At 39.1% G+C, this 56,505-nt stretch overlaps 3 protein-coding genes across 4 annotated transcripts; 2 read left to right on the top strand and 1 right to left on the bottom strand.

Moving 5' to 3' along the window:
* Positions 1-5,291: 5,291 nt before the first annotated feature.
* s100a10a (S100 calcium binding protein A10a) lies at positions 5,292-7,442 on the bottom strand. Its single transcript, XM_033974975.2, has 3 exons — positions 7,347-7,442; positions 5,954-6,095; positions 5,292-5,470 (listed from the first exon to the last, which is right to left on the bottom strand). The coding sequence occupies exons 2-3, from the start codon at positions 6,080-6,082 to the stop codon at positions 5,312-5,314; spliced, it is 288 nt and encodes a 95-aa protein (XP_033830866.1). The 5' UTR covers positions 6,083-6,095; positions 7,347-7,442; the 3' UTR covers positions 5,292-5,311.
* A 967-nt stretch (positions 7,443-8,409) lies between these two features.
* On the top strand, positions 8,410-29,493 carry trim46b (tripartite motif containing 46b). 2 transcript variants are annotated; one of them, XM_033975159.2, is made up of 12 exons: positions 8,410-8,594; positions 13,713-13,974; positions 14,665-14,842; positions 16,743-16,941; positions 17,353-17,499; positions 17,762-17,857; positions 18,652-18,905; positions 19,569-19,690; positions 20,891-21,229; positions 25,063-25,292; positions 26,563-26,630; positions 27,588-29,493. In XM_033975159.2, exons 1-12 carry the CDS (start codon positions 8,502-8,504, stop codon positions 28,048-28,050), a joined length of 2,451 nt encoding a protein of 816 aa, XP_033831050.1. In that variant the 5' UTR covers positions 8,410-8,501; the 3' UTR covers positions 28,051-29,493. The 2 variants fall into 2 exon arrangements, with proteins under 2 accessions (XP_033831050.1, XP_055081399.1); XM_055225424.1 differs by lacking the exons at positions 26,563-26,630; positions 27,588-29,493 and adding an exon at positions 23,616-23,664 and having other exon boundaries at positions 25,063-25,183.
* Positions 29,494-52,331: 22,838 nt separating this feature from the next.
* Positions 52,332-53,809, top strand: dpm3 (dolichyl-phosphate mannosyltransferase subunit 3, regulatory). The gene is made up of 2 exons (XM_033975173.2): positions 52,332-52,390; positions 52,628-53,809. The coding sequence occupies exon 2, from the start codon at positions 52,672-52,674 to the stop codon at positions 52,948-52,950; it is 279 nt and encodes a 92-aa protein (XP_033831064.1). The 5' UTR covers positions 52,332-52,390; positions 52,628-52,671; the 3' UTR covers positions 52,951-53,809.
* The last annotated feature ends 2,696 nt before the right edge of the window (positions 53,810-56,505 follow it).

Here is a 56,505-nt window from a genome sequence, read left to right as displayed (position 1 = left end):
TCCACAAAAGAAAATCTAACTTAAAATACCAACGTTTTTCTACTAAAATAGTGCATGATTTTTACACAAGTTTGAGACAAGCTGTATACCTTTTCACTATGCACACCCCTGTATGCACATATATATCACCCAGGTAACCACAACGGTCATTACATTGTTCTTATTGTTGAACATGTGTTGCCTAAAGCCATACTGGTTTAGGTGACCCTCCTAATGTTGTGAAAGTGTGTTGTTTTTGCTTTGCCAGGTATGTTTTGCAGAAGGTTCAGCTGAAGCCGTCCACACCACACATGATGAGTTTGCCAAGTGGCCTAAAGGAAATTAAAGTATTTTTGATATGTCACTGAATAGAGAGGAAAATAAGAAGAAGACCACCGATGTAATTAGTGCAGCGTTTCCTCCATGTACTTGATTTGATGTTTGACATGTCACTAAACATACAGCAGCACACCAACATCTGTTTTTATTTGTGAATTGGTTTATCTTCAAATATCTCATTAAATAACATTTGGCAAGTTGTTTTATTACATTACCAGAACAGTTTTGAAATGCAACAATCCAGGACGGTCCTCTGATGAGTGCACCAGTGTTCCTGTTGATTGCATGTTTTTATACGACTGACGCCTTCAGAAAGTACACAGACTCGTCTTCTGTTAAATTACACTATATTTTATCCACATTTTATTCCTCCTTTAGGAAAGTTTCAACTGTGGCAATGATCCAGTTCTATCTTAGACCTAGATTTAGACCTAGAATAGTTCTGTTAAAGACCTGGTTTAGTTCTGGTAGTACTCAGAAAGCCAAATCTTTACTTTACTGCTGATGGGTTATACACCAACATGCATTTAACTCACTCATTCAGTAGGTTTCAATGTATTAGATAGTTGTATAATATTGTAGGGATAAAACAAGTTGCATATCCCGATGAGGACTTTTTAATTCTGTATTTTTGTTAGAGATCTGATCATTTCTCTCCAATACTTCATCTGTGACTCACTCTCAGCTCCCTGAACACATGAGTCACCGCACACAGCCACACGGGACAAAACTTCAACTGCAACTCTCTTTGTTTGCTTGCCTCTGTGTGGCCCCAAACCTCGAAAATGTCTCCCCTGCGTTTAAGAGCAAGTTACCGTGGCTTTGAATTCACAAACACTGCAGAAAGAGATAAAATTCAAACTCATCATCAACACTTTTTATAAATTGTTTTGTAGCTGTGAGTTGCTTAATCCAACCAAAATAGAACATGTACTTAAACTGTTATTGTATTTTGGTGGTAGAAAACATCTGGTACAACAACTGCAGACTGTTAAAATGACTTACCAACTCTCCATAGCCAGGGGGAGAGAGAGAGAGAGGTTTAACTCGTGTGCCCTCTTGTGGACAGATACAGTAGTGCAATTTCCTTAAGCAGTGGGTCTTGTGATTTCCTCATAAAACAATACAGAATGCAATCTTAATATCTTCGAGGCACCCAGTTTTAATTCAAACAGGTGCAAGTTGGTGCTAAAGCAGAAATTACGCAGGTTATTTGTAACACTGTTATAAGAGATAGAGGGCATTTTCATTTTAATATTTAAATGTAATTGCCCAGTTGCTCTTGTGCTAACGGGCTTACTTGTTACAATTGTTCTAGAGTGCTGTGAAGATAATGACTTTGCTCAGCAGTTGTATTGATCCCTTTAACTGGGTAATACATATCTTCAACAGTGTGTATTTAGTAAAATTTAACACCTAATTTTGTGAAAGGGTTACGTTAGAGAGATAGCTAGAGTTGTTAATACATATAGCTGGAGGGACAGTTGGAAAAGCAATTTGTTGAAGGTGTGTAGGCTCTTGTTTGTTCAGATTAATCCATGCATTTATACTTAAGACCTGTGACTTAATAAAATCATCACCAGAAGTAGTCTAATAAGAAAAGTCCCATATATACACCACATATATACAAACATGATCTAACAGCTATTTATCTTATTTATTTAATCTAATAATGCATCTATTGTTGAAATGTGCCTCATGACATACCTCAAGTACAGTGACGTAAACCATAATACTAAGATAAAGTACTTATGCTAATGTTGTATCTCTATTTCTTGCATATATCGGCAGTTCTCTTTCATCCAGTGGCCTTCAGATGTATTTTTTAAAGGTGCACATATACATACTTTGCCTGGCATGTTCCATAGTGTGGCATTAAACGTATCTGCCTGCCTGAGGACAATAGGTGACACAGCAGTCAATGTTCCAGGTGTGGAGACATGACCCCACTCATACCAAGAATTGTTTTTGAAGTTATTTTGTTGTGTTTATTTTTTAAAACATCCAGTTAATAAGTTGCCAAATTGTGGAACATTCAAGGCAAACAGACCCCCCACCATGAAAGTTACATATTGCACCTTTAAGTGGCTATGTTGTTAACCTCAATAATCACACATGTTATATTAACCTAGTTGGAGACCCAGATTTTATGAAGTGCTTTTCTTTTGTTCTTGCCAATAACTAATTAGTCTCAGCTCTTCATTATAGTCTTTTAAAACCGGTCAGATGTGTTTGTTAACTTAACAATGCCCAAATGCTCTGGCAACAATGAAATCACATTAATCAGATCTAAACTCCTCACATGAGTATTAAAACGACACAAAGTTGCTCAAAGTTTTGGTTAGCAACACACTGTTTTGATGTTGTTAGGCACAGCCGTTGCCCTTAGAAACAGGCCCAGCCCAGTGGATTTTCTCTCAGTTTGAACTCACAGGCAGCAGTTCCTCCGGCTATGACTTGATGTTTATTTACATTACATGCAGAATAACAGATTCACTTTAAGTCAAGAACAACTGTAAGGAATTTCAGATTTGGCCAAGAATGTTTAAATGAAAATGGCAAAGTTAGGTCGTAAATGTCTCAGTCTGGAGCTGGAACCATCCCCTTCCTCTTTGCTATTTTCCAGCTTTCACCACACTATGACACATCCAAGGGAGTTCATGGAAAAACTGCACAGAGCTGCTGATATGGTGTGGTCTGTGAGTCAGACAGGCCTTAGTGATTTTGTTACTTTAACCAACCAAGCTAGGAAGAAGCAGTACTCAGGGTATTGCCATTGCAGTAGAAGCAGTAGGCTAACAGCAGTATAGCAATATTATGGGGGGTAGTAGTAGTAGCTGTTATAGTACTCATTATAGTAACAGTTGTAGTAGACATTATTGTTCTTTATTCATACATATTTTAAAATTATTATTCACTACGTGCACGAAGCAGTAGGACTATTTGTAATAATAGTGCATTTGTCTTGGTCTAGTGGTAAGCTGCTATTGTAGCCACATCTGCCCTGAGGTGGACTGATGGAAGAGCAGCTGCCAATCTGCACCCTCTGACCACCACCACCAACATTCACACACCTCATTCATACTAGGCACTGTGAGTGAAGTGTCTTCTGACCCACTGTGGCACTTGGTATTCCCAGCGGTCTCCATTCAAGTATTATTCAGGCCTATTCATGTAACAGTAGCGTTAGTATTACAGCATTGATAAAAGAGGCATTTGTTTATCTTGTCCACACACAGTTGTAGGAAGTAGTAATAGTAGCAGCAGCAGTGTAATCACTGAGAGTAGCTGTTGTATAGTAGCTAATAATTGCAGTAGTAGACTTCATTGCTTATTTTTATTATTAGCTGTAAGAAGAAATACTAATAGCAGAGGTAACATATATATATATATATATATATATATATATATATATATATATATATATATATATATATATATATATATATATATATATATATATATATATATATATATATATATATATATATATATATATATATATATGTGACTCTGAAGTAACAGTAGTAGCAGGAGTAATAATGGTAGTATTCATAGTAGACTTGATCGCTTCTCCCCATAGACTATATAAAGAACTAGTTATACCCATGACAATGTGATGGCTAAAAGTTCCATTTTATCTTCGCTAACTAATCACAGAGTCCACAGTTTCAACACTGGCTTTACAAAGGGCGTGTTTATGGTCGGGCATTCTGCAGATTCCTCTTGACAGTGATAACGAGGAATTATCAAACACAGAAAGAGGATTGTCTCTCCCTGTGCGCTCATAGGAAAACATGAGATTGCTTCAGGTGTGGGTTAGGCATAAGCACAACTTGAATCATGCTGGAATACAGGAAATAAGGAGACAGGAAGGAGCAGAGACTTAAACACGCATCACTAAATAAGGCTAATGAAAAGAATTATTACTTAAAATATGGAAAAACTGATCCAATGTAGTGGTATTGAAATATGCAGGTTGGGAGTACAAGTGCTAAGTTCAGGGGTTGTAAATTTGAATTTAAGTTTGATTTAAGTGTATTTAAAGGTTTGCCAATTGAACAGATATTATTGTATGAACAAAAGGCAAATGACCTGGTTGCTGGCACTGCACATAAGAAAAAGTACCTATTCTAGAGACAAAACTCAAGTCTTTCTACTCAAATCACATTTTTTACTTATTTAATCTTATTTAATACATGACAATTTATTTGCCAGTTTTAGTGATTATATTATGCAATTTCAGTTTAAAGTTTGTTCAAATTGTTCTTATCCTTCTAAACAAATGTGTTATGAAAACAGCCAGCCTTTAGTCTGCACTGCCATTAAACCAAAAGAATAAACAGTATTTTCCTAAACATGACACATTTAGAAGCCACAATACTGTTTACTCAAAACACTTTTCTACTCCTCCAAATTGTGTGTGAACAATGACTGTAGCCCATTAAAGGCCACACCAGCTTGTCGAAGCCTGATCTTGTCAAATCTCAGAAGCTAAGCAAGATTGGGCCTGGTTAGTACTTGGGAGACCGCTGGGAACACCAGGTGCCACAGTGGGTTGCTAGTGGCAAAACCTTGTTGTTGTTGTGTCCTTAGGCAAGACACTTGACCCGCATTGCCAAGTATGAAAGTGATGTGTGTGTGAATGTGTTGGTGGAGGGGCTGTTGGCACAGACTGGCAGCCTCACTTCAGTCAGTCTGCCCCAGGGCAGTGCCTGAATAATGCACTGTTAAGTGCTTTGGATGTCATGAAAGGCTCTTTACAAATCCAATGATTAATTAATAAAAAGGCTTTCACAAACTAGAGGTACCAAAGCTATTGTCTCTTGTGACACATAAGATAATACTGTCTGTTACTATTACCATGCAAGGTCATTGAATTTGTTGAATGATGTAAATTATGACACAACACTTTGAAACAGTCAGCATATTTAATAATCAAAAATACAAAAAAAACTTGAAATGTGTTGTTCTCTTCTATCGTTTGGTTCCTTTACTTCATTCCTTTCTTCATGTGCATCTGATAGCACTGCTCACACGCGATAGAAAGTCCAACAACCAGAGACACAAACTCCTCAAAGTTCACCTGCCCATCTCCATTAGCATCCAAATCCTTCATGATTTTGTCCACGGCGCCAGGGTCCTTCTGAGACTGCAATCAAGACAAATGCACAATCAGTAAATATACGCAAAACTTCTGAGATGCTTAAAGTTGTGGTTTTAAATTATCTGGTGGTACTCAAGGAGGATCTAGCTCAGTTTAGTCCCAGTTCATATTTGGTTCAGAGCTAGAGTAAGATACAGTATGCTTTATAGATCCTCCTAAGGAAATTGGGAAACCTGACCCACACCCAGACATTTTCTAACCCTACATGTATGACACAGAGGGTAGTGGATAGGAAGTATAGGTGAAAACTGCATTTTTCTGAGCACTCAAGCCTCAAATGGAGGACAAAACAATCTCACTCAAACATGCATAAATCAATCTAAATACAACTGTGAGTAAGTTAATGATGATGGGACACTGTTTTATAGATAAAAGCTCATAAAAATTGATTTTACATAATATGCCCCCTTTAAGGATCTGAAACAGACTCAAGGGTCACTCCTATTTGAGTAATAGAGTTTTTTTTACCCTGAGGAAGTTGGCGAGCTCACACTCCATCAGCTCTCGTAGGTCTTTGCGGCTGAGGTTCCCGTTCTTGGCGTAGCGGTGGAAGACCTTGATCAGGCCCTCCATACAGTTCTCGAGTTCTGAAGGCATGGCTGGTTCTTTACTGAAAAACATGAAGTAAAGTAGTAAGTAGTTGACTTACAGGGCTGAGCGATATAGTGTCTCATCCCTGTGACAAACTGCTATTTTGTTCATACAACATATCGCAATACAAATTCACTATTTCTCTGTTTAATGCAGTTGTCTCTTAAAACAGTGACACTTTCCTCCCCATTACATTTCTTCAATTATCTAGCTTTTCTAAAACTTCGAGTGAGTGACAGCTGGCTTTAACCAATCACAGTAAAGTGTATAAATAGATTAAACTGTTTTCTCCTTGATGTATGATTGGACTATGCTAGTGCCCATTTAATGCCCAAACCTGAATTGTGAGAAGCATATTCGTAATGGGTTAGTTATTATCTACAGATGATGATGAGAGCACATTTAAAAAGCAAAAGTATAGAGCAACAGTTTGTCCTCCTTTAGTTGAATTAGTTATTGAAGTATCTGAGTGTATAAGGGAGAAGTGCTCTTTGCTCTGAGTGCCCTACCCACCCACTGCATAAGCAACACTCCCAAGAAGCAGCCTGTTATTAAGTTGTTAGAGAATTACACTCCACGTAGCCTATCCAATCCACTTTTTTAAAATTTCAACCACTTATTTCCGATGACCTAAATGACTATTGTATGAGGGGTAAGAGGTTATATGATGAACAAAGCAGAGTGACCCTGACATGTTGGAATTTGGAAAAAACAACACTGAGGTAACTAAGATTTACTTAGATTTGTCTGAGCATGCCCAGTCTACAACCGCACCCAACAGACTCTATATCTGTACATACGTTTATTAACTTAAATGAACTATGGTGAAGTAGCACTAGCACTATATGACAATTTTAATTTGTATAGTAGGACAATTTTTAGTATAGTATAGTATATAAACTATATAACTATGTATAACTATATATATAAACTATATAAATATAAACTATATCATTATTAATACATTATTATTTGAGCCTCCTCCATTGGTCTATATTCACTGGCAATGTTTGAACCACAAAATATTCCCAAATCAAATCTTAAGTAATTTACACAGACATACGCAGGCGCAGGCAAATAAGTAAACTGAGCTGAGACAGCAGAAGTTTGAAGACGAAGAAACGTCATTGTTTCCCAATAAACTTGTGACTGATATATTTAAGCACATAATCTTATACATTCATCACATGCCCATGGAGGTAGGGATTGAATGCGAAATAATAACCAATACCAAACAACAGATAAAAAGTAGACTAGTGTTAGTTCTTACCAGAGCAGGACAGGAGAGGGCACGAAGAGTGTTCGGGAGTTGGAGTTTGGATTTGCTCAGGTTTTATACAGTGGCACCGCCCCGAGCTCTGTGCGCTCTGAGTCAGACACGGGCTGTGGACAGTGGACCCTTTTAAAAGAGAAACTACTAGAACCGTACAAGATATTCACAAAGAAGCTAAATGACAAGAGTAGTTATGAAATGAAAACTAAGCAGCCTACATCCAAATTGCGCAGCTATGGCCTTTACACACGTCATTACGCACGTCAATATTCAATAGTTTTGATTATATTCGGCATCAATCTGTAATCATTTTAGACATCAACAATAACAGATACCATAGAGTCAAGCATAATAAATAAAGTTGAAGAACATGTTATAATCAAGCAAAGAGAAAGGGTGTCATCTTGTGGGGACAATGGGACATTGCATCATCAAGTTCAATTGCGCATAAAACTAAACGCGTATTAACTGGATTGAATAGAAAATATTATGCCGAAATATATCTCAACTATTTCATACAACACATTTAAAATATGTAGGTACCCTAAAAATGTAATTATGAAATTGTATTTGCGCCACATGTGGTCTATTGGGCGAGCGTACTCTCTGTGCTGTGTATTTTGTGCTAAGTGCTCCATCTGTTGGACGTTATGTGCATGACTTACTAATGCCTGTAGACATTTAACCATCAAACACAAGGGTGTTTGCTTTCTCTTTGATCGTTGTTTTGTTTATGTTAGCAATTTAAAGAAAAAATAGCCTCACTGTGAGCATTGCTACACGTTCATAGATCTAAATGCTCTATCATAGCGCGCCATGTTGATTAGGCCTTTCTCATGAAGCTGCTGCGCACATTCATGACAGCAGCATGAGCGCGGCGGCTCGGGAGGGGGCGGGGTGTCTGCTACAGGCGTCTCTCCAGCCGTATTCACTCTGACGTGAGCCACACATCCACCCGCACAACGATTTTTTATTTACTTTTATTTTGGGAAAAGATGACTGTCAACCATCTGTTTGATACTTAATCTGGAATTAAGATACATTAAATAATTAGGATCGCGTATCCAACAAGCTAATAATCCAAACACGGAGAGCCGGACCGTTCGCAGTGGATGATATGGCCCATGGCCTGAATTCGTCGCTGATTCCCAGATGATGCCAACAGCAGGTGGCTTTTTCTTTCAAGTGACAGAGATGGACGTCAAAGCAGCTCCACCGACGACGGACGCTTTGGGCCGCATCAACGTGAGTAGTGCGCGCGTGTGCCGTGTTCTGTAAACCATGTACTGTGAATGAAGCCGAAACACCCAACTCAATCACCGTAAATGATATTTAATCTCAATGAGTTTGTGTCGCTTAAAATGACCCTTAAATACTCAGCCTACCACCACAAGGCCCGCTGGACCATAAATCAGAAACCACGCACGTTCACCACTGACCTGCGTCCTCGCGCAGACGAAATAGTAACCAAGATAAAAACAAAAAACATGAGACATATTTTGCCAGGTTCTTTTGGGCCTTTATGTTTGGGGAGATGAAGCCAGATAGGGGGAAATGACACGTCTCTCGGATGCTGGTTTCCATGGAGACGGGATGCGGGACACTGCTACTCCTGGACCAGAACAAAACCTGCTGAGTGTAGCATCATGCGCAAAGTGTGAACAATGGGCCGTAGTGCCGTGGACACACGCGCAAGTTCCTCAGCCCGGTACTTTTCGTGTCCTTATGTCTCGTGCATTTCTACGCTGGTTTCTTGCAGCTCTATGCCCCTGAGACCCCTCCCCTTTCACTGAGCTGCCGTGTGCTGTAGAGCTGATCCTGGATACTTTATTATACTGTCATGGCGCCTAGGTTCCAGGTGAAGGTAAGATGCGCTAACGCGACGCATGCAGCACCTCTGTCCTCGCGCAGCGCCACCACATCGGCTCTGCTTTGTCCTGCTGCTTTGCCCTCTGCGCACTGCTGCGTCCATGAACACTCTTTGAGCGTGTATGGACATGTGCAATTATCCCTGTTTGAGCAGGGAAATGGCGACAGGCTAAATGCTAAAGAAGCGGCAGACAGTCACAGGCCCGAGTTGACATTGGAGAATGACACACTGAGATTAAACAGAGAGAAAGTGGGTTCTTTAGATAAAGCCAATTACGCACTTTCTCATTATAGGTTTAATCATTCACAGTAACCCAATTCTGTCAAAAATGGGTGAATTGTCATACAAGCTATAGTCATATCCTCACCCTGGCTAAAATTACAAATGAATTCATGAGTAACTGGAGTCACTTTTTCTGCAGAATAGCAGGAGTCTTTTCTACAATGATGCTCTATATGCCACTTTGTGATGTGCTGTGGTAAGCTTATGCCACATCACATTATAAACACACTCAACCTCCCTTCCACACTCAGTGTCCTAGTTTTTACTTAGTACAAATGTCCTCCTAACCTACTTCTCTGGTCACAAAACATACACAATTATTAGAAAATAAAGTAAAAATATATCTAGATTTGCCAAATTCATTGAAAATAAAAATGATCAAGAAAATACAACTATATGTTATGTAATTTAGATGACCAAAAAGTGAATAAAAACAACAGCTTCAATTAGTCAAGGGGAAATTATAGTGGCCATACCATGTGGACAATGTGTGATCTCATCTAATCTCTGAAGTGTAACAGGACTGGGCCTGGTTTCTGGGATGGGAGACTGCTAATTGGAATAGGAATAGTGCCACTGTGGCGGCAGTGCCTCTAGTGCATACCCATTCACCCACATTACCTGTATGAATGTGGTGAGTGAATGGTTATATTCGGAGGGCCAAAATTACAGATTGGCAACCTCACTTCTGTCAGTATCCCCGGGTAGGTACAGAAGTAGCTTGTCACTACCAAGTATGGAGCTAATGAATAATGCAAGGTGAAGCACTTTGGGTTTCTTGAAAGGTGCATTATAAATCCATCCCTTTATATATTAAGATGTTATTCAACATTTACCCAGAGGTTTCTAATATTGCAAGGCATCTAAACCTCCTTATCTAAATGGTCAATGTTGTTATGACGTTTTACAGTTTCCTGACAAATCAATAGAGCCCTGAACCCCGATGGAGCACACTGCCACAATGCAGGAGTCTGATTACATCGTGTAACCGGTGTATTGTTCAAACAGAGGTATTCCCCGAAGAAGACCAACGTATCAATGAACTGAGTATTGACAAAGCATTTAAGACTGTTTTGTGTTGCAGTAACAAAATTTAAAAGTAACCAGCGCATTATTGTTTTATGGATTCTGAGGCATTTCCCTTTAGAGGTGATAATAGACAAGTAGCATTTTGTCCAAATACTGCACAGTGTATTCAGAAATCAAACTTATTTATCAATGTAAAGACTGACCGCCAAAGATGCACTGTTTATCTATGAAATCCTGATTTTATTGTGGACGTATGTTTTGTATATTAATTGTACAAAGGCATTAGGTTGCTCGTCTCCGTGGAAAGGCTATTGCTTTGGACTGGAATGTTTCACAATATAGCATTTAACCTATCTTACATTATTCCACTACAGGTGTTTTTCTTACCCAAAAAAATACTCTGACTCACCTCTCCACAGATCTAACCTGGCCTGGCACTGTCACCTATTTGCAGATGTTACATAGTGCATCTTTAATATCATTTGGCCAATATGAATTCTTATGGATTGAAAGTAATAGACTCTCCAGTGTATTTCTGTTGGTCCCAGCTGGTTTGTCCTTGTCCACGTCTCTCGTCCTTGAGCCTCACATACATTCTAACCTCTAATCCTCACAGACAGGAGGCTGCTTCAGCACTGACTCACTAAATGCACCAGATGAATAAAGCCAATAAGCAGCACGTTACCAGGACACTTAGAACAATAAGAAACTAAATTAGCCTGAGTGAAATCTCATGTGGCTGCTTTCACAACACGACATATGTTAAAGTGTGAGGCCCAAGAGGTGTGAAAATACTAAAAATGTTGCACCCGTAAACTGTGATTAGAAAAATTGGTGTCTAAAAAGTAAATAGTGTTCAGATCTGTTTATATTTACAATTTAGAATGATGTTTACAATTTATGGCCTTGTCTCATTTACAGACTTAACATACTTGTCCGGTCTCCATGGTAACAATGACACACATGCCCACTGAAATGATTGTAATAATTTTGTTGTAACGACCGATGGGGGGACCAAATACAGAACACGGGGAACAGTTTAACAATGTTTATTTACAGCTTGAAATATGCAAATGAAGGTAGATTGATCAGATAATTGAGAGCGGGGTTGTCCTTAAGTAGATCGTGGGCAGCGGGGTCAGAGACGAGGTGAGCTGGGTCAGAGGGTGTGAGATTCGTACCGGTCGTGGAGAGCTGGGTCGGAGACAGAGGAGCTGAGCAGGTCCAGGGAATGGGATCTGATGAAGAGCAAAAACATCCAACTTAGAAAAGAGTAGCAAATGCAAAAACATGAGACTGAGCCAAGCAGAGCTGTACCACTGTGGATATGCAGACGATCTGGCAGGTCCTGGCTTCCTTTGTCCTCCCCAGGTGCAGCTTGATTAGGAATTAGTTGCAGGTGTGTGTGGGAGGAGCCTGAAACTCTGCCCAGCTCCAGGCTCTGATATAGAAGGGAGGGGGAAAACAGCATAAAACACAAGGCAAACTGGGATCTTGACAAATTTATGTACTGGTTTAAGTATCTGACTTTAAATATGAACCCAGAATTGACTTGAGCTGATTGTATGGCACAGGTAACAAGTGTTATGTTTTGTAGCTTGTATTATTTTAATCCAAGGTTTGTGTATCTGTGACTATTGTATGTAACAGCTTTATGGGGTCTATGCACTAACTGTTTGTCTCCATGGTGATATTACTGCTTTTGATATTAAAATGATCTAAAAATTATCTATCATTATGGAGACAAGAAGATGAATCCACTAGATTAAGTTACAAGTCAGATCTGTGGAGAGGCAATCCCACGCACAGTAAGAATGCATGTTTTCCAAGGTATTTTTTCATACTACAGTGAAACATTCCAGGCAAAGAAGTAACTCCGTGAAGACAAGGCGTGACGAGCCTTTACCAAAAAAGTTACATCGTGCACCTTTAAAATTAAACAAAAATCATTAAAGAGTCCATATTACACTGTTTTCTGGTATGTTATAATGTTGTTTCCTCATCACAAACAGACCTGGAGTTGTGTTTTGTTTCATTCACACATGTTTAACACACAAACCCTGCATATTACACTACTGCTCCACCTTGTAATGGCATGTGGTAATACAGGAAGTGCTCCACTGTGTTTTTAAACTTTATACACTTTCACTAGAACTACCACTACGTGACATCACAAGGTGGGACAGAGCGTTTTGAGTTTTGGAGATGTAGACAGACTAATAATAAAGTGTTACTCAAAAATGTGTGAACAAAACACAACTCCAGGTATGTTTTTGAGGAGATAACAACATTATAACGTGGCGTAAAGCTCACAAGAGTCAATTTTGTGTAATATAGAACCTTTAAAAATACACTGCATGAAGTGCTAAGTGACTCTACTTTTCTGCCTGTTTATGAAGCTTGTGGCTGGACTTGCAGAGTTTCACTTTGACAGAGTTGGAGTCTGAAATATTGATGTCTTTATCCATTTTTGATGTGAATCTTGCTCTGTGTCCTGCTCATGACATCTTCTCATTCCTCTTCTCTGTCCTGCCCTCTCTGCTCAGTCTATTTATATCCCAGGCACAAGATGACTTTATAAAACCAAAAGTGAACCGTATTAGAAATATTAACATATTTTTTTTAATGAGTTTTCAGTTTAAATAAGTTTGCTCAAGTTAGTATCTTTTTAAACTGCAATGAAAAACTTGAATACTTGAAATACCTCAACAGTTTCTCTTTGTAAGGACAATTTGATTTATTTCAGAGACGAGTGGAACGAGAGGCCAGTAACAAATAGTAAAAGTAAAAAAACTTACAACCCCCTACTCTAGTTTTAAAAATATGTTGTTGTTCATGTTTGCTGTTTACCAGGTTAATACTGTGTTTTCAGAGTAAAACACAGTGAAATAGCAGTAGAATATAAAGCAAAACATGAAGCACATTTGAAAAGATATTCTCCTCTAAGGCTTGGTACTGGATGGCTGGCATGTGGGTTTTAGGCCTCGAGCCAGTGGTTTAGGACACGTGCTTTAAATATATAATTTAGGAACAGGTTTTTACAAAGTCCATTTAGAATTTAGAGTTACAAGCTCTAGTTATTACATTAGAAGAAATATTTTTTCCATGGAAATGTAAAAGTTTCATTAGGCCTAAGTTAAGCGTGTAATGTACAACCCTAACAGCATGTCTGCCCCTTACAGTCCAACATGAAGAGCCTGGAGCATGAGCTGCACTGTCCTGTGTGTAAGGACATAGTGAAGCAGCCTGTGGTCCTGCCCTGCCAGCACAGCGTCTGCCTCATGTGTGCCTCTGAGGTCCTGGTGGCCAACGGGTACCCCCCTCCGGACCTCCCCCCAGAGCCCAACTCACCAGCATCCACCCCCAACATGCGCTCTCCCAGGGGGGCACGCCGACCCACGCCCAAGGCCGATCAGAGACCCATCGATAGGGTGCTACGCTCAGGTAAAAAGTACATGAGTTATCCATGTGTTGTCATGGCTTAGTTAGTGCTGGTGACTAAAAAACCTCTACTTCAAATTGATTGCAAAGAGGATGGTCTGTCTGTTTATGTCTATCTGCACTGGACACTGACAGTTAGTATTTCGAATTTGGAAAAGCTAAAAGACATGAATTAAAAGGCCTATATTATGGTATTTTCTGATTTTTGTTATGATGTTATTTCCTCATGAATTCATACTTGCTGTTGTACGTTTCATTCACACAAATCCTGCATATTTAGGCTGTGTCCTTCTCTCAAACTGACTCCACTCCACTACCACCTTGTGATATTATGTGGTATTACAGGAAGTGCTCTGCTGGACTTTTAAACTCCATACACCTTCACTAGAGTCACTTTTTCAGTCCTGGAATTGCAATCTGAACTAAACGTAAAAGGTAGCTGTGAACTTGAAAACTAATGCTACATGACATCACAAGGTGGAACAGAGCATTTTGAGCTTTGGAGATGTAGACAGGTTAAAAATTCAGGATTACTCAAAACTGTAAATTTTATTTTGAAGACAAACATTGAGTTGAAATAGCATTAAAACCAGTAAAAAAAAATCAAATAACTTTATCGATCCAAATAAAAATAATCTCCACATTTTTGACAAACCTACTCATATTTATAATCCCTGCTGTCTTGCCCTTCAGGTCCGCACCCGCCCTCCCCCTCCCTACAGCGCTCTCCTTATGGTGGGAGGAGGCGTAAAGACGGCCCCCCTCTGATCATGATGTTCCCCTGTGGGACGTGTCGCAGGGACGTGGAGCTGGGGGAGCGGGGTCTGGCCGAGTGTCTCCGAAACCTCACCCTGGAGAGGATAGTTGAGAGGTGAGCTTAACATACACCAAAATATGTGCTGTTGTGAATAAGGACCGAATTTATTTTAAATAAATTTGTATCAAATTTTAGTGCTGCGATGATTGTAAAAAGAAACATAACGATTTAACAGTTCAATTACAATTATACAATTCACATTGTAATTGTTCTGCTCTATCCTTATGCTTAGGTTGACTTTTTTGGTGTATAGATCGAATTGAAACTTGATTGTGCTTTGAAAATTGCTTCCAAACTTTTTTGACTGTCACTGTGTTCACACAAGCCACATCAAAACAGAGACTAAATTTAGACTAAACTCAGAACTTAGACCAGGATCAGTGGTGGAAGTACTATTCAATTTAGTTACTTAAGTAAAAATACAGGTACAGAAGTAAAAACTACCTCAATTAAAAGTAAAAGTATCACATGGAAAAAATCTACTTAAGTAAAAGTATTTAAGTACCTGTTTAAAAATGTACTTTAAAAGTAAAAAGTAGAGTGTTGTTATTTGTTAAAGTGTTACATGTAGTAGTATTGATAAAAAAACTACACATATTTTGGTCAATAGTTGCAGTACAAATCACTTTCTTAATTTTTCTTATGAATTTTGTATATTTATTTTTGTTTGCTCAAAGCCGAAGCTTGAACTCGAAAACTTTAGTCAGGATATTACCATGAAAATTGTAAAATTAACCCCTCAAATAATATGAAAACTAGAACTTGAACTTTGTTCAATAATGTAGCAGAGTAGAACGTACAGATACCTGCTCTCAAATGTGAAGTAAAAGTAAAAAAAAAAAGTATTTACTGTAAAATGTACTTAAATAAAGTACAGATATCTAACACTTTTATTTACACCACTGACCAGGACTAAAGCAGGACTAGACCAAGACCAAACTAAGTCTACATCAGGACTAAACTGGAATTAGACCAGGACCAAAGGTGAACACAGTCTGAGTACCAGGAAAACTGCCATATTCATGTATTAAAATAAGTCTGAAATCAAATTGTGATGTCTACTCAAATGGACCACAGCAGCTTCAAAATCGCAGCTTTGCCAGTCAGTAGTAAAAGGAAGGAACAGTGATAAACCTGCCACTGGTAATACACACGGGGAGTGACAAACTACTATTACTAACTACTGTAGCTAACTGAATGCTCAATGGGAGTAAATGAGCATAATGTAATGCCTTATGTGAGTTCATTGAGTGTATGTAATGGCTCTAAAGCAGGGGTGTGATAGCAGTGGTTGTGATGAGTCAGGAGGAGTGGCTGAGCTGTGAAACACTGGAGCTCGCTACACTGAAGTGCTACTATGGCTGAATGTGTGTTTCACAGTCTAGTAATTAAGTGGAGTCATCATTCTGTTTAAATTGACTTTTTGGTGCTTACATTTTGAATCATTATACAACGTGAGAGTTTAAATTTTTTTTAGTCAATGGGCTATAGATAATTTCATCATTTTCTCAAAATATTTGAGTGTGTAATGTTTGTTTTTAGTATTTTACCAAACCTAGCGAATGTGCAAAGATGAATTATGGCTACCAGTCTATTTCTCTTCTTAACATACAATTTCGAGTCGATTTTCTACAGCAGTTTGATCCCTTGCACCCCATCTCCAATCCATGCAGATTTTCATGTCTCCTTACAATAAATGTTCCCTTGCATGCGGTCTAATATTATCCATCTCAAACAGGTATTATTTTCAAAAGACGATATGTTTACTAGCTGTTAATGGTAATATTTCTTGCTTTATTACTGTATTTCTTCAGAATTGACAAAAGCTCTAGGGTGAACTTAACATCTAGCTCATATAACTACATCTAAAGCCTTTGTTATTACTATGTATTTACCTATTCAATTTTCCTTCCATCTTCCTCTGTATTAATGGAAAGCTGTTTTCTCTCCTCAGATATCGTCACACTGTAAGCCTGGGCAGTGTGGCTGTCATGTGCCAGTTTTGTAAACCTCCTCACGCGCTGGAGGCCACAAAGGGCTGCGCCGACTGCAAAGCAAACTTCTGTAATGAGTGTTTTAAGCTGTACCACCCCTGGGGCACCCCCCGGGCCCAGCATGAGCACATCCTGCCCACACTCAACTTCAGACCAAAGGTTACGCTTAACTCCTGTTTAAATCTATGAATATCAAATTAGCACAAGTAATGCCAAGTGTGTTTGATTCAGCCCTCCATGGTTTTAACAAGGTTCTTGGCAGTAGAATAATCTCATATTTTATCCAGATATCAATATGAAAAAATATTATATAATAATATAATATCATCAATATAAAAAAATGTGTTTCTAATGGATTTCAAAAATGGGTTTTATCTAACCTATACTGATTTGTTCTCTCCCAAACACAAAATAATTTTGCTTAATAATATAAATTATGTTTCGCTAGAGCAAATTTTTTGAACTTCCAAACATCATGAGATTTGCAAAGAAGCACTGAATACAACACAAATGAGATGTCAAATCAAAAATATGTTTCTATTAATAAAATGTTATGGTATATTTGCTCAGGTTTTGACGTGTCCAGAGCACGATCAAGAGAAGCTGCAGTTTTACTGTCGGACATGTCAGCGCCTCCTGTGTCCTCTCTGTAAACTGCGTCGAGTTCATGGAGGACACAAAATACTCCCAGTGGCCCAGGCCTATCAGGCTCTCAAGGTACGACCAAGTCACATGTGTAAAATAGCAAATAATGCTTGCTTTTGTCATGCAACAAATAAACAGTCTCCTTCAACCCTTCGTCAAGAAAATGCATGAAACCAGTTGAGTTCTGCAAAAACTACAGTTCAGAAAGATTTCACCAGGTTTGCCTCTAGAGGGCAGCCAAGCAAGGCTTTCAGTTGCTTGTCTCTTAGGAAGTAATACATTTTTGGATCCAAAATGTCTTACTCTGTGAAATCTGTCTGTGTTAATTTAACAGGAGAAGATTACAAAGGAGATGAACTACATTTTGTCCAACCAGGACACCGTACTGTCTCAGATTACACAGCTGGAGAGCGCCATCACCCAGACGGAGGTTTGTAAAACCTTAAGAGAAAATACATGGGTTTAATGCAGTTATCTGCTTAACTCACATCAGGAGGTCTTTATCTGATTTATGTCAAATGTCTCCCGTTTTAAAAGGGATATTTTAACACCGGGAAAGTAAATTATCCTGATTACTGTTAAACTCTGATTTTCAGTCTATAACCAGCACTGTAGCATTACTGCTAATATTCATTAGCGATAAGGAATAAATACTGTACCTAATAATAATGAAACATTTCAGTTCACCTTATTTGCCATTTCCAATTTAAACCCACGTTTGAAAACATGTGCAAAAAGCAGAGTGCACAGTAAAACATAAAACAATCATAAATTACTAAACACTAAAAGGATCAAATGTTATTCAGATGCACACCAACATCTGATTATCTCGTTCATGGACATTTATTTAAATTGCCTGTAAAACACTGAGTGAGTGATCAGAGGGACCATGATCACAGAGAAATCACATGATTTTGCTGTTTTTATGTCATTTAATAATCTTATAACTCAAAAAATCTGACAATAATCAGATTCTGAGAGCACATGTAACCACATCCACTGTGAAACAAACAAGGTAAAAAGATTAACTTGTAAAGAATATAGTAAAGTGCTAGATCAAAGTTCAGATGCATTGTTCAAACAGCTTGAGGGAAGAAGACTTTTCTACTTGTCAGTTTGTACTATTCTCTATAACTAATGATCTTTCTAATGATGTCGTATTGCACACCCACACCCTCCACCCATTCCCCCTTCTCCCTCCCCCTCCCTTCTCCCTCTCTCTAGGTGAACAGTGTATCGGCCCGGGAGCAGTTGGCCCAGAGCATTCGGGACCTGACTGCTGCGCTGGCGGAGCGTCACTCGTCCCTGACCCAGGCGTTGGAGGGGGCGCGGCAGAGGCGAGGGGAGGCGTTGACGGGGCAGGTCTCGGAGAGGAGGAGTCTGATGGAGCATGCGGGACTCATGGCTTTCACCCAGGAGCTGCTAAAGGAGACAGATCAGCCCTGCTTTGTCCAGGCAGCACGCCAAACTCACAACAGGTCTGTGTCAGTCCAACAGATGTGTGGGCCTAAAGCAAGTGTTGGGAAATGCTGGAGGAGTGACAACATGCCATTTGATATAAGCTAATCACACTCTGCTGCATGCAAAGTAAAGTCTTATTTTGCCAAGAATACGCTAAAACAAGTTCTGTTTGTCATAGTCATACTCAAAAACTAAAAAGATAACGTCCATATACAGGTAATTTAAGGTGCATTATGTAACTTTTCCAGTAGGGGGTCCTCTACATGCTCGTCTCCACGGAGATGTTACTGTCTTGCTTGGGAGGTTCCACAGCATGGCGTTAAATGTATCTATCTTTAATTTATCCCATTACACTTGTTTCTGATGCCAATAAAATGCATTGAAAAACAAACATTCTTACTGTGGGCAGAGTTGCCTCTCTTTAATGCCATACTGTGGAACATAACCACCTTCAAATGTAAAATTAAAATAGATGTTGTAAGTTTACATCAGAAAGGCCATATACTCACATGCAACTCAAGGTAGACCGGAACTCAAAGCCGGATGGAAAAAAGCTAAAAATCTCTGTAAACATTAAGAAAAGTACATTTTGTAACTTTTCTTATCATCTTTATCTGACCAGCTCATATCTGGGATGCATTAGATAAACACTCCCTTTGCCTCCTCTGTCTTCGTCACAGGTTGAGTAAAGCTATTGAGAATCTGCAGCATTTCACGTTGGCGGCCGATCCTTCGTTCAGACACTTTCAGCTGGATGTTTCTAAAGAACTCAAACTACTCACAGACCTGAACTTCATCCAAGGTACCACTCATAACCACAGGACGAGACTACGGGGCGTGAGAGGAGCCAGATAAGGCAGACAGGGAGTGAATAGTTTGCACTGATTACATAGATTTGGTATGGAGGAAATCCAGAGTTATGTCTAAAATAGGATTAAGATGTGTAACATAAAACATAAGCCATAAGAGGTGAATGCTTTTCCAACAAGATCACAATCATTTTAACTAATCTTATCCAGTGAGGTATAACTTGAATTCAAATTAAATTAAAATTAAGTCGGTGTTAGTGAAACGTCCCCTTACTCTTTCTTCCATTTTGCGCTGTTTTAACTTAACAGAAGTACAAATATTTTCATTACATATTGAAAAGAGTGATCTGTAAGTTTACATTTACAAGAATCTCACACCACAGTAAACAAAAATGTTTACTGTGGTGTGAGATTCTTGTAAATGTAAACTGTGATAAATATTATATATAATTTTAACTTTATAATATTGACTCATTCATCATTAGTTGACATCAGTTTAGACTAAACTAGCAACACTTAAAAGGGGAAATGTCCTTAAAATTAATTTTAGCCTACAACTTTGGCAAATAATTGCAAGTTGTAGGTAAATGTTTTAGTGAAAAAGTAGCTGGCCAATAGACCGTATATATAAATAGACATAGCTAACCTGCTAGCTGCCGTGTTTCAAATAGGAAGTGAGGATGGGAATGCTTGCGGCTCCATCAGCTCTAATTCACTTTGTATTAAAGTCTGTAACTGCTGCTGTCAGGCTCATCATTTTGGTCTTAAAATGTTCATATTAACCCACACCACATGATCCTGGTATTTTTATTTCACTATTGTGTCCGTTAATCAACATATGAACATTAATAACAGACAAATCAAGCACCTTCTTTTCCTGAGGTTGCTCCTGCTGGCCTTAGGTAGATTTGATTGACAGCGTTGCTAAGCACCTGCTCCCTGCCAAACCAGCGGTGCAGGTGGGAAGGAGCGTTACCTTCAGCAGCCTGGCTCCGGATTGGCTCTTTGATTGTTATACTTGTGGTCAGAATTCCAAATATAGAACTCGGCTCCACCTTTGCCCCTGTAAGCACTAGCTTTGATGAGCTTCATTTGACTGGAGCCAAATGCTATGGGTGGCGTCACACTCACGTAGTCCACTTCTTTATACAATCTATGAGTTAGCCTAATCATACCCTCTCTCTCTCTCTCAGCTCCTCAGGCTCCCGTCATAGACACCCAGCGCTCTCTGGCCTACGACCAGCTGTACCTGTGCTGGCGCCTGCCCCCAGAGTCTGCTCCCGCCTGGCACTTCTCAGTGGAGTATCGGCGTCGCGGGGTGGTCCCAGGAGGAGGAGCACGTGGGGGGATGAGGGGGGGTCTGTCTGCGGCGCGCTGGGGATGGCAGAGGATGGACGAGGTGACCGGGGGCAGTGCCGTGATCGACCGCCTGGAGATGGACAGTGTGTATGTGCTGAGGGTCCGAGGCTGCAACAAGGCGGGATACGGAGACTACAGCGAGGAGGTGTACCTCCACACCCCTCCCGCCCCAGGTAGGACACACAAAGTTAAAGGTGCACTTTGTAAACTTTCTGGGTGAGGTCTGTGTCCTGCTTGTCACCTTGGAGATGTTATTGCTTTTCCTGGAATGGTCCACAATAGGGCATTAAACTTAGACTCTGACAAACTTTATTGATCCACAAGGAAAATTACTTGGACACAGTAGCTCACACTGTATAATATAATAACAAAAAATAAAAAAATTATGGTAGTAAAATTAAAATTATAAAGTTATTAAGGTAGTAAAAAACAATAGCAAAAAACTCATGTATGTAAAATATGTATCTTACATATATAGTTATAGATGTGTTTATTTCTAGAAATTGTGCATTCGTACTGTAAGGAGGATCAACTCCTCACAGATCTGATCTGTAACTTGACCTGGTGGCGTCACACATGCTTGTCTCCATGGAGATAGATAAGTTTAAAGCCATAAAATGAAACATTCCAGGCAGAGAGCAATGACATCTCTATGGAGACAAGCAGGTGCCAAACCCTGTTATATAAACTTTTACCTTACCTTTAGTAAACTGTTTACTTCTGAACTATTGGCTGAAGAGAATAAAGTGCAGACACTATATGTTCCAACTCAAATAGTTTCCATAATTTAAATTACATTTATAATAAGCAATAAAGTAATGATTGTCAACAACTGACCAAATAAACAGAAAAAATTACACACCAAGTTTTTGATGCCCAGATAAAGAAAAGTGCACAAAATCCTATCTTTTACAACTTCAAGCTAAATGTATGAAAATTAATCTGTGATGATTAACTTGTATAACTAACATGTTGCTGTATAATATACATTTATAATTCCTTTAAGAATGTTACTAAATACATGTGTGACCTGCTAATGACACTAATATTATGCTCAACTCAATGAACAAATGAAACCTATATGTAAGTGTAATGTGTACGCAGACACATAGAAACACTAATTACTCCACATCCCATTAAGACTAAATGTAAATCAGACGTGGGATTAGAAAACTCATTAATTTGATCTTAAATAAGCTGTTGTTGATTAAACTGGCTTTAGGCACTTGCCCAGAACGGCTGCCAGCTACAAGAAAGAAATTCTATATAAAAAGCTGACACTTTTTAATTAATTTTGATGCCTGATAATAAAGTACATTAAAGTGGTGCCAGGAGATTTGTCCTAAAAAGAAAATGTGTTATGGAATCGCTGTGTATTACTGTACTGTAGATTTACTATAACGATTTAGTGTTGAGTTTGTTTCCAATAATATCCAGCACAGAACATCTACCAAGACTTACCTAAAACAGTGGTTCTCAAAGTGTGGTGCAGGTCCCACCAGTGAAACATAAGCCCTCGACATAGAAAGTAGTTTAAGATAAAAACTTGAAATGTTAAATGTTAAATACAATTAGCAACTTGAAAAGAATGCGCGTTATATGATATCCTCAGTAAACTAGCAAATATCTGTCTTTATATAAAATGTTTCTCAACCAGGGGCATAGGAACACTTACCGGGGGATTTCAGGTTTTTAAAGGTGAAATGTAATGTTACTTGAATAGAAAATGTTTTAATATAATATGTATATACCATAGTAAACAGTTGTCTTGTACCCAAGTTAGGGGCTTCTATGAGTGAGACAAAAGAGTTATTTTATCATTTTGCAAGTTGCTATTTATTTCAAATTGGAAGAACAGTTTCATATGGAAACCAAACCATAAAGCAGAATTATCCCCAATAATGTTCTTAATCTACAATATAGTTAAAAACATGAGCTGAAATAAATAAATAACAGAATGTAAGACTCAAGTAGTTCATTTGTATCAATAATGACTTTCTGCAGCTCAAATCTTATCATAACACAGAAAAACAACCCAAATGTTCCCACTAGTGCAAAGAAAAAGTCCCAATGATAAATACCGACCACCTAAAATGTTCGTTCCATCTGTCATGTACCGAATGATAAGTCGATATAGTAATTATCGTGACAGTCCTACTCATAATATACCATTTGATTTCCCTATGACAATGACAGCCTTATACTTTGTAGTTAAATATAGCGTAATTAGTCTGATCTATAGATATGATCTTTGACCTAAAAGGATGTTGTCATAAATAACTCTCATATACAAGGCCCCTTTCTTTCTATTCCCCAGGCAGTTGTGTAAAAGCATTTCTTTAATCCTTGGTTAAAACTCTTCATAGACTAAAATAGCTGCCTCATTATATCCTCCCCCTAGCACTTATCACTTGAGACCCATTCATCTCAATACACAAAAAAATATCATCAGTCACAATATCACAAACAGCTCCCATTGAAAAGACTTCTTAATAATTTTCTTTTTTCTGTCCATCCTGTTTTTTTTCTTCATTTCCGTCCACATGATTTCCATTTCAGCTTTGTTCATGTCATCCTCTGAGCTCCACTCTGCTGCCTCCCTCTGAACGTAAGAAGACCACCCACTCTGTATTTCTCTAGACCGCCTTTGTCAAACTCAGCACAATGAATCAGACTAGTAGATTTAATAACTATACCAGTATATGTATCTATTTTTAGTTGTATTTTGGGGATCTAGCATTACTAAAAGACTAGCAGGCATAATTAATAAAAATATATTCCAAAAATCTCAATATACAATAGAATCTTTTGATTAGTTGACTTAAAAATAAAATACAAATTCAGTGGACTGGCCTCACAGACTCACATACTGTAAATGTATTGTAGCCTCTATTGTAAATGTGCGCATTCCTTTCTATAGGCATACACGAGCTACTTTTATAAAAATTAATTATTACATTTTATTTGTACTAAAATAAGATGTGTTTCGATTATAGAGCCTTGAGTTTGACATTTAACCCAAACCATCCATCGAGCCTTCTATCCCACACAGTGCTTTTTGTTTACGTGTATCCTCATTACGCCCTTTTACCGCCCTCTCTCCTCCTGTGCCCGTCCCAAAGCTGATGAGGTCTGCAGTTTGTTAAGACGAGGCGCTTAACAACAAGGATCTCAGTTCAAATCCGTGGTCCCGGGGCATTCGGTGGTTTTAGTGATGAAGTGATTGGTGGTGTCCCCCATAGGCTGTTTTTCTCCCCTCTGCTATTGCTTATATATCCTCTGTTAATTGTATTTGTTCTATAATCCCAGCTGTTAGGCCTTTTTCAATATCTGCTCTTTCTCCCTGAGTCATCGTGCACTGGTGGGAGGGGCGCATGCCTACTCCAACTTTCTCTCCCATAAATGTTGATTCCTCCCACTGCTGCTGCTGCTGCTGCTACTGTCTGATTTCTTTGTGTTGCCAGTGGTACAAAAAGACATATATTTTATTGTTCTGATCTATAAAAAAAGGGGAGTAAAAAGAGCATAATTGTCAGTAGAGGTGGGAAATATATTGTGTTAATGATGATATCAAAATATATACAAAAAAGTGTATTGTTTTTAATAAGAAGAGAAACAAAATTTGGATTGTAGTATTCAAAATGCTATAATATAAAGTTATTTCTAGTTAATTTTATAGTCCTATCACATATGTACAACACTAAACTTAAACAAAAGCATTTTTTAAATATGTATGCATTTAACCATTAGCAACAAATTCTGATTTCAGTGTTTGCAGATTTCTAATGTATTGAAAAAATTAGGATGTGATCATTATTACTGGAACATAAAAAAAAAAAAAATGGCAAAAGCTATTTTTATCCATACTGCACGCCTTAACTTTCCAGCAACACAAGCAAATCAAACCCTTCCTACTTTGTACATAGCCCTGTATTCTTGACTGTCTGTCCTACCTCCTTACCTCCTTGTCTTCTTTCCTCGTCTCCTCTGTCCTTGTCTCTCCCAGTGTTAAACTTTTATCTGGACTCTCGCTGGGGTCTCCATGCCGACCGGCTGGTGGTAACGAAGGAGCAGCGCTGCGCCCGTAGTGTCCCGGGACTGTCTCTGCTGCAGGCCGCTGACCACGCTCTCACTTCCTGTCACCTGACCTCTGACCTTCTGGTGGGGGACGTGGCCATCACACAGGGGCGGCACTACTGGGCATGCTCAGTGGAGCCCGGGTCTTACCTGGTCAAGGTAAAGGCACACGACATTTTAAAGTGTGTATTAACATATTGTGTCGAACATCAAACCAGCTGCCACAGATGAATAATGTTGTTGTGTCCTTGGGCAAGACACTTAACCCATCTTGCCCTTAGTGTTCTGTGTATACTGATGAATCAATGTGTGCGTTAATGGGTGAGTTGTTCCTTGATGTAAAGTACTTTTGAGTTCCGTGAAGGTGGAAAAGTGCTATATAAAAAAATATAACCATTTAAATTGTACTTGTGATATTTATTTATTTATTTTTTTATATGTAAACCCACTGTAGGCCCTGTACAGCAGTTATTATTTTTGTCTTTATTCTGGGTTTTACATGAGCCTGCAGCTAAAACATTTTCTAAATAATTAAATAAAAAATGACAAACTGCTAAAATATTCAACAATTTTTTTCAGCCTGACGTTTGTTGCTGTTGACTAATCTATTATTTCAATGGCCAAAAGTCCTCAAAATGGCGTTCACAGTAGTAAAAAGTAATTTGACTGAAACCCATAAATAGTTTTGGAGTTGCATCTGTGTTTTAAACTGATAGGCAAGCATGAAATACACCAAGTCACATTCGATTTTAAACAAAGCGCTCCAAAAATGATATTATTTTATTGCGAAGCCATTTTTATATATTCAATCACACGCCCTGATAGATGTCTAGACTGCTCCATCTCTCGGTGTGAAGACCGCGTTTATCACCTCCTCAAATGCATCTGTCTGCTAAAAATCCTGTTCAACTGTGACTAATGCTTTTCTAGTGAGCTCGTCTAAAGTGCTATCATTGTACCATAATTTGATAAAAACACAATAGGAATGAAGCGCAGCTGTTTACTCGATCAAGTTTGAATTTTCCATTTGAGATAGGGACTCAAAATGGCACTCAAAGTTCAACATATTAACGGGTCAAATGTGTATTATTTTCCAAATCACTTATTTTATTTAGAGAAATACAAGCAAATATTAGTTGAGGCTGTGGCTTCAAACCGAGATGAGCAGTTTTCTGATATATAGACATTCAAGACAGGGACATTGTGCACTATGACACGGGCGAGTCTATGAAGAGTAATACACATTTTACACATAAATCGTAAAACCTAACGACTAAGATTAGCATTACTACAAGGTCAGTGAGTTCAGGCATTTATGCTATATATATATATATATATATATATATATATATATATATATATATATATATATATATATATATATATATATATATATATATATATAATACATTTCTTTGTATGTGAACAGGTGGGTGTGGGTCTGGAGTCCAAACTACAGGAGTGGTTTCACCTTCCACAAGACATGGCCAGTCCACGGTAAGAGTCAAATTCAAGGTGTAACACTACTAATCTAATGATGTTTATGTTCATATTAATATAAACCCTCAATCCTCTGCACTGTGTTGTCTCATACAAACTAACTTCACATATTTTAGTAAATCTATAAAATTATTCTGTGGTTTTCCCCTTGACCAATCCTATTCTCTGCATCCTCTTCATCGTATCATCGTAATCATATATTCACCATCACTCCTATAATGCACATGTTCAAACCATTAGGGCTGTTATCAATCAAAGTCATTCTTGGTCGATTGTATTAAAAAAAGCTAAAAAGAGTTGTGGTGTCAATCTGGCAAAATTCTCAAAATTATTAGGATTGCGTGTAAAAATGACTATATATACTGAAAATTACTATTAAACAAGTAGGTAGTAGTAAAAAGTGAGAAGGCAGATTAAACTGTCCAGTCACTCAAACTCCAACTAACTGAGTCCATGTATTCTCCCTTTCTACTGTTGGACATATAAATCTTTATAATCCTAATAAAATAGTCCACTTATAAAAAAAAAATTGGTAGACCAATTAATAAACTAAATGACTAATAAAAGGCTAAACCCTACAAACCACCTCAACATGGTGTCTCAAAAACATGAACTGTTCCTATTAAACAAACTGCCACATATTTCACTTTGCTACGTTTATTTTCTGTATTAATTAAAGGTGCTATATTATGCAGTGCTGACTCTTGTGAGCTTTTAGTCAGGTTATAATGCTGTTACCTGCTGTTACCACAAAAACATGCCTGGAGTTGTGTTTTTCTTTCCTTCACACTGTTAGAGTAACCCTTTATTATCAGTTTATCTACATCTCCAAAGCTCACTATGCTCTGTTCCACCTTGTGATGTCATGTAGGTCTAGTTTTGAAGTTAACAGCCACCTTTAAGCCCTTTAAACACTAGATTTACACATTTTTATTTCTGTAACTTTGTCTCCAGCTATGACCCAGACAGCGGGCACGACAGCGGTGCAGAGGATGGTGTTGACTCTGCCCCTCCCTTCTGTTTCCTCACAATGGGGATGGGTAAGATATACTTGCCCCAGCACAACTATCACCACAGCAACAACAACCACGGCAACGGCACCCGAGATTCCATCGCCAATGGCAACGCCCCCTCAGCACCCGCAGGGGTCACCTACCCTCTGCCCCCCCGACTGGGCGTGTGCTTAGACTTCGAGAAGGGACGGGTCACGTTTTACGACGCCCATTCGCTGAGGCCGCTGTGGGAGGGGCATGTGGACTGCTCCGGTCCAGTGTGCCCCGCCTTTTGTTTCATTGGGGGCGGGGCTTTGCAACTTCAGGAGCTCGTAGCCAATAGGAACGCAGATCAGACGCCGGTGAGGAGGGTTACCATCCAACCACGTGTTTCGAATATTAACAGCATCAATAACAACAACTAAGAGACAGAGAGAGAGAATAAATATGAGGTGTGCTCTGATCAGGCATTACATTACAGCCACTGAGAAGTCTAGAACATCAGCTCTTGATCCTGGTACCAGTTTTTTTGCTTTATCTAACATTGTATATACAAGTTGTCATAGTTGTCGTGAGTAGTAGCCAAATAATTTACTCAAGTACGAGTGCTGTTACTTCTAAATAATATTACTCAAGTAGAATTTCAAAGTCATTGCCATAAAATCATATCTGAAAGAGCCGTGCAAGACTTACTCACATTGCGAAGAGTAATCAAAACTGTGTAAAAGTTATTACACATGCAGGACTAAAACTATAGTGTCTGTCTGGAAATTTCCAAGAACTACAATTTTATTAAAAAGTGACTCAAGTACACAGTAGAATAAACAGTAGAATAATGATAACAGTGCTGATATTGTAGGTCTGACTCCTGGTGCATTATCCACACAGAGAGGTTCCAGCAAAACTGAAGCCAGAGTCTTGACTACTGTGTCTCAAGTGGGTGAGATTGCGCAGTATTTCACAAATTTATCTTCAATGACGTGCTTGAAGAAAAAAACAAAACAAATCTGGCCAAAAATTTGATGGAGTCCAAGTTGTTGCTACATCACAGTTTATAGTATGGTATGTATATTCTATGTATAGGTATTCGAGACAGTTAAGTAGCTATAATGCAGTGCCTGATAATTAACTACAGTGAGAAAGTTAGACATCTCAGCGATTTTGTTTGTATTTGATTTAATTTGTACGAGAAATGTTTCTATAGCAAGAATATGCAATGTAATTAAGTTTCTTACGTTTTGTTAACACAGATTTTTTGCTTAAAGTAAACCTACACTTGATATGTAATTAATATGGCCTGTTTAGTAGTTTTCGCTTTATCGCAGAAGTTTATAACGCTATCGTACTTGTAGATTCACTGTGCCCTGCTCGTTGAAAGCCATTATCAGTGCTTAAAGCTTATTGTACCTGATTTTGAATATATTATGTGATGAAATACACCAATTTTATGAAACAGAAACAGTCTTTAGATGGGATTTCATGGTGTGTACTAACAGCCACCCAACCAGCCAAAGTTATTATTGTTATATTGCAGATTGCAAGTGGTGAAGTAGTAGTAGAAAGAAACAATGAGGCAATACTGTAATTAAAAGCGCTAATTGCACCACGGCTAATCACTGCTTTGCGCCGTTTATTTTATGCAATTTTAATTTTGTGTGAGTGAGCGAGCATGATTTGTATGTTTTGGCATGAGAGAGAGAGAGTTTTGACTGAAAGTGCTACCATCTCACGGGCTGTTGCTAAAAGGTTGTCTCCCTGCAAACCATATGTACTTGTTTGTTTCTTTTTTGGCCTGGCTTGAATGATTGTAAGTTAACAGCGCTTCTATGAAATAATTAGCAGATATGTAAACTCCACCTGCTGGCAGAATGTTTGCAAAATAAAAAAAAAGATTATGAACATTAACACTGAATAAAAATCAGTGGTTAAATTAAGAATGTGTAGTGTGTTTTTCAATTTTTTTTTAGTTCAATGTGTTTTTAAGGATGTTCCGAGTGTGACCTTTAGGGGGCAGCAGGACACAGTACAGAGCCCAAATACAACTAGACTAGTGTGAGGTTGAAAAGCAGAAGCATTACTCAGAAAGTAGCTATACTTATACATCAATATAATTAAAATAAGAAAATAAAATGAGACAAAAGGGTACTTCTAGACCACACCTGATGAATTCACATAATACTAAAATGAAGAGCAGGCATAATAACTGATATATATGGACTTGGACAGATCATGGGAACACAGATTAAAAAGCAAAAAAACTACAAACCTAAGGAAGGGGCAAGGGTAAAATTACTGTATAAAAGTACATAGTCAATAGTCATTGTCCATCTCTGATTTCCACAATAAAAATCATCTGCCTTTACATTTTCAAATGAGAAATAAGTAATTTGAAGATTGCAATATGTATGAATTTCTTCTTTGTATTAGTGAATGACTCATGATATTGACTAAACTTACGAACAGGGGTGGTGCCAGATATTTTTGATTGGAGGAGCCTAGAGGGTGCTAAGGCTTTCAATGTGGGTGCTCAACATGTAAATATAGAGCCTTTTAACAGTGGAGCGTACCCACTACTATTTTTGCTTTGCTGTTTTAAATGTATTTAGCCCCTATAGTGATTTTTAAAACCTAATATGAAATTATTATTATTATTATTATTATTATTATTATTATTATTATTATTATTGTATTTATTATTATTATTATTATTATTATTATTATTATTATTATTATTATTATTATTATTATTATTATTATTATTATTATTGTATTTATTATTATTATTATTATTATTATTATTATTATTATATGTATTATTATTATTATTATTATTATTATTATTATTATTATATATTTTTTTATTTGAGCATAATTTTGCCATTTCTACATTTTTAGTCAAAATTGGATGCACTGTGAAAATGGGGCATAAATCTTTGGGGGAGTGATGAGGGAGCATGGGCCATTCTAGGAGAGGCTAGGGGTCCTTCAAGCCCCCCCCTGACACCGCCCCTGCTTACAAATGATACTGGGAAACAAAGATAAAACCAGACCAGACTATAGCTTGTACTATTTGAAAATTACATTGGAATGGGCCAAGGACAAATTGTGCCACGTCCTCCTATACATCACTATTTCTTTACATTGTCCTTGTTTGAATGAAGCCAGCGCATTAAAATGTATGAGGTCCCAGAGCTGGAGCTGCCAACCAAGCCTCGATTTGGACATGTTTGGGCTGGTTTGTTAAATATTGTCTTTTGCAACTTCAAATTTACCCACAGTGTCAGAAGAGATTAAATTATCTTTTTTTCTTATTAGCAGTTCGGAGGGGCACTGAGGAAATCCTTTTGACCTGACAAAACTTTACAAACAGAAAAAGTTGAATTCAAATACAGATTTTCTCGGACATTTATTCCACTATAAATGTTTTTACGCAGAAATCCATCGCCTCAAACTCATACATCACTATAACATAACAAGAACATCCAATTCTTTACATATGGGCAATGTGGAGAACCTTATTGAAACAAGCCTACACCTGCCAAGTTTTTAAACACTCAATGCCAAATACGTCCTCATATAATTTCTTTTTGCTGCATAGGTAGAAGCACTAAATCACTTCGACACACGTCATAAAACATGTGCCCTGTGTGACATCCAAACCATGACTTATATATAACGAGCAGAGGAGATATGAAAAAATATATTTATGCATGTTTCCAATGTGTGTTGCATTTTATGGGATTTCACTCACTTTACTTCAGTGGGAGTGGCCATATGGGATGATTTGTCAAGGTCTGGAGTCAAAGAGTTGTCATGCACAGGTTTTGGATGCAGATAAGAAGTTCTATGGTAGGACATGGCCAAGAAATATAGGCCAAGACGTTTAAATGTGAAATATATTTCAAGTAATGTAGTTTTGATCACTGGCATTTTAAAAGGATTACGTCATAGAGAATCATCATGTGAGACGCCTTCCTGACACTAAGCCACGATATTGAATTATAGTGTTACGGTTGGATTCATTATTGGATGGGAGGCTACTAAGAATACCAGGTGCTACAGTGGGGAAGCGCTAATGCATAATGTCCTTGTGTCTTTAAGCAAGACACTTCACACTTGTATGTATGTGCGTGAATGATCGGTGATGACACGGATTTGCAGTCTTGCTTCTGTCAGTCTACCTCAGGGCAGCTGTGGCAACAATGGCTTACCACAAACAGAATAATGTCTGTGTAATCCCTCCGTCGTCCAGGTATGACCCATAGCAAAAGAAAAAGTTGTAGGAGTGAAGACGTTTCGCTTCTTCAGTTCTGGTCAGATTGCGGATGGACACTGTCTTATCTCTATCTGAACTACACTGAAATTACCACATCTGTTGTTTATAGTTTCTGTTTGTTAGCCAGATCTATTGAACTACACTGAGTCTGAACTGTGCAACTGTGCCTGAGACATATTTTGCATAATCGTTCAGGCCTCTAATGGGTGCTCTCACACCTATTAGCATACTAGCTATCACAATTGTTTTCCCTCTTTTGATTTCGGTCTGAGGATGGAGTTATAAATAGGAGATAAATGATGTCTAAACCCCCCATTGCTGTTCAAAGATGGATTGCCTTTCCTAATAAACCTTATGAGAGAATAAAGTGTCTTTGAGCGCCAAAAAACACTAAACCAAACGCATTATTGTTATCATGAGAGAAAATTACCCCATATATTAATCCTAAGGTCTCTTGTTCCTGTCTCAATTTTGAATACAAAACACAAAAAAGACCACATATATCTCACAACAGGTTCGCTCTTGTCGCTTTAAAAAATGTGTCTACTCCCAAATCAAAGCGCTAACTGGTGTTGATAGCAGAGTACATCTGCTTTTGATCCTAATATTAACACCTCCCACATGTCTCCCCTTAGCATTCCTTATGTAAATGCAATGTAAATCGCCAAAGTTCACCTTTTTACGGGCTCCGAAATGAAAAACCCACATATGTGTTTAATTGGGCCCGCATTCAGGGTGAAACAGCCGGGGGATTTTCTCAAACCACAACGGGAAAATACCAGAAAAATAATATGGAAGTTAAGCCAAAGGGTTGAGATAAAAATATTGCAGTGTACCTCTGATCTCTAATATAAAAATACGGTATACAGCGTGAGTATATGGTATAGTTCAGACCTCCACCCCTTTTTTTTTTTTTTTTAAATCTGTAACAGCTTGCGTTCAGTCTGCTTGGGGTATGCAGCCACAACACCACATGTAGAGGTCTGGGTAGTAATCCTGCACTGCGTATTAAGAGCACAGCATGGGCAGCATGTTAAAGACCTATACTGGAATTACCCATAATCTCTATCATTTGCTATAGTTTAGGCTAGTGAAAGCTTGGGAAATAGGGGAGCGCCATCTGGATCATCACTGTCTTGTCTTAGCCACATGTTGAAACAGAGTTGGTTTTGTTGATCAAACGAAAGAGTTGCGGTATAGACTGATGTGACTAGACTAGAAAATTGGAAAAATGTTTGGTGAGATAGCAAAAAATATGATGGGGCGACAGTAGCTCAGTTGGGTGTGTTTGTCTACTGGTCTGAAGGTTGGCGGTTCAAACTCAAAGTAAACATCATTGGTCGAGTGGTGTAGGCGCAATTCTAGCTCCTATAGATGAATAGTTGTGTCATCGGGCAAGACACTTCACCCACCTCGCCCCCATGTGCTCCCATGATCACTTTCTATTGCTCCCTGTTCCTGCTCCATCGACTCTGGCTCCAATTCTCTTTACGTTAGAAAACTGTGGGCACTCTCTCTGTAACTGCTACTGTCAGATCTGTCATTTTGGTCTTAAAATGTTCGTATTAACCCACTCTACATGATCTTGGTGTTTTTTATTTCGCTCTTGTGTCTGTAAGTCAAGATATGAACATTAATAAGAGGCAAATCCGGTGCCTTCTATCTCCGAAGTCGCTCCCACTAGTGTTAGCAACAGGTTTGATTGACATTGCTAAGTGGACCTCAGCTCCAAATTCTCCCTATTCTCCCTATAACTGCTCGCCTCATTTGGCTGAAGTCGAATGCTACGGGTCACGTAACACTCCCTTAGTCCACTTCTTTATACAGTCTATGTGTCTTTGAGCCCTTTGAAGGTGACCAAGTTCTTTTGTGGCTCAATGAAAAAAGCATTTACCCCTAACAATAGGAACACGATATATATTTTTAATAGAAGATTAGATCAATATATGTCTTGGTATTACATTCAGAACCTCTTGCACCGTACTGCATGATTTAATAATGGAAGAAGCGAAGGTTAAATATTTTGTGAGGACTTCAAAGAATTACAATTGATTTTTAGATAAAAGTTTTGGAGAAAGAGATATAGACAGAACAAACACAATATGTACTGGGAAACAAAAGATAAGATGAGAAATTGATAACCACAGTGGGGTAGTTTTGGTCTTAGTAAAAGTCATTAGCTGATTACAAAAGCAATAAGTAAAGGCTATAAGTGAAGCGCCAATTAACAAATCTTTATTTATTTGTATTTAATTTTTATTTTATTTTGAATTTCTTAGATGTGCACTATAATTTTCACATTGAGGGTTCACCAAATGTTTGTCTCCATGGAGATGTTTCTACTTTCCCGGGAATACGCCACAGTTTGACATTAAATTACTGTGTTTCATTAAACGGTGTTCGATTGAAACCATCTAACTAATCTATCTCCATGGAGACAAGCAGATGACGCCACCATCCCAAGTGACAGGTCAAAGGTCATCTGTGGTGTGGCCACTCTGTTGCCTATAAGATGGCATGTTTTTCAATGTATTTTTGAGCATTTTTGAGCAACACTTGGAAGAAAATAAATGCAAAAGAGATGAGTTTAATGCCACACTGCAACATTTCAGACAAAGCAAATGGTAGATGGTAAATAGTCACATTTTCATATAGCGCTTTTCCACCTTCAAGGCTCTTCAAAGCGCTTTACATCAAGGAACCACTCACCCACTCACCTATCCACACCAGGGGCAAGGTGGGTTAAGTGTCTTGTCCAAGGACACAACAACAGCATTCATCTGTGGGAGCTGGAATCACACCGCCAACCTGTGAGTCAGTGAATCAGACCGCCCAACCAATGATGTCTATGTCAAGAGCTGGATTCAAAGCACCAACCTTCAGATCAGCGGACAAACACTCTACCAACAGAGCTACTGTCGCCCCCAATAACATCTCCATGGAAACAAGCAGATCGCAAGCCATCAGAAAAGTTTCATGTTGCCGAAAATGTATCAAATCACCTGCATCTTAAATCGATCTTAAAATGAGCAAACATAAGAAGAAATCATATCTCAAAAACACAGCGGAAGACATACATTTCAAAAGGGACTGCGGGACTACTTTTCCCACCACATCAGTGTAATATTGTGTCATATTTTGAGTCGTGCCGTATGTATTATTAATATGTCATAAGCCCAGACGTCCACAGCGCTGTCTCCGTATGCCCTCGAGCTATTTGTGCGACAGGATTGAATCAGTGAGTGTTTATTCCCTCACTCACGGTGCCCTGCCTTAAATTCAATAACCGCTCTGTGATATTACTCCTCCAGACTCTGCTGCTAAAAGATTTATACCTCTCCATCTATCCCACTGCCTAGACTCTATCCCATCAATAATACAACACATCCTACTTTTATCGCGTTGATAATCTGAATCGAGGTAGAAGGGGAAAAAATCAATCAGCTAAACGTTGGCTAAGAGGATTTGAGGGGGTGGCGAGGGGGCGGCCATCTTGCCCGGTCGCTGTAAATGAGGGGTGACAGTAATACTATACGCATATGGCCTCGTGGAGTAACTGTGAGAGTCCAGGCTAATGCGGTGACTGTTTACGCCGATGGAATATCCACCTGTGTTGGATTTGTGAATGAGCGTCTTATGGTAATGATGATATTGTGTAATAGGTGGAGCACAGGTGATTGCATAACTGTAAAATAAATCAGGTCTTTGTAATAATGAGAGGTGGCGTTGGGCTGAGTGGGCGCGGCCGGAGGGGACTTGTTATTGAATAGGAGACACCAACAAAGACTTCGCCATTGAATTAAAAACTGCTGAAAGGCGCGCTATGTCACTTTTCTGTCGTCTCCATGGAGATGTTATTGTTTACCTGGAATGTTTAACTGTGTGACATTAAAGGGCCCGTATCACGCTGCTTTCTGATGTATGTTATAATGTTGTTTTCTCATCAAAAACATACCCAGAGTTTTGTTTTGTTTCATTCACACATGTTTAATGCACAAACCCTTCTTCTCTTAGACAGAAAACACTCTGTTCTACCTTGTGATGTCATGTGGTGATACAGGAAGTGCTCCATTGTGTTTTTACACTTCATACACCTTCACTACAATCATTTGGATCATTTCAGCTCTGGAATTGCTCATCTCTATTGAAGAAAAGGTAAAAAGGAGCTGTTCACTTGAAAACTACCGCTTCATGACATCACAAGGTGGAACAGAGCATTTTGAGCTCAAACATGTGTGAATGAAACAAAATACAACTCCAGGGTTGGTTTTAATGAGGAAACAACATTCTAACATGGCTAAAACTTTTCCATTTTGTGAGTAAAAGTATTTTGTGCAGAGTTTGGATTCTTTTAAAGCTTCAAATGTGTTGGTTTTGATAAATATTTGTGCTGAAATTTGTTCAAGTTGTTGTTTTAATTAGTGATTTTTTTTTTATTTATTTTTTTTTTCTGGCTGTTTTTATTTGTATATTTTGGTTTGCTCAAATTATGAATTTGATAAAAATAAACCCCTCAGGCTTTTCAGCAGGTCTCAAATATTAATAAAAAAATACCTTTACTTTACTTTTCCTGTTAAAAAATGTAGTGGAGTAGAAAGTACAGATACCTACTCTCAAATGTAATGAAGTAAAACTAAAAAGTATGCAATTTAAAATTTACTTAGGTACAGTATTTTTTACTTCATTCCGTTCTACCACTACTGTATTTATTCAATTGCAGTTGTTTTTATTGCTAGAAAAACATTAAAAAGCATGCACTGTTCATGTTCTGGTGATGCTTGCTTGTTTCCATATAGACAACTTTAATGCCATACTGCGGGACATTCTAGGCAAAACAAAACAATAACATGGAAAGAAACAGGTGACGACTCCTCCATATTGCACCGTTAAGTCATTATTTCACAGATGAACATTATGTCACACAGTTTAAGTCCAAGTATGTTTTCCCCTTAGACACTCACATACCTCCAGTCTTACATAATTAAATCACTGCATTCTTGCGTTGAGGAGCGTGTGCAATAATAAAGCTCGTTATGACCAATTCACACATACGGCTGTAAAATAATGTTCCCATAGCGACACATGTCTGGATATTACATCTCTTTCCAAACTGTTCCTTAGCCTCAGAATAAAACGGTTCACAGGTTTGATCCTATAAAACGCTCAATTTCGTTTTGAGTGTGTAAAACTGATCGGACCACAATGCACTGCTTTCAGGTGTGACTACTTTAAACAGTCTGGCATAGCTTAAGACGCAAGTACATTCCTTTACTGTAACTTAACAACAGAAATATTATCGTTTCCATAAAAGCGAGGTGTGGGAATTTCAATTTTGGGGCAAGTAGAAGAGAAAATTCTTGAAAATAAATGGGGTGCGCAGCTGTGAGGCCGCTGCACGTGGGGAACAAGCCACAAATTTGGATAAAGTTTTAAGACTTGACACTTGGAGGGAGAGGGACTGGACGCAGGGTTGTTTTAAGTTGGCTCGGCTCCGGTCAGAACATGCTGAGTCGGACGCTCGCGCCACCAGGGTAGTTAAAATACTTGGCCTATACGAAAAAGTGAAAGGCAAGTCAAACCCGAATGTCAACAGGGATCAGCAGAGCGCACGTTTCCTGGACCGAGGTGTCTGGACCAGCTGTGCACACATCAAACTGTAGACAGGAGGGAGGGATGGATAAAGAGAGAGAGGAAGGAGGAGGAGAGAGGGAGGAACAAAGGGAGAAAGGTAGGTAGGGTGGGAGGAAGAGAGAGAAAGAGGGAAAGCGGACAGAAAGATGAATAAAGACAGAGAGGAGAGGGGGAGAGAGGGAGGGAGGGACAGAGGGAGAAAGGGAGGGAGAGAAGTAGGGAGGGAGGGAGAGAGAGAAAAGGGGAGAGTGGGACAGAAAGATGAATAAAGATAGAGAGGAAGGAGGGGTAAAGGGGGGGCTGATAGAAGAGAGGGGGGAAAGGGGGAGGGAGAAAGAGAAGAAGGGAGAAAGAGAAGAAGGGAGGGAGAGAAGGATGGCGGGAGAGAAGGATGGAGAGAAGAGGGGGGAGAAGGAGGGAGAAATGTAGGGAGGGAAAGAGAAGGAGAGGGGAAGGAGAGAGAGATGAATAAAGAGAGAGAGGAAGGAGGGGAGAGAAGAGGGTGGGGAGAGAGGGAGGAACAGAGGAAAGGATTGAGAGACAGAAGGAGAGAGGAGAGGGGGGAGAGAAGGGAAGGACAAATGGAGGAAGGGAAATATGGAGAGAAGTAGGGATGGAGAGAGAGAAGGAGGGAGAGCGGGACAGAAAGATGAATAAAGAGAGAGAGGAAGGAGGGGCAGAGAGGGGGAGCGAAGGAGGGACAGAGAGGAGGGAGAGAAGGAGAGAGAGAGAGAAGGAGCTTGATAGAGGAGAGGGGAGAGGGAGGGAGGGAAGGAAGGAGAGAGGAGGAGAAGTAGGGAGGGAGAGAGAGAGAAGAAGGAAGAGAGAGAAGGAGGGAAGGAGGGAGAGAAGGAGAGAGGGAGAGAAGGACTACGGGAGGGAGTGAAAGAAAGAGAAAGTTACATAAACTAAATAACTACATGTCTGTCTTTGTTGATGGAATTGACATGACAGAATCTGAAATGGAGAAAATGTGTAAGGAAGGGCATCTGATATAAAACCAATTCCAAATCTGTAGAGCATGCCTATCACGGTAGATACTGCTAAACTTGTAAAATAGTACCACCTTGGAGAAAAAATTATAGAGGTTGCAGTACGATAATAAAAATGATGATGTAGTTTCAAAAAAGTAGTTTGCAGGAGGAGCCATTTAGCACTGATCCATTTCTTTTTTACTAATAATATTGTCAAGTGGTTCAACTTTTGTTCTCATAGTAAAACATGTTGCGTTTTGAAAGACCATTCATTTGAAAGAAAGGTTCTTGTCAAATCTACAATAATTCAAAATTGCCAATCAGCGTGTAAACGTATTGTGAGCCGTGACATCAGGCTCTTTGAAGAATGAAGTGCACAAAGTAGGAACATGGGATCTGATACGGGTCAAAGGGAGAGTCGCTGTGAAGCCGGACCACTCCTGTTACCACATCAAACCTGTAGAGGCCACAGATGCTCCGGCGGGACAGGGCAGGGGTCGGCAGGTGCCGGGGGGTCAGGAGCAGGGTCCTGTTTCAGAGAGGTCAAGTCATGTCTGAAGTTTGAGAGGCAGAAGGGGGAGAGGTGGGGGCCGTGCAGTATAGCCTGTGTAAGAAAAATATAAAAATTTGGCAGGTATGAAAAAGGTTGCCATTATAAATAATAAGTAATAAATCATTTGTAAGCATAAGGGGGTGTTCATTTATCCTTGTTTGTCCTGTTTTGAACCTAGTGTAGTCCAAATGATGACTTTAGTTCTATTTTCAAAGGTTGCGTGGATATTTAGCATATTGCCAGAACTCAAATCTGCATACTTAATTCATTAGGACCCGTCTCTCTTATAGGCATGCTTTAAAGGTACGTTACAAGTTAAAATATGTTAAGGTTAGAGTTTAGATTAGACAAATGATCAGTCTACTGGAAATGAATGAAGTCAATAAGTGTTTTTTACATGCGTATGAGTATCCCGGTTATGATCGGCTTTTTGAGTATCCTGGTTTTGTGTGTGTCCATGTATAAGCCAGTTATGGGAAACCAGGATATTCTCACTGGGATATTCTGATAGTATTCAGGATACTGTGGTATGTACTGGTATCCTGATTTCTCACACTGGTGCGAACTGAAGTAAAAGTGAACGAAAACAACTCAAACCTTTACCAGAACTGTTAAAAATAATATTATTTTACACGTATAAACAAAATAAAAGCAATCTATTTCAATACAACCACCTTTATTTTAAAGTAGAGGCTTAAAAGTTACCGGTAAGACAACAAGGTTACTGAAATCTTTAGCTCCTTGCCATACTTGTGCCATAGTTGATGTAGCGATCCCACTAAATAGCCAGGACAGATGTAAAAGCATGTACACGTCATATCCAGAATACTATCATAACTTGGATTAGACTGATACCCAGGATATTTGTGCGAAGAAATGCACTCAATGTAATGTCCCCAAAAAGCATGGGAACCTGACATGTGTGCGTGAACAAGTGTGAATGCCGTATTGACAACACCCCCATTTAATTCACACAGACAGTATTTATTTTATATCCCCTATCCCATTTTTCTCAAGTCTTTCTCAAAATGTATAGGTGACAAGAAGAAAGAAAAATTGCCATCAGGTGTTTTAGCACACAGAAAATTTACCTACACGATGGTGAATGTACTTAGGAATGCAGCTGGGGAGGAGGGTGATTTATAGTCAGACAGACAGGAGAGGGCCGACCTAATCAACTACATTTATGTGCAATGACCAATGGCCGCGTCTCGCAATCAGCTTTCAGAGCATTACGGCGTCTCCTCCACAAATCCATAATCCGGGAATCCTTGACCTTTTGCATTTTCAGCACAAAGTCAACGGCAGCCACACTGGGGCTGCTATGAACTTTCTATAGAGTGCGTGGATGCAACTTTATATGGACAATGCATCTCTTTATCGCTTTAGTGTGGTCGTAGTCATTCAAAAAATACAAAAACAGCACCAGAATCAGGCAAAATGAAGAGGCTACAGTAAAAGCAAGATTAGTTGTCAATTGAAATCTTATACTTGCAATATACAAATGGGAAACAAATCATTATTTATGTAATAATGACGTCTACAACTAAACGTTCTTGTCATATGGTCTTATTATGTATAAAACCTTCCATATGCACGTAGCTAACCTGCTAGCCGCCGTGTTCCTGCTGTCAGGCTTGTCATTTTCCTCTTAAAATGTTCATATTAATCTGCGCTACATGATCCTAGGGGGTTTAGTTCGCTATTTTGTCCATAAATCAAGATATGAATATTAATAACAGATGGATCAAGTACCTTCTTTCCCGAGGTTGCACCTGCTAGCGTTGGCAACAGGTTTGATTGATAGTGTTGCTAAGTGCCTGCCCCCTGGTAAAACAGCTTTGCAGGTGGGAAGGGGAGTTGCCTTCAACAGTCTTGCTCCAGATTGGCTCTTTGGTTGCTATGATACTCACGGTTGGAATTCCAAATATAGAACTCCGCTCCAAATTCGTCCCGATAACTGCCTCGATGAGCTTCATTTGATTGGAGGCGAACGCTATGGGAGATGTCACAATATTTTAGTTCACTTCTTTATACAGTCTATGCTTTGAACCCAGTTGTTTGGACCTCTTCAAACATGTTGTGAAATGCAAGACATTCTTGTATTTATCAGTTCAGAGTTCAGTCTTTTCTAAAATGTTGATGCACTGTGACAGATTTGAAATGCCTACAGTAAACTATGTGGAATACTCACTTTAAAATATAAATTACAATTGAAATGTAATCTCAATACAGAAAAGTCATATTTTTCCTAAACTGGTAATGCCTAGCAACAAGGAAAACAGTGAAATCAGCAGAAGTAAAACAAATGTTCATTCTATACCTGCTGTAAACACCTTCTTCAAAATGAAATGTGGTCATGTTGCTTTTGCCTGTGACAGATATCGACTTTTTGAGTAATTAAACTGTGGCACGTTTACACACAAACTGAGCTGTAATTAGTTTACAAAAATCAATGGACATCAGTAGAACCGAGCGTTACGTGATCGAAGCACAGCACTACTGCAGCTAATCTAGTAGAACAGAGGAGAGCGTCCCGGGCATAATGAGGGTCCGAAGGGGGCATCCTGGACAGCCAGTGAAGCGCACACGCATGGAGCAGATTTAATGAGTTTAGAATGTAACAATGTAGTTTGTCTGTCTAAAGCATGTTTACTCAAGGGGCTCATTTGAAGTACAACAGTGCGGCCATGTTTGTATTGAATATATATCCATCATCATCATAACTCTATATGCTAAAGGGTCCATATTACACCGTTTTCTGATCTGTGTTATGAAGTTGTTTCCTCATCAAAAAAATACCTAGAGCGTTTCATTCACATGTTTAACACACAAATCCTGCATATTTAGGCTGAGTTCTTCTCTCAAACAGAAAACACTCAGTTCCACCTTGTGATGTCATGTGGTAATACAGGAAGTGCTCACTGTGTTTTAAAACTCCATACACCTTCACTAGAATCATTTGGATAATCTCAGCCCTGGAAATGCCTCAAGTGAACTAAAGGTAAAAGATGAATGTTAACTAAAACTACTACTTCATGACCTCACAAGGTAGAACAAAGCAGTTTGAGCTTTAGAGATGTAAACAATAAAGTAACAATAAAGAGTTACTTAAACATGTGTGGATGAAACAAAACACAGGTCTGTTTTTTTTTACGAAGTAACAGGATTATAACATGGCTAAAAGTCAATTTTGAGTAATATAGGATATTTAATGGTGCACTATGTAACTTTTCTAATGGCGGGTTTGCTATCTGCTAGACTACATTGAAATGCTCCAATGTTCCAGAGAATGACATTAAACAACCTATTTATATCCATGGAGACAATCAGGTGACGCTACCAGGACTAGTTACATGTCAGATCACAACAGTGGAGCGGCAAACACACACACACAGGCAGGCATGCATGCACGCGCGCGCACACACACACCCACACACCTACACACCCCCCCACACACACACACACACACAAACAAGAATGTATGTTTTTGAGAAAAAAAAACAAAAAACTGAATAAATGCAAGATACATAAGGTTAATGTCATATTGTGGAACATTCCAGACACAGCAATAACATCTAGAGACAAGCAGGTGCCAGACCCTCAACCAGAAAAGTTACATAGTGTACCTTTAACACCTGTACATTTATATAATAATAAGTAGTAGTTGCATTATAGCAGCAGTAATAGTAATTAGCATCTCACTATAGAATAGGTTGGTTTGGTTTGCAGTGGTGTAGTTGTGAGCTTGTAACAATGTAATGTAGTTTGTAGTGCTAATACTTTCTGTATCAGTAAGTACTGAGGTAAGTAAAATGGCAGGAGTCACTGAGTAGTAATAATACCTTTATGAACCATAGTTAAGGTAGTAGAAGTGACAATTGTAGTAGTTAACACGTTTCTAGTAGTAGCAGTCCTTTTTAGCTGGAGGAAAGTACTCAAGATGAAGTAAACAATATAGTTTGCATTATCCCATAACTTACCTCTATCATAATAAGTCACCATTATTGAAACACAAAATGCAGCCATATAATCTATTGCAGTCTAGACATGTAGCGATTTACCTTCAAGCCTTGCTACATGACCTACATTAACACATACATAATCAATACAGCTCCTCTAGTTTGAGCACTATATCAGATGTTGAAGGAAATTGCGGGGCCCAATTTAAAAGAGCCCAAGGGGAATCTCTCATAACCAATGTGTGGCAATTAGTTCCACTGTCAATAATGTTAACGACAGAGGACAGTGCGTTCTGGCCCAGTGGGTTCGAATGGACGGAGAGTCTGGCCGTTGCTCATTGTATATGGCTGACACAATGCATTGGATCACACACTGAGGCGACATTGGGTACGGAGGGGGAAGAAGAGGGAGGTGTTATGGAGGGGCAAAACATCCGAAGCGTGAATATAATAAGTAATGACGTCTTCAAAAGGTCACCAAACAATGCCGAACTCGGGCCTTGTGACAAGATGCATTGGGACAGCAGTGAGGGCATAGAGATGGAGATTTTGAAAAAAAAAAGGGGTATGGGAGAGGGTGGAGGGGGTGTATGTGGGGTTGGGGGATGGATTCCTAAACTGTTACCCAAAGAAGCTTGAACAGGTGTAGTCTTTTATATGGGGCAGAAGGGCAAAACAAGTGCTCTTTTCTCATGTGGTTTATACTGGTCACACACTCACTGCATAGTGACCTTACACCTACTTCAAGAGCTAAAGGATGTCATTAAAGTTGAACTATTACTACTACTTGTACTGCTACTACTACAAAAACTGCCACTGCTACTACTATTTCCACTACTGTTAATACTACTAATACTGGTAATACTAATAGCTACTACTAATAGCTACTACTAATAGCTACTACTACTACTACTACTAGTAATACTCCTGCTGCTCCTACTGCTGCTCCTACTGCTGCTGCTGCAGCAGCAGCAGCAGCAGCAGCAGCAGCAGCAGCAGCAGCAGCAGCAGCAGCAGCAGCAGCAGCAACAACAACAACAACAACAACAACAACAACAACAACAGCAACTACTACTACTACTACTACTACTACTGCTGCTACTGCTACTGCTGCTGCTACTGTTGCTGCTACTGTTGCTGTTACTACTGCTACAAGCAACTACCACTATTACTGCTACTACTATATTAACAAATATTTTCTCTGTTTTGCTATTTTGTGCTTAAATTTTGTGTTTAAATTGGATCACACATTTCCCATCAGTATCTGGGATCAGAGGGGCTAAATATTGATTATAAATGTGTTAATGTAAGTAATGGTGCTTGAAGGTAAAACATGTCTAGCCTGCAAAGAACTGATTGAAGTTTATGCTTGAAAAATAATTACGATGAAGGTTAAGTGGAAATGTGGGATGAATTTTACTTAAATCTATAGGCTAAGTTATGGATGAATATGGATTTTTTATTTGCTTGTTTTACTACATTTATTACATTTTCTAACATAATATACCTTTCTTTTAGTATCATTTTTGTATCATTTCTACTTTACAGCTATCTCAAAGGAATAAACCAGTCCAGGGCTAAGCCTTTGACTAAATGAAAATACAACTGGCTCTGTGCACAGTAGCATGCTAGCTAGCTCATTGTTTCTCAAAGCTTGTGCTAACCTTTATTAAACACATGAAGTATATATTAAAAAAAAAAAAAAAAAATCTAATTAACTAAAAGAAAGGCCACCTGATTGTTTTTTAAATATAGAATACTTCAGTTTACGTTCATGCCTCAAAATTAGCATTAGCGTTAGCATTGAGACACATACATCTCTCTTTCTGAAGTGTCCTCTGGTGAAGTGGTCATTTTATTTGTGTAGTTTTTAACATGTTGTCAGTGACATCCACCCACAGTGCTCTGTCCACTGCTTTATCTTAATTTATTCAGTTTAGGATGACTCAGCAAAAAGCCCATAAAGATACAATTGGACAGGAAGTAGTGATGCTAACAATGAGGTTCCTGGGTTCTACTGTGCACAGAGCCAGTTGAATATAGCCTACTAATATTAAAACACAACTTATAGCTAAACTAACTTCTAAACCAAGACTAGACTAGACAATATAAGATGTAAAGACTTTAATACCCCAAAAGGAACTCCACGTACCATTACTAGACCCTGTCCCACACTAATACTGTTTCACACACTTGGTTTCCCTGTATGATCTTGACCTGAGTATATTTACGAGCACGTCTGCTTGTCAGAACCCCCAAAGGCCCGTGCTGGGACCCCTAACGTGCCGTTCCGCGCCCACCGTGTCCTGACTGCGATAGGGTCACCTCAGCTGTCTCCCAAAGGCTCACTTTCAAAGTTAACACGCATTCCTGGCCTGTTTAGTGTGGAAGATCATTCATGTCAACAAGACAAGCGCCCACCACTCCACCGGGACATCCATCCACATAAGAGGACAAAATGGAGACTGATGGGCTGTAGTCTTGTGCATGAGCACTAACTATACAACCCAATTCCAGATTCAAATTATGTAAAATATTTTGACTGTTTTTTGATAAAATATTTTGTAAAAGTGCAAAATTGTAATTGATTACAATTGACAAAATGATATAATGATAATAATAGTACAATTTTGTATGAGGTATTTGGGCCTATGCTAAAGTGGATGTAGTAGCTGGTAGTAGTAATAGTATCTATTTAAAAATGCTATTGTAAATTGTAAGTAGTAGTGAGTAGTAGTACAGATTTAAATAAAAATGTGAATGAGTCTTTAGAAGTAGCCTAGGGGTATTTATTTGTGGTAAATGTATTGGTAAGACTATATTAGTAGTCATAATGGTTGGGACTAATGTAAACCTGAAAATACTGAAAGTACTGTATGATGTAACATGCTTTATTGTTAAAAAAAACAAAAAAACAAAAAAAACACATCATGGCCTTACATATATACAGTAATTGCATTTACAGTGAATTAACAGGGGTCTTGAAGTACACAGTATGTCCTTACAGATGATCTTATTTGATATTTCATAAATGAAATGAGAAAATGTCAGACTAATATCTAACCCACATGAGATAAACGACCCAATTACATCTCTGAGCAATAATAAGTCTTGACGTGCCTCTGGGCTACGTCTGATCCGGTATCTTTAGAGAAGCAGACTTCACCTGTCACCTGGCCAGACACTCTCAATTCATTTTTCCGAGATCAAGATCTATTCCCAACACTAATGTATGAAGTATGTTGGCTGTCTCTCTCCTCTAAAATGTTCCTGGAAACGCACTGACGAATTTTTACTCACTCCTTCCCTTTCCCAGTCTGGACTCCAGGAAGCAGAGGGTTCCTGTTGTTCAGCCTCACAGCTTATTGTTTTCTCAAACAACACTACCACTGAAGGACCTCTCTCCTCTGCTTATGCGGGCTTTAAGTATTTATTATGCAATACCAGGTCTAAACAAAGAATAAACTGAGACTAATTCAAAATGAAACTGGGGCAAAACCTGAACTACTCAAGCCATATCTGGACTAAACTGGGACTAAACAAAGGATAAAATATCGCTAAAAAAGGACTTCATCAGAAGAACTAAACTAGGTACAATGTCTAAACCAAGGTTAAACTAGAACTAACCCAGAACTAAACAGATGGAAATGGGATGAAATTGGGAAGAAACAAGGGCTAAACTTCAAGCATGTACTAAACCAAGACTGATCTAGGCCTTGACTATAGGGCATCAACCTCACCAATGTGTGGAGTGAATAAATACTGTACTGCAATGTAAAGCATGCAAAACTAAGGACACTATAGTAATTAATGGTCAATGGTCCCATTTTTATGTAGCATTTTTCCACCTTGAAGGCACTCAAAGCGCTTTACATCAAGGAACCACTCACCCATTCATACACCTGTGTGCATGCAGACACTAGGGGTGAGGTTGGTTAAGTATCTTGCCCAAGAACACAAAGACAGGATTCATTTGTGGAGCTGGAATCGCACCTCCAACCTGTGGGTCAGTGGATCAGACCACTCTCCCAACTGAGCTACTGTCGCCCGTAAATCAAGAACATTATTATTATTATTCAATACAGTGGATGGGTGTCTATAGCACCCTCATCTAACAGAAAGAGGGTTCCAGGTTTGACTCCCAGGTCACCTAGGACTTTCCTGTGGGCACACCAGTTTCCTCCATCTGCCCCAAAACATGCACAATAGGCAAAATCCTCAGCCTAGCTCCAGTTCTGACCAAGCCTATGTCCAGATCTGGGGATGGGTCCCCAGGCACTGCACCATGGTGTTCACTGCTCCTGACATGTCGCCCCAGCGGCATTAAAAGATGTGTCAAATACAGAGGAGAAATTCCCCTACTGGAACAATACACTGTACTTAACTTTATTCACTATACCAAGATTGTAACATAGTATGTCTCTTTTTGTCTCTGGTTTCCTTTAAACCTTTACTGTATTAGCTTTAAACCAGGATTTAGCTACAGCTACAACAAATACTAACATAACTGTTCCCTCTCTCCCTCTTTATTTCTCAAGTAGCCCTTACTCCACCATTATCTTGATCCCCTCTTGCTCACAGCTCTGCTCCACACATTCTTATCTGGACCTTTCACTTGACTAATATTGACAAAACCAACAAGATAGCGTCAACACAAATCTCCATTACCACTTTTCCTGTTTTATCTGCAGCTGTTATCTCCTGCTCTTTGGGCGGAATCACACAAAGTCTGTGTATTTTCCTGAACTGGAGGATCAAGTATCTGGCATTTCCATCTATCTTCACTGTCTTTTGCACTTTACCCTGAATGAGAGCTCTGTGTGGTGGGAACAGAGGTGCAAAGCGTGGCCTCTTGCACGGTCCGAGGTGTTGGGGGGATTGGAGAGAAGTATTAGAGAAAAAACAGCTGGATTTAATGCAGCGTTAAGGTCAATGGTTGTTCAAACTGCACCTGTGAACCAGCCAAACCCAGCCCCCTCCTCTGCTCAACCTTTGGCTCCTGTCTGCACCTCCACTGTGGGCTGAGGCCACCACCACCAGCTCCAGCGATTCCCAGGGCTGTAACAGGCGCCAGTGAAATGTCATTCAGAAAACAATGGTTATTACTCTTCATATATGGTCAGCACTTGTCATTACAATATATATTATTTGTTGTTGACCTGAGTAAGGAATTATGTAAGATGTATGTATATGTATGTATGTCTATCTCAATGGAGGTAACGGCACCAGGGCAAGTTACAGGTCATATTTATGGAGAGGCAACACTCACTATAAGAATGCACGCTTTGGCATTTTTGCAATAAATAATGAATGCAAAGAGACACATTCAATGTATTACTGTGGAAAATTTCAGGGAATGCAATAGCATCTCAACTGAGACAAACAGGTGGTGGACACTTCACCAGAGAAGTTACAAAGTGTGCCCTCAAGTTAATTTAAATTATGGCTGATTCAGTCAGAAAGTTTTTCAGGGTGCAGACAGCTGAGTTAGGGGACTCAGTCTCCTCTGTTTGTTGTGAGACTACCCATCAGACAGGTGCAATAAACAGGTGGTCATGTTTTTGCCTAATTATTGTGCGAGTCTTGCAGGCAGCATTTCATTCTCTTTAAATGAGAATCAAAAGGGTTATCCAGATATCTTTTTGCAATGTTATGCCTTAACTAGTCCACTTCACTGGACTGCAGCAAGGAGACAGATTGATTTATTGACCAAAGCTCTGTGAGCCCGCTCACTTTCTCCATTGTCGGTGTCTTCATGTTTGCTCATTAATTTTCCCTTGCTTTGCCCAGAGCATGGAAGCACACCGAGCACGCCTACACTGTTGTAGTTTCACTGTATGCAAATCATTTAACCGTAATTAAAATATGTGACTTTTTTCCTCTAGTGCAATAATATAGACTTACGTCTCTGTGTTTGATTTTTATTGTCCAGATTTGTTCGTACAATGACAATAAACTATATTTTTTCTTCACATGTTGTCTCCTCTCCCTCCCACTCTCAGTCTGTTCATTGAGTCTGCCAGACTTTCACGGGTGGAATAGGTAAATGACAACAAAATCATTAAGAAGAGTCGTCTGAAATTTGAATAATATTGAGAGAGTATGTACTGTAACTTTGAAATGTTTACTGCTATTGCATCAAAACACCACCCACATACTGTCTGTATGAATGCATTAGTGAGTGTAAACTTGTGTCAGACAAACCATTTGTGCAGACAAGGAGAAATTTGAGAGGCTTTTACAACGCAAAATAATCCATAAATTGAACTAAACCTAAAGAATAATCTGGGACTAAATCAAGATGCCGTAAACCGGGATTAATCCTGGAATTACAAATCCACTCATCCAATCCAAATGAATCGTTTTCCTCCCTCCCCTGTACATTTACTCCATGTGCCTCCGTGTGTGCCTCCGTGTGTGCCTCCTCCCACTCCAGTCTGTGGTGTTGTGTCTGCCAGGCCCCTCACGGCTGCAGCAGGTTTCCGCTCTCGTGCAGAGGAACACGAGCTGGGAATCTCTGGCACTAGGATACTCGGAGAAATACTGTCTTGTCTGTTCATGCTCAGATCACCAGCACTGACCCATATACTTCAGAACATGCTTATACTGCAGAGTTGGTCGTTTTCATGCAGAATAAGGTTATTTGTAAAGGAAATTCAAATTGCACTTTCAATGCAGTTATGATTAATCTTGCAGCCCTACGTGATACTGCACAACTAATTACAAGAATTACATAAATATTTTGGCAGATCCCTAACTTCTATTAACTTTAATTTATTTATTTATACAGGGAGAGCCTAATGACAGCTCTCAAACTCTCCTTTTCACAAGCACCCTGTTCAAATACAGAACAGTCAAAGCCCCTTTTCCCATCTCTTATACAATCATGCCATCTTGTATTAAAAGTTCCCGTATCAATGTTCAACGAGCAAGTGAGATATTAATTCAGTCTATGAAGTAGCCCCTTATAAATACATTTCATACAGTGTTGTTCTCTTCTGACGGATAGCTATGTTCAACCTACTTTTTCACATTGTACAGTGATGGATTTTAAGCTCATCACCTGTTATGAAATGAAGGACTGAAGGTTTCGAAGTAGAGGCTGTAGACGCTACTGCACTCACTCTGGTGTATAACCGATGATGGAGTATGTCGGGGGTAATCCTAGGGGGTGTCAGTTTGCAGACTAATGACTGAATCTGTCCCGTCTGCTGATGAAGACGGTATACAGGTGTCCCACAATGCACCACATAGGTACAGCAGACATTCCTACAAGATACAGACAAATGATCATTAACATCATATAGGCAAATGGGAACACTATAACGGCATACTGTATACACTTGCGAAAACTGTATATATCACAAATGCTTCTTGCCAAAATCTATAAATGATGATAATATTTTATTGTGTGATTCTAAATATTTAATTTTGATCTTCCTCTTGCGATCCTGACTGATATGCAGCTGCGGACATAGCCATGGGTATTTATGGGTAGAAAACCTGAGCCGTTACAAAGTGTTGCTATAAGATCTGTATCATAATGGAAATATTTAAACCTTTTTGTGAAAACATTAACGTTGGCTGCCTGACAACAAAAACTCTCTGCTGGCAGCACTCATGCATACAGAATCTTCATTATAGTAGAATAAATGAACCTCATCTAACTGTTAAGCACTACGTCTATGGCTACGACTTAGCAGTGTATTCAGCCTGTTGTGAGTCACTGCACACTTCTTGAAGAAAACATACTGTGGCACACTATAGCAATAAATTACCAGATTATCATTTAGGAAATCATTTGTTGCACAATACAGTGTCTAGTTCACTTGATTTGGCAACAGTGGTAGTTTTGGATTCCTTTCTGGGTCAGAAGGAAATCCAATATGGAGATTACCATTGAATGTTTGTGTGAATAAGTTGAACTGAAATTGGACATTTTTTCAAGGCATACCTGGCAATCCCTCAACACACAATCAAGGCCATAGGGATTTGTACTTGCCTATATATGAATCCCTGTGACTATGAGTATGTATTTGGGCTTCAGCATCCTATATGCAACATTTGAACTACTGTTTTTGTTTTAATATGTCAGTCACTACAGAAACAATTCTAATTCTTCATCATTCCAAAACCCGTGGACCCAGTATCTCAGTTGGTCTCGTTTGTAGTTGGTAGAGTGTTTGTCCACTGATCCGATGATAAGCAATTTGAATCCCACTCTCGGTATAAACATCATTGGTAGAGCGGTCAGATCCACTGGCTCATAGGTTGGCAGTGTGATTGCAGCTCCCTCAGAAAAAAATGCTGTCATTGTGTCCTTGGGCAAGACACTTAACCCATCTTGCTCTCAGTGTCGGTGTACACTGGTGTATGAACCAGTGTACACCGACATCAAGCATTGTCCTTGATGTATAACGCTTTGAGTGCACTGTATAAAAATTTAACCATTTACCATGGATTTGGATACTCAAGTTTCATTAGTATATTTACAAAGTAGCTACCACTTTTCTTGATGCACCAAACATGAACTGAGCTGTCCTAAATATAGGCCCATCTTCAGTTTGTTGGAGCGAATGGCGTTTATATCTAGTGTCTCTTCTCTGACCTCTCCTTGGCAGCTAAAGTGACTCATGTTTACATCTCTGTCTCTGCTGATTTCACCCTGGGGAGGACTGTTAACGCTGCACCTGGACAGTTCAGCACCCTGAGCGAACAGGCGCGCCCCCATCTGCACCTCAAGGAACAAGGAGATCTAATAAAAGCACACCACACTGGCCCCTAATGAATCTGGTGTCCAATTCCTCGCTTTGAAATAACATTTGTTTTTGTGGGTAGCTTTCAGCAAGTGCTAATGGTGATTCAATTATCAAAATTGTTTTTTCTAAATTACGGAAGATGGCACAGAGGAGTGTTTAGAGGTCCAGTGGGTTAACTGCCCTGCTGGGAGCCCCATTTAAGATGTTAGAACAAACTGTTTTCTCACACTCAGCAGAGTGCATCAAGCCTGTTAACAAACAACTGCAGCTTTTTCAAAATAAGTAAGACAATTGAATGATTTATACATTAAACTGTCTATGCATTAGGCTATGTCATGTAGTATGTTATAGCCTTATTAGTATTAACTAAATACTACATTAACATATATAATATAATACAATTTGACCTAAAGCATTGTTTTAAGGTAACAAAGATAGATCAAACGAGTTATTCAAAGGAATACATAATGTTTTAGTTGCGTTCGGTGGTTGCATTTGAGCAAAAATAGACTTTTTTACATGTCCAAGAATATTAACTACGTTTCCCATGAAGCACCGGTAGCTGTGACGTCATAAAACGGCGCAAGGCTGATTTGGCGTTTGAGAGCAGGTAAATATGTGGACATAAATCCAATTATTTAACGCTTCCACGCATAAATGTAAGACTTTTATGGATTTATACGCTTTGGTTCATTTCTCTTACCTCTTATGAAGGATTATGAACCATATTTTCCCGTATTATGTCTGTTTAAAAGGCAATGCTAACATGAAGAGCTAGTCCGTGACAATAACTCATTCAATATTTCTTGTGTTCATTCACTGTTTACATGCTTTTCTTTTACCACAGGGTGATTTTGGGTTTGGATCGGGTCCCGGGACATACCTCTCGCCATGACTAAACTCGTGGAGTGGCTGGTTGGAGTCACGGTGGTCCTTGTGGCCTGGGCGGTGGTCTCATTCGACCTGTTGGACCTGAGATTACCGGACACGTACCGGGAGGTGGCCTGGCCCATGCCGCTGTACCTGCTCGTGTCGTTCGGCTGCTACTCCCTGGCTACGGTCGGGTACAGGGTGGCCACTTTCAATGACTGTGAAGAGGCTGCGAGGGAGCTACAGGAGCAGATCAAGGAAGCCAAAGAGGACTTGAGAAAAAAGGGATTAAAGATGTGAAAACTTTGGCAGAACTGAGTGACAGAAAATGGAAATTCTCTAGTCCAATGCTGTGCAGAGAATGTTTGTTACTAAAGATGAATGTGATGGAACAATAGACTTATTTTTGTAAAGCTAGCTAATATGACTCTATACCATACAACTCAGCATTTGTTTACAGATGTCCAGGTTAGACTGAAATTGTTCATACTTTCAAAGGTAGTATACATTTTGGCCAGTTGCAACACAATTAGACCGAAAATGGAAAGTACAATTCTAGTTTGATATGGACTCAAAATGGGGTTATACAAGCATTTAAAAGGTGTACTATGTAAATTTTCTGACCAGGGTTCATTGCCTGCTTGTCTCCATGGAGATGTTATGCCTGGAATGTACTGCACTAAATGTGTTTTTTACCCGTTTGTCTCCTTGGAGTTTAAAGGCATTAAAAGTGAAGCTAAACACTGTGGAACATTCCTGGTAAATCAATCTCCACCAGTGAAATACATAGTGCATCTTTGTATGATCTATTTGTTAGACATTAAAGCAAGATTATTACCTAGTTAAGCATTAATTGCAAATAAAAAAACAAAATAAGCACGCTAAATCCATACAAAATAGTGTAAGTTTTGGTAGTTGTATAACCAAGATATAATCAATTTCACACAGATACTTTGCAAATTTCTCAGTCTGTACCAGGCTAGATGAACTTTGCCGTGACATGATTCACACGGCTAACAGTGGAGATGTTGTTGCCTGTTGTATGTAAAGCTGTCTCTAGATTTTTATCTGCAAACAAGTACATTCCTTTGTCCACTTCCAGACATGTACCCTATGGCTGTTCTGAGGACGTTTATTAAATTCAACGCTATTTCCTTCATTCTCTCGGTTTTGTCTTGCGTGTTGAGAGATTTTCACAAGGTCAGGTGATCTACACAGAGGAACTGATTTGATACGTTTTTGCTTGAGGATTTTGTATTATCCTCAAAAAGTCACATCTCTTAGGCTGTCTAATTTAATATGTTAAATCTTCTACAGTCAGAGGTAGAGCTTGGTCAGATAATATGCTTTTTTGAGTTCATTCACTGTTGGCAATTGGAGCTCCCATTGTACTGGTTTAAAAGGCTGGCTGCTCTCATTCTCTTTCAAACAAAGCTTAGCCCTAGCAAAGGTATCATTACATGGTTTCAAAATCTCCATGTACCTTCTAAATGCACAAGAACTGGCAGTTTCTTTTCTGTGCCGTCTGGTTGAGTCTGGTATCAAGCCTCGCAACGTCAGCCCCCCGCGAATGTCTGCAAGCTGTTACAAGAACAGACGATGAAAGCCAACCTGTTATTTACCAGAAAATGCTCCACTTTTGGCTCTTACACCAAAGGCTTCCCTCTGTCTGCTGCTCTGCTCCTGCTCGTAACCACATGTGAAATAGTTAATCATTCATCTTTGTCATTATCCTCCCCAAAAACGCTATCTCTGAAATTAAAGAAAACAATCTTTGTGTTCTTGCCTATAGCAGACAAAGGAGGAGTCAGATCAGGCCAAGTGGTATTTTTAGCCCACATACAGTAAACATGGATTTCTCTGTTAATCCTTTATGACAAACCTATAACTGTAAGTGAGCTCTAGTCTGCACTTAACCCTCTGCTTTTACATAACTAGAAAATGTAATCTGACATACTTTTCATAGCAGAAATTACGTCAAAACATTAGATGCGTTTGTTATTGCAGTGCATTTTTTTTTAAAGGCTATACAATTTCTGTTAAAAAAGAAAGCAATGCTAATTCAGAACAGTGGCCACAGCATTTTAGAGCACACAGTCCTTACTCTATTAGAACAATCTAATAAGAAGAGTAAAAACATTCATTCTACTCTGTCAAGTCAATAATTACTCAGGCCTCTAGTGAATAGGTGTGTTGAAATGTCTGTAGAAATACTCGCAAAGAAACACAGTTTACATGAACAGCAGAGAAAATTGCCACCATCATTTCAATTGCTCCGATCTCATATCATATCTGCCCTTCTCGAGCAGAAGAGGATGCCTCGAGGGCAGAACAGTGGCTTAAGTCACTCACCAGATCCATAATAATGATCGCTCAGTAATTCAGTGTCTGTGCTAGCCGACACTTTTAACTCAAAGGTGAGAGGTTTCACTTCTCCAGAGACACAAACAGAGAGGACCACCCCAGCATTTCAATAGACTTCTGCAACTTTATGAAGCTATTACAGTGACAGTGCATCTATCAGAACAGAATTACTTTAGTCAGTTTTGCATGGTGACTGCAAACATCATTAGGTTGTCAAGAGGTCATTTAAGGAAGCCTGGCAGGTCAAAAAAGAGTTGAAAGAGAAACAGATTTTGCTGTTGTTGCATTATTTATTCTTTCTTGACTCATAAAGTGGTAAGTCGTGTTCATTTGTTTTCATATAAAAACATCCAATATGACTGTCGTGACTTCCTCAAGAGAGAAATACAATCACTTTATTTCTATTTACAACAAACAGACATATACAGTATGCATGGTATTTTTTTAATGTTTTATTTAACATTGACAATCAGAACACATTCCAGACAGATCACACACAACCACAGATCACACATAGTCACAAAGACAAAACAGATTAGTAACATTTGAACAAATAGTATTACATTAGTTTTACCTCTGAGGGTCACTCCCAAAAAGCCCAAACCTATTCTGAGATCTACAATAAGCTGGTTGTTCAAACTTATATTTGTGTCCTATCTGTGAATAAAATGAGCTACAATGATCCACAGAAATTGAAAAAACACTTTTGTTTACTACAACCTACAAAATTCAACTTTACCATTTCTCTTGGTAATCTGAGCACGTTTCTGTTTAGAATATGGCAGGAAATGATCCTCTGTGTGACACTGTTTGTCGACCAAACACCCAAACACCCAAACACCACAAACGTTGGCAGACATTTCTTTAACATCAACTGTGTTCCTTCCTTGTCTGATTTTATTGCTGCAGAAGTGAAAATACACCAGCAGAATTTACAACGGAGAAAGTGAAAGTCTGTTTTTGATTTGAAAACATGGGTCCATTTGTGTCCACCTGCTGCTCCTGCTGAGTGTGGAGTGTGAGACTGAGGGGGCGAGAGAGCAGAGGTGGTCCCATTGGACAGCCTCACTCTCCTTCTTTCTCTCGCTCTTCCTTCTTCTCTCCCTCCTCTCTCTCTCCCTCTTTCTGTCTCTTTCTCCCTCTCTCTCCCTGCTCTTTCTCTCTCCTTCTTTCTCTCCCTCTTTCCTTCACTCTCTCTCTCCCCCTCTTGCCCTCACCCTCTCTCCCTCTTTCTCTCGCTCTTTCTCCCTCCTCTCTCTCTCCTGCTTCTTTCTCTCTCACTTTCTTCCTCCCTCTCTCCCCCATCTCTCCCCCTCTCTCCTTCTTTCTCTCCCTCTTTCCATCACTCTCTCTCCCTCTTTCTCTCTCTTTCTCCCTCCCTCCCTTTCTTACCTCCTATCTCTCTCCCTCTTTCTCTCTCTTTTTCTCCCTCCTCTCCCCCCTCTTTCTCCCTCTCTCCTTGCTCTCTTTCTCTCTCACTCTCTTCCACCC

Source organism: Periophthalmus magnuspinnatus, chromosome 11, assembly GCF_009829125.3.
Source record: "Periophthalmus magnuspinnatus isolate fPerMag1 chromosome 11, fPerMag1.2.pri, whole genome shotgun sequence".
NCBI classification, from domain to species: domain Eukaryota; kingdom Metazoa; phylum Chordata; class Actinopteri; order Gobiiformes; family Gobiidae; genus Periophthalmus; species Periophthalmus magnuspinnatus.
Note: the sequence above shows the minus strand (reverse complement) of the source record. Positions and strands in the feature narration are given on the sequence as shown.

What these genes read in the sequence shown, in the direction of transcription:
- trim46b (XM_033975159.2), top strand. Translation starts at nt 8,502, where the DNA reads ATGATGCCAACAGCAGGTGGCTTTTTCTTTCAAGTGACAGAGATGGAC. An exon ending in GCGCCATCACCCAGACGGAG is followed by an intron (nt 17,858 to 18,651) that starts GTTTGTAAAACC and finishes CCCTCTCTCTAG; the next exon opens with GTGAACAGTGTATCGGCCCG. An exon ending in AGACCTGAACTTCATCCAAG is followed by an intron (nt 19,691 to 20,890) that starts GTACCACTCATA and finishes TCTCTCTCTCAG; the next exon opens with CTCCTCAGGCTCCCGTCATA.
- dpm3 (XM_033975173.2), top strand. Translation starts at nt 52,672, where the DNA reads ATGACTAAACTCGTGGAGTGGCTGGTTGGAGTCACGGTGGTCCTTGTG.
- s100a10a (XM_033974975.2), bottom strand. Translation starts at nt 6,082, where the DNA reads ATGCCTTCAGAACTCGAGAACTGTATGGAGGGCCTGATCAAGGTCTTC. An exon ending in AGCTCGCCAACTTCCTCAGG is followed by an intron (nt 5,471 to 5,953) that starts GTAAAAAAAACT and finishes TCTTGATTGCAG; the next exon opens with TCTCAGAAGGACCCTGGCGC.